At 36.3% G+C, this 53,252-nt stretch overlaps 2 protein-coding genes across 2 annotated transcripts in view; one reads left to right on the top strand and one right to left on the bottom strand.

Annotated features, from left to right (window-relative positions):
• The window catches only part of LOC149812876 (uncharacterized), a 9,688-nt gene extending 2,370 nt beyond the window's left edge, over nt 1-7,318 (top strand). The window contains exon 2 of the mRNA XM_089991004.1: nt 6,544-7,318. Within this exon, the coding sequence (XP_089847130.1) occupies nt 6,544-7,318 (775 nt within the window). The remainder of the gene's footprint in view (nt 1-6,543) is intronic.
• Nucleotides 7,319-36,341: 29,023 nt separating this feature from the next.
• LOC149812875 (uncharacterized) lies at nt 36,342-43,927 on the bottom strand. Its single transcript, XM_089991003.1, has 2 exons — nt 43,587-43,927; nt 36,342-37,276 (listed from the first exon to the last, which is right to left on the bottom strand). The coding sequence occupies exons 1-2, from the start codon at nt 43,925-43,927 to the stop codon at nt 36,424-36,426; spliced, it is 1,194 nt and encodes a 397-aa protein (XP_089847129.1). The 3' UTR covers nt 36,342-36,423.
• Nucleotides 43,928-53,252: the final 9,325 nt, after the last annotated feature.

Here is a 53,252-nt window from a genome sequence, read left to right as displayed (position 1 = left end):
GTAATAGGGTCATGACCCTTCCACTGTAATGGATCATCTATTACGCCAGATGCTTTTTTTGTTTCAGTCTTCATATTGTGCAGCATGTCTGCAAATCGATTAGTAGTCACCTTCTGCCACACCTTCCTTGCATCATTTTCTTCCACCGTAGTTGCGAAGCGATTCAAAGCCTACAAATATTTTCAGAAAGTTAGTAGACATTACTTAAAAAAATTAAATATGAAACCCATTAACTATGAGGAATAACTGTATACCGTGAATGAAGACCACAATCTGTCTAACACCTCCTTTGGATACTCTTTCCATTGAGCAACCGGTCCTGGTAGATGTTGAAGAAGTGAATTCCTAATCTCCCGTACTACTTCTTATGGCTCAAACCTCGTGCTGCACATGAATTGGTACACAATAAATATCAATATAAAATATTTATAAGATATGCAATAATTGAAAACGAAATACTTACGGTCGATTATCGATATACACTATTCGAATGAGTCTTCTTGTGCCAGACTGAGAAGACCATGCTTCCTGTGTTGGCTCATGACTTGTGTGATCAACTGGTGTAGGTGGGTCATGTACAGGCGAAACATCATCTGTAAAAAAATACGTTAGAAATTCTCAGAATGCTTATTTGAACTAATCAAGCATCCAATTAGTTAAATGATATACCTATCACAGGAGCCCGTAAAGATGAAGGTTGGGTCTGGCTACTACTGGATGAGCGACCACTGTAACCTCCACGAACCATATTCTAACAAATAACATATGTCATACAATACATTCAAATAATTCACATCAAGTATTACAATACATTCAAGTCATTCGCATCAAGTATTACAATAATTCAAATCATTCGCATCAAGTATTGCAATACATTCAAATGATTCGCAACAAGTATTACAATACATTCAAATCATTCATATCAGGTACTGCAATGCATTCAAGTCATTCACATCAAGCATTGCAATGCATTCAAATCATTCGCATCAAGTATTACAATGTATTCAAATAATTCAAATAATTCACATCAAGTATTGCAATAATTCAAATCATTCGTTGCATAAATTACAATACATTCAAATAATTCAAATCATTCACATCAAGTATTGCAATGCATTCGAATCATTCGTATCAAGTATTACAATACATTCAAATAATTCAAATCATTTACATCAAGTATTGCAATACAACTCATTCATTCGCATCAAGTATTACAATACATTCAAATAATTCAAATCATTCACATCAAGTATTGCAATGCATTCGAATAATTCGTATCAAGTATTACAATACATTCAAATAAAATTTTTAATCATTTACATCAAGTATTGCAATACAACTCATTCATTCGCATCAAGTGTTACAATACATTCAAATAATTCAAATCATTCACATCAAGTATTGCAATGCATTTAAATAGAGGTTTGTATTACAAGATTTTGCTCACTAGCTTGAGAATTCTTCCCCGTCACTTGTTTGACTTTCTTCTTCTTCTTCATTGTTTACCCATTCACTTGGTACATCATTTGGATCACATTCCTCTATGAATGTTTCATCGGCCAATGGAGATATGACATGCATATCATGCGCAATATCGTGACCATAAGCAAAGTCATAGACATCATCTGATTGATAGTAATCGCTGTCTTCAGCTAACTCATCTTCCTGTAACTGATCATACTCAGGGTATAGTTTGGACTTCACCTTGCAAACTGCCACCATTCATTTCTATCTAACTTTTTTATACTCGGATATGAAGTATAATAAACTTGTTGATCTTGCGAGGCTAATATGAATGATTCATATGTTCCAAACCTGGATTTATGATTCACCTCCACAATGCCTGAAGCTTTGTCGAGTCTTGTTGCAGTTGGATCAAACCAATGACACTTGAATAAAGTTACCCTATTATTTATGCTTAAGTCAACTCCATTATTTCCTCTATAACACCGTAGTAATCATGTTCATTTTCACCGTAGCTGCTACCTTTGACACACATGCCACTCTTCATCATTGATTTGTTTATACCGTAATCTTTTGTATGGAATCAATAACCATTTACGATGTACCCATTGTAGCATTGCACAACTTTGGTCGGACCATTTTCTAAATCACATATTCCTTGATCTTTAACATCACCATGGCGGACCTACGCACAGACATAAACAATGATTGTGATCACGATCAATTAAGTAACTTAGTGTTGTTTATAAGTACAAAATTTGTGTTAGCTTCTTTACCAACTGTTTCAACCACTCTACAAACTTAGTTTCACGTTCTTTTTTGTACTTCTGCATCAGTGAGATGTGAAACTTCTCTTTGCAACTCTAGATCAAATCGTTTGCAAACAACAAATACTTATATTACCGAGCCATGTATCCATATATAGAACATAAAATGATTTATAATTGTGTTGCATCTACATATACTTACTCGATGTATGGGTTGATCGCTAAGCAATTAAAAAGAATATAGATGTGTGATGCGTCTTGCTCTCGATCTGTCAAGAGCCTTGATCGACAACTACCAAATGCATGCCCAAGTGGTTGAAATATCGATCGCTTGTCAGCTACAGTTACTTGTTCTCCATCATCGTTACGGGGCGGGCATGTGTAACGTGTTGGAATATGAGGTTCGAAGTACATAGATAAAAAATTTGAAATCTCTTCTAAAGTGTACGCCTCACAAATAGAGCCTTCTACTCTTGCTTTATTACGAACCTTTTTTTTGAGGTCGAATATGCATCTGGCAAAAATATACATTTCAAATTTTAAATATCTGTCATTAAAGAGATAAATATAAAAAAACATATACCTTTCAAATGGGTACATCCATCAATATTGCACAGGGCCACCAACCCTTAGTTCATATGGCAAATGTATGATCAAATGTTCCATAACATCGAAAAATGCTGGCGGAAATATCTTTTCTAGCAGACAAACAATGGTGATGACAGAGTCCTCGAGATTCTTTACATCTGATACTACGACATCCGATGCACACAATGTTCTAAAAAATCCACTCAACTCAGACAATACCCCTCATATAGGTTTGTCTAACATATCATGGAATGCTAGGGGTATCAATCGTTGCATAAAGATATGACAATCATGGCTCTTCATCCCATATAACTGTCCATCATCAATCTTCACAGCCCGAGCAATGTTAGAGACATATCCATCTGGAAATATTAATTGTCTCAACCATTGACATACATGTTTTATTTGATCAGGTCCGAGCACGTACTTTGCCATTATACTCTTTGAGTTCCAATTCTGGTCTTTTACATATTAATTTTAAATCCATACGGGCTTTCGGATTATCCTTCATTTTTTCTTTAACATTCATTACTGTATTGAACACATTATCAAACACATTTTTCTCCACATGCATCACATCCAAATTATGTTGTATCAATAGGGTCGGCCAATATGGTAGTTCCCCAAAAATAGATTTCTTCGTCCAATTGTGATCCTTCCCAAATCCATGGAAGGGTATAGAACTGCGGGCATCTGTTAATACATCTGGAAAGTATCACAATCTTCTTAGAATCTCTATGCCAGACAATCTTGAGGATGAACCTTCCGTTTCAGTTGTGCCTGCTTTAAACGCATTCTTTTGTCGTCGGAACAGATGGTCGCTGGGTAGAAATCGACGATGACACTCAAACAACAAGGCTTCCTTCCATGCCTCAATCTAAAAGCTTTGGAATCCTCCATGCAGTACGGACATGCCAACCTCCTATGTGTGCTCCAACCAGATAGCATACCATATGCAGGGAAGTCACTGATTGTCTATAGATCAACGACCTTCATATTAAAATTTTGTTTTTTGTGGGCATCATACATGGTAACACCGTCATCCCACAATACTTTTAGTTCATCAATCAATGGCCTTAAATATACATCAAGATTTTGGCCAGATGAGGTCGGACCAGGGATCAACAAAGACAAGAAAAGATTTGGACGTTTCATACACAGGCTTGGTGGAAGGTTGTATGGAGTTACAAATACTGGCCAGCATGAGTATGAAGTTGATCTACCCCCAAATGGATTAAATCCATCTATACATAAACCGAGTCTAACATTTCGCACTTCCATTGCAAAGTTTTGATGAGTACGATCAAAGTGCTTCCAAGCTTCAGCGTCAACAGGATGCGTGATCTTGTTTTTATCGTGTCAAACTTTATTTGCATGCCATCTCATGTGTTTAGCTGTCCTTGAAGACATATACAATCACTGCAATCTAGGAGTAATAGGAAAGTAGCAGAGCGACTTGTATGAAACTTCCTTTGATCTCGTGCTACCATTGCCTCTTATCTTTGGCTTGAACCGAGGATGCCCACATGACGAGCATGATATGTTGTTTTTCTGCTTCTTGAAATACAACATGCAGTGATTTGGACAAGCATCAATCTTTTTGTAACCCATACCTAGAGCGTTGACCATAACTTTCACATGATAGAAATTTTGTGGCAATTTCTCATCTTTGGGCAACATACTCTTCACAATCATGCACAAACGGTCAAAACATGATTGACTCAAATTATACTCGGACTTCAAATTCATTAGTTGAAGAACTGCAGACAAGATAGTGTGACTCTCACAACCATTCCAAAGTGACTCATCAGCATCTCTAAGTAAATCATAAAATCTACTAGCTGCATCGTTTGGTGATTCTTCATCTACGACAGTTCTTACATCACTAGAACTCATAGCATAACCCAATTCTGTTCCTACGACATCAAATATCAAATCCGTATATGGATTATCGTGCACCATATTCACCCATGCATCAAAATCGTTTCTAAATTCTTCTTTATGAAACGTCCAGTTCTGATAATCACTCACAAAACCCTTCATGTATAGGTGATGTGTAACGCTATGAGTAAATACAAATCGATTATTCTTACAAATCTTGCAGAGACACCTAATCTGACCTGTGGGATCCACTGTACTGACACTTGTCGTTGTAAATTCAATAAAACTTTCAACATCATCCATATATTTATGCGATAACTCATTGTCCACTATCCCACGGTACATCCATTCACGGTTTGCAGTCATTTTCTTATGATGTTACGAATAATAGCCTAACGAATTAAAAGAGAACAATCAGAATGTCACGATGAAGAAAATATCAAATTTATCATGCAATATATGATGTCATACAATAACAAGAATTTTGATGCATGCATTAATAACTTAATATTTTCATGTGCAAACTATTAATGACATGATACAATCATTTGAAACATGCTTTCATTATACAATTTCACATAGAAGTCATAATCAAATTGAAAGTAACTACATGCAAGCATGAATACAATTACATCAAACATTGCAATACATCGTAATCATTCATATCAAACAAATGACAAACATGTACCTGCAGCAAACACACTTCAATATCTCACTAACTTACCATGCCTAGCATGGACTCCGTACTCCAAAAATAAGAACACTTCCATATTCATACATTAAAATCATGCTCAGCATGATCTCTGAATTCCAACAAAGCAACCCTAAATATCAACAACTAAGTGAGTCTATGAACAATAAAGTGTTACATCTAATAAATTAAATAACATGTGATACGCTTGCATCACTTACTCACCATGGGTATTTACCCAATTTGCATTGTTTTTGTCGCTTACTTACCACAGGTAGCTGAGCACGAGCTGGTTCTGTTGAAAAATCTGCACAAAAAATGCTGTTTTAAAATGAAGTCACCAAAAAAAAATAGTTGTTCCGGCAAGGGGTCGACTCCCCTGTTGTTCCAGCAGGGGGTCGACCCCCTTACGAAACATAGGGGGTTAACTGACCCCCTGTTCGGGCAGGGGGTCGACCCCCAGCCTTTTCGCCAGTGAGTCGACCCCTGCCGAAACAACAGGGGGTCGCCTGCCTGCCTGAGCAGGCAGAGGGTCGACCCCCTGCCTGTTCCGGCAAGGAGTTAACCCCCTACCGGAAAGGCAGGGGGTTAACCCCCTTCATGTTCCAGCAGGGGGTCGACCCCCTGCCGAAAAACGCGGGGGGGGGGGGGGGGGGGGGGTGGCTCATTTACCTGTCTCCGGGCGGCGGGGCCAGCGGACGGTGGGACCGGCAAACGGCGAACGACGGGAGTAGGCGAACGGCGGGAGCGGCGAACGATGGGAGTAGCGAAAGAAGAAAAGGAAAAGCTATCTGGGATTAGGGTTATTCGAAAATTAGCGACAGATTAATTCCGTCGATAAGCCAACATAAATCAAATTTACGAAACAAGCGACGGACTATATTCTGTCACCAAGTCCGTCGCTAATTAGCGACGGAACAACTTTTTTCGCAAACGTCGTCGCCAAATGGTGCGGCCGTAACGACAAAACAATATGTCGCAAAAGCCGTCGCTAATTAGCGACGGACTTGGCGACAAACTATATTTCGTTGCTATTTTCGTAAGCTTTGTTCATTATAGCGACGGATGTTTTTCGCTCGTTAATCCGTCGCTAACTAGCGACGGAAATATTCCGTCGCTAAAGTCCGTCGCTAACAACGTATTTTCTTGTAGTGTCAATCCCAGCAATATTTATCAGCAAATGAAGATAATAGACCATCATGTTTGGGGTTTTAAAGCAGAATCCTTAGCTCCAGATGGCTTTCCTCCATATTTCCTGGGTAGACAAGGGTGGGATGTTTTCACCTCTGAGTTGCCAAAAAATATGAAACTAACCAAGGCAGTGGGTCTCAATGTTCATTTAAGATCAAGAACCCTAGACTTTGATTTTCCAATGTGGCAGAAGAGCTCAAGAATTGTCACTGTAGGAGAGTGGTACTGCCCCTTCATATTCATTAGAGAGATTGGTGGCTTGGAGAGTGTGGATAATCAAGTGAAGGAGAGTTTGTTTTACAGGATGAGCCTTGAACAACAATGGGTAGAGATTTTTAATGCTGAGAACAATGGAACATTGGGTGTAGTGGTGAAGACTATTGTGAAAAGGGAAGATGCATTGCTTGGTGGTGACAGATATATTGTTGAAGAATCAAATGTGGAGGATGGGATGCTGGTTTTGAGAGGGAGGAATGAGGTGGGAGGACTGATAGGTGTAGGGTTAAGTCTAATGATCTTTGAGAAGATGAGGAATGAACACGGGAGTGGAAAACAAGAGAAATTGGAGGTGAGGGTGGAGAAAGTGTTTGAGTGTGAAAACAATAGATGGATGAAGATTGGGTGCTATATTTTGGAAGAAAGGTATGTACTGAGGAGGATGGATGGAAGTGTAGCGCTCACTTACACATTTAGGGACTCCAATCAAATCAAACCCAAGTGGGTATCACTCTTGTAACTTTCAAGAGAATACAATTTAAAAGTTATATTTCAGTGTCAAGAATATGAAAAGCCGTGTCACAAAGATATGGGTATGACTAAGGGTGTCAACGGGTTTACCCGGACCTGTCCCTAACCAAACCCTATAGGGTCCGGGTATGGTGACAAATAAGAAGACCCGATTAAGTCTCCGGTCTGGACCCGAAAGATCGGGGTATAGTTTGTGAAATTTTATACCAGGCCCGACCCGAGTTTTGATTAAGACCCTCAAATTTTCAATGTATTTTTATTATTTTACCGGGTATGGTTCATGAGTTCTTATCCGGTACGGATATGGTTTCTCTTATAATAGACTCGATTAGACGCAAGTCTGGACCTGATACAATACCCAAAAATCTGGTACAAGTTAGATTTCACCTGGGTCCGAACCAAACCTGACTCATTGACACCCCCAGGTATGACTGACCTGACAGCTAGGGCTGCCAATAGATCGGATATGATCAGAAATTCAATTTGAGTCTTGTGTTTTTTGGAATGTGGATTCAGATTGAATTCACATCTGTTCAATCAGATCATTTTCGAATTTGGCTCAAATTCGGATCAACATTTTAAGTTGGATCTGTTGTTTATCCGAACAAAAATCCTACTCGAATGTATTTCTTACATGTAAATAGCTTGTTTTTTTCTTTCTCTGGATCCAGTATTACCAAATGTATTTCAGATTCGGATTCGATCTAACCACTTCGCATCTGATTCAGATCCACATCTGGATTCACATCTACTGTTTGCATTTCGGATTAGGATCTGACAGGATTGAGCCCAAATCTGACCCATTTGCACCCCTACTGACAGCACGATTCAAGTTCGACATCTGAGCTCAAAGCTTTTTTGAAAAACAGGTTTACAATCTGGTTTTCTGAACCCAAAGCCAGGTTTGTAAAATCTGAGTACCCCTACCTTTTCATCAACAACTTGGTTTGTTGGGTGGCTTGGGACCCTCCCAAACAATCTAAGGGCCTGTTTTGGATTACAAGCAAAACCAGCTTAATAACCTGGTTTTGTGCACTATTTTGTGGCAAATAACTAGGTTTCACGAACCTGGCCTGATTTTGAACACAAAACCAGGTTTGTTAAGACCTTGGTGCCGCCTATTTCTTCACCAACTTGGTTTGTCAGGTTGCGGTTTAGACCTCACCAACACCTCCTGTAAAATTCCATCATCACCATCAACCATAGTGACAAAAGTTAAAAATTGCAAAATATCGGCAGCCAAAAACTTGCGATAATTTGGATTTTTTTTTCAAAATCTCACATTTTTCGGCAAAATCTTGGCAATAAAAAATAAATTAAAACTATAAAAATAATTCTTTGTAAGAAAATATAAATAAAAAATATTTTAAAATAAAAAACACACGGTTTAGAAGATAAAAACATAAATATCACGTTTAAAACATGATATTTATGTTTTTGATGAAAAACTTACGAGAAATTGAAAATATTGCGAGAAAATACAGGTTTTGACTTTTAAGTAATTAATCACGATATTTTCGTGAGATTTTCATAAACCTCGTCAGATTTGTTATTATGCCATCAATTTAATATTTTAGTCATTTTCATTCCGGGATATACGTAATAATTTCTGTTTTTATGATATCTAGCAGCTTCTTTGGCTGTCTTTCATGACCCACTGGTTGGAAATTGACTGGGCAGGAATTGTCTAATATCATTCATCCCAAATGGTACCAGCCTAACCAACGGGGCTCCGCGTGGTTGGTAGGAACTCTCAGTGCACGTCACTTTGTGGTGGTACGTTGCAGGTTCAAAACCCAGTGGTATAGGGCATTTTAGGAAACACATCATTTTGGCGTAAAGTAAAGTTATTTTCTGAATTTAAAATGTGAAAGTGCTTTTAATCCTAAAAACTAATACTTGTGTGAAAAAAAATTAAACATATTTTCCAAAAAGTAACAATGTGTGATTCATTAATCTACATTTAAAAGTAAAAATGTTGTTAACCATAAAAAATATTAAGATATACAATTTGGTGTATGATCCAGGATATGTTTTTATGGTCGAGGAAAGTTCAACATGAAATGATGAGTTGGGAAGTTGTGGGAAACATCTTACCATACAACAATGTCCTTCTAAAATTGAGAAGATGGTTCCTTTTATAACTATGAAACTTGTATCTAAAGAAAATAAGTATCCAATTAGTAAGAATTTTAATCAAGAAAGAAGTAAAGCCTTGACATATAACATCTATTTAAATAATAGAAACCTATATTTGGTGAGCGTGTGAGAGAGAAAGATAAGAATAATGGACGTAAGTTCGTCTTAAACTAAAACACTTTAAAATCATATTTTGTGTTTATGCTCTCAATATGTGTTTTCTATCTTATTAGGGTATCACAGCCAGGGGTGGCAATCGGGTTGGGTTGGCGGGTCAACATACCTGAACCTGACCCGTTTATTAAACGGGTCCGCTGTGGCAAACATGAACCCGACCCGTTTATTAAACGGGTAACCCGACACAACCCGCCAACCCGTTTAATAAACGGGTTGAGTCGGGTAAACGGGTTGGTGGGTTAGCGGGTTGACCCGCCCGCCTAACTCGTTTATTAAACGGGTCAGCTGGTGTGAACACCCCAAATTTTTCAAAGTTTTGTAAAAATGACCCTTTTGCCCCTAACCCCGTTTTCTGAGAAAATCAAGTCATTTCTTCAGATTCTCTGAATTAAAATTCATATTGATATATTCAAAATCAACTCTGGATCCGAATCCAATATTTTAAATCCATATTTCCTCAAAATCCGGATCAAAATCCATTTCTGAAGAAATTTTCTCAAAATAACTTTTAAATTCTCAGAAAAATTCCTTTTTGTAAATATTTTTGCAAAAACACAAAAAAATTGGTTTTAATCTTTGTCTTCTCACAAATCTTAAGATTTTTACTTAAAAATACAAAAAAATTGAGAAATAACATAAAATTCAAAAAATTGGAAAATTTATGAGAAAAACAAATGATTTTGAGCCTTTTTAAAAAACAATTTTTGCTAAAAACCTCGGGAGCCCCCCCCTCTTTATAAAATCTTGAAAAACAAAGGGGCTCCTCGGTAATTTTTTCTTTTAGGGTTTTTGTAAAATCTTTCGTAAGAAAGGAAAAGGGGAAAAACCCAGCCGCACCCTTCTTCATCGCCCTTCTCCATTCTCTCTTCACCATGGCGCACCCTCCATCGTGAAACCATCGCCCGGATCCTCCATTCACCTCTCATCTCTAACAAACCCCCCTTCGAGAGGCTTCTTCCTCTTCTTTAAGAATTGATAGAGGCAAACCCTACAGCCATCGCCTTCACCCCTCCACCCTTCTGGCTCTACCTTCTTCCTCTCTTCTTTGATTCCCCTTTCTGACTAATCACATTTTTTTCATTTGCTCCCTTCTTTCCTTTTTCCTCCGATCTCCCTTATATCAATTTCTTCCCACTAATTCCCTTCTCCACCAATTGGAAGAAGCAACTTCTGCAGCAAGGCTACAGATTATTGAAGATAAAAGATGCATCCTTGAAGAGTTTGGTCGATGAGTTTATCAATATGCTTGAATACAATCCAACGATATTTCTTTGATTTGTTACATTGATGATATTACACCTGGTACATTGAGCAGTAGCACTGGCCACATTATCTTTGGCCCCATCAGCATCATCACTGTTAAGGCATCCACTGGTGGTATGCCTTTCGTTTGGATTCTCCCAGAGTATAAGTTATGGTGCTCTATGGCAAAGCATCTGATGTCCAGTTTCCTAGCTTGCACTACCATGTTGCTTGGATTACCCTCTCTGGCCTCACCATGCTTCATCTCATTATATTTCATTCGTATGCCACATCTTGCATTACTTTATTAAATTGTTCCTGGTTTCAAGTGGTACAGAGGCTTATTTTCAATAATTATCTGTTAAAAGAAAAATATATCAAGAGCGAACCTACTGGGAAGGGTCATCTGGCTCATGCAGTCCCCATTGAAGGAGAGACATATCATGGATCGGCCCTCATCAAGCGATGTCTGGGTTTGCTGAAAGGTCCTAACTTAGATTCGTAACTTCCTGCATAGCCATAACCCTCAGTATCAACTACATTGGTGTGAAGCCGCTGTGCAATAGAAATACCAGAAGAATCAAGGTAAGCACCTACTCCTTATTTATTTTCTGATAATTCTGGAATTTGAATAGTCGAATTATTAGTAAACTGTCATTCCAAGACAATGCTCTGATATTGCTTTTACAAAAAAAAAAAAATCTGGTTTGTGGCCAATGGTTTAACAGTGTGCATCATGCGTATATTGGTATGTTCTTAATGATAATGTTGGGCTGCATAATTTAAGCTAGATTCCGTTTTTTTAGTTTCTGTGGTAGTCATTCTTGCTGAGAAGCATTGTATTTGATATGTCCATAATGATAATGTGATAAAATAGCCTTTAGAGTGCAAAAAGCAAGCTTGATCTTAAGCTTCTGCGGGGTATTTTACCTGAGTTGGTTCTTCAAATCATGGTAATATAGTCCCATGAGTTGGGTACTGAATTATCACACCATCAGTCGTATCTCTTACCCTATGAGCGTTAGGCAAATTCCTGTAAAAATAAAGATACCTTCATTTCTGGAATGTAGTTGAGCTCCAGCATCTTCAGTGTATTCCCTATACATAGAGAAATGTGGAAAATATACTTTCTATATTGAATCTTGGAACCTTGTGACTAATGATGGCTCTTCATGGTGAATATGCTAATAGTGGTGTCTTGTAAACCAAGAACATGCTGAGAGTTAATCTGTCATTGTAAATCAGACCATCAATCAAACTAAGGGTAAATATGAAATCGGGTATAAGGCAATTTTCTATTGATCACTTGTCAGGATGCCCTCACACTGCTTTTTGAGGAATTTCCTCTCATTCAGAAGGCATTGGCTCTACAGTATATGGTACTCCTTATCAGTTTTGAGCCTTCATCCAAACACATATTGGTTGCATCCTTGATTAGTGTTGTATGCTTTCATTTCTAGTCGCCAGTTTTGTTTATAAGTTTATTTTGATATGTGTTTTAACTCATCCTTTCATGCCATCAAGTCCTCTACATTTGCATGACCTCTACTTTCATGTTAGCCACCCTCCTGTTACTTAACCATTGTGAGTAAATTTTTTTTTTTAGAATGTTGGTATCCAGAGCATCGCATAAAAGTCCGATGAATTCTGTCGTTATGAGCTTGATCTTCTCTTTAGAAGGTACATCTAAGGAACAAAAAAATTTCCAAAGAATATCTGTTTTCATCTTTTGTTAATATGATGTTGTAGTGTCATCAATGTTCAGCATACATAACACACAGGTAAAGTGTGCTTTGGGATGGCACGCAAGGGCATTGATGAAAAGAGTGTCCCATTCTATTTTGTGAAAGTTCTGTAGCATATCTGTCACCTGCCACCGGTTGTTGTATTCCATATAATGTAACGTCACACTTCAGCATTCAGTTCACTGGCCCACATTCATAAATTACCAGTTCCTGAAGATCGCTTACTCCATGCCACGAAAATGTTTAGCAGTAGTGCTCGAATTGAAGACTATTCTTTATTGTGCAGAAATCTCATAGATGATTAGTCCAGATCAGGGATTTATGAGCAGATACATTGCATACTAGATTTTCAAAAGACAACAATTGGTAGTTGTATTGCTGGATCAGTCACAGCTTAGTGGCTTCTATCATTTCAGATCATACGGGCGTATTAATTAAGGCTGCTGAAGAGGTATGTTCTCCATCGTTGAACTCATTTTCATTAGATTATATATCCACTTCCTCCATGTATCACTGTAAACACAATGTTTCAGCATCCATTTATTGCTATTGCCTACTTTCACTCATGCAGCATCATTTCTTCATTTACCACAGTTACATGCACACAGCAACACTCAGTTGCAACATCACAGCACCAGTGGGCTGCCTCCCCACTTGCATGTTTTAACATATCAATATGATGATGACCACCCTTGAAATTCATATGTAAAAAATCGATGGATTAGTCAAATCCATCATGTTATACCTCTCATAAGCAGCTGATATATATATATATATATAGGTATACCTACATGCCTAACATACATGTATAAAGTATACATCATCTCTTTTTGATATATGAACATCCTCTTACCATTGACATCTTTTGGAATCTGTCTACTGTTCTGAGTATTGATATCACAGCAAGAAGATCAAGTTTTATGTTAATTTCCTGTTGAAAGTGCAAAACATAGGCTTTGATCCTACCAACAGAATTTTGTAAATGTTGTTACATTTCCCGATCTAGGTGTTTTAGCTGCAAGTTTTCATATATTTCATATTTATTGTAAACATATACATATATATGTAGGCATGTTGATATATATGTCATTTTTTTCCATTATAAACATCTTGCTATGTGAGCCTTTCTACCATTGATATTCATATGACATGTGTAACTCGCCTCTATTTTTTATGCTAACCAAGTTGTTTTGCAGGAAACATGTAGGAGATATCATTACTTGGGATTGTAAAATTTGATTGTACATGTTGTGATAGCTAGATTTGAATAAAAGTTTACATTTTTCTGCTTTAGGTAGAATGAATGAGCATTATAAAATATCATGAATTGTTTGTTTTTCATGCGTTTTTGTCTTTATTTCTCAAAATTCTCACAATGGTGAAACACGAATGACACATGCACCATTTCGTGAAAGATAATAAATACTAAGTTGATGATCCACATCAATGGCCATAGTCAGGGTGTGGACAAAACTTAGCATTTTTATCTTTTACAAAATAACACTGGATCCATTTTCAAAATTCATCATATTTCCTTAAATATTTTCTTCTTTTATCAGAATTTAACCTAAAATTAACTCAATATATATACCAATGGCCATAGTCAGGGTATATTGAGAGTTAATTTCATTTTAAATTCTATAAAAGCACAAAAAAAATGTATTTTATTCTTCACTTGAGTTTAAATGTGGTTATTATATAATATATCCAACGACCATAGTCAGGGATATATTATATCTTCAACCTCATTTTTAATTCATTTAAAGAATAAGATAACTTTTCAAAAATCCAATTTCAAATTCTTTAAATTCATTCATCATTTAGGATAGAACTGCATCATATTTTCAAAATTCCTTTTTCAAAACTTCAAGTGATGTAAGTATCCTCCTCAATCTATCTTCAATTCTTATAAAATCCAATTCGTCCTTTCATTTTCAAATTCAATTTCATTTTCAATCTCAAAGTTCAATTTAACTTTGAGATTTCAAAGTCATTCTTATTCAAATTCAAATCAAATTTCAAAGTTCAAAATTGACTTTAAAATTCCAAATTCATTTTTCAAAACTCCAATCAAAATCAAAGTTCAATTTAACTTTGAGATTCTTGATTCATCTTCTGAATTTAAGTCCAAATCCATTTTAGGAACCAGGATTCAACACTCACTCTGGATCTTAGACTTTCAGATTCAATTTCTCATTCGGATCTAGACTCCAATTTCACTTTGGATCTTAGACTACAGATCCAATTTCCTTATAGGATCTAGAATCCAATATCACCTTGGATCTCAGACCTCAAATCCAAACCCATTTTAGGGTCTAGAATCCAATGCTATTTTGGATCTCAAAATTTCAGATCCAATTCCATCTTAGGATCCAGAGTCTAACCCTATCTTGGATCTCAGATTTCAGATCCAAATACCATCTTGGATTCCAAATCTTGGATCCAATTCCATTCAAAATTTCAAAATCCAAATTCCATCTTGGTTCCAATTCATTTAAACCAATTCCATTTCCAGATTTTAAATGAAATTCCCATTTCGGATCCTAAATCCAAAACTCAATTTTGGACTCTATTTAGAATCCTGACTTTGGATTCGAATTCTATCTTGAATTCCAACTTTTAAATCAATCTTATTTCTCAATTCTATTTAGATTTCCCACATTTCATTGTGATTTCAAAACTTCAAAGTTAGAATTCAATTCCATTTCATTTCTATTCTGATTCAAAGTCCATTTATGACTTTAAAATTTTCTTTTCTTCTTCTTTTATCTCAAAACTTCAAAATCATTTTCCAAAATCCAGATTTATTTTCCCAAGCTCCTGATAATTCTAGAGACTTAGAACTTTTCAATCTTAAGTTCTAAATCATTTCTTCACTTTATCAGATTCATCTCAGAAATACTTGAGAATTCTTCAAAAACACTTTCAAAAGAGCATACATCTTTGCATTTGCACAAGTATGATTCTTTGTGCATCTAGACTTAGGATAAAAAAACTTAGATAATTTCTTAGCAAAGCAAAAGGCATAAAGTTCGACCCTTGGTTCGATTACCCCTGGTAAAGGCGCCAGGAACGCTCGAACCTCGTACCGACGAGCGGATCCCGTCTCCCAGTTTTCCCGCAAATATTTCAAAAACGGAGGTGAGTTATTTCAAAATTCTTCAAAATTAAGGTCAAGTGAGACCCGCAAAATAATTCCTCTTCTCTCTTCTTTTCTTTTCTCTTCTCTTTTCTCTTTCCATCTTCTATTTTTCTCCCTTCAAAAAGGAGGAAAATAGAGGTTAGAAAAGGAAAAGAGAAGAAAGAGAGAGGAACCAATGAGAGCGGAAAAATTTTGCGATAATCACAGGTTTAGCGACCGAGATGGGACCCGTCTTCGTCCGGTCGAATTTAATGCCTTTTCTTTTGCTTTGATATTATCTAAGTCTTTATTCTATAAATGTCAGCTCCATTTTCATGCAAACCTTAGGAGCCTAGATTTTGTCCTAAGCTGACATCATTGCATATAGGATCTAAGTATGGTTTGGTAGGACCATATTGAGGAGATTATTCCATGCTCACATTAGACTTAGGTCTGAAATACAACTCTCCTCAATTCTAGGGATTGAATGCCAAAATAATGTATGCAAGTGTATGCTTCTCTTCATTTTAATCTATCTCTTTAGGACTTGCATTAGAGCCATCTGATTTCTTGCATGTTGAGCATATTTTGAAAACCTCCTTACCTATTTCATCCCGGTCTTCACGTTGCTGGGCTGTCTCATTGAACCATAGTTCGGGAGAGAGCCTCACAACTGGACCACTTATTTGGGTTCGCGCCCCCCTACCACGTATCTAAGGGCCATAGTCCGAGGTATATCGGTAGGTGCTCAAGGATGTTGGGAAGCCATTACTTTAGAACCGAAGGAATATTTCTATGCCACGTACTTCGAGCTTTGGCTTGAGTATATCGGCATATCTTGATTGAAATCAGATGATCTGAACCCTAGAGTTAGGATTAAGGTCCTACAAGCCATTTCAAAATATTGCATTTAGAATCGGCCTCTAGGGAGTGTTGTTTGTGTATCCTTGTTTGTATATCTATGATTGTATGATATTTGATATTCCCTATATTTTCCAAAACCCTGGGTATATATTATTCAAAATTTCCTCCTTATTTTAAAACCCAGGTGTATTTTTCCTTTTTCTTCTCTTAATTTCTTCTAAATTCTTTTTTTGATCTTGCCTGCAATTCTTTTCTATATTTTATTCCTTACCCTCATTTACAATAAAACATCTTTTGTCAGGAGATGTCCTTTTCGAAATTAATCTTTTTTTCATATTTTACTTTTTCAGAAAAAATGCGGTTGTTGCAAATTTTGGGTGACAACCCGATCCCTCGTAATGGGATGTTTTCATTTTGTGATTTCTTCCTTTATTAAAATTTCTTTCCTAGATCTTTTCTAAAAACCCTCCATTTATTTAACAGTGAAAACGTCAACGTTTCATCATGGTTCAAACGAGAGCGAGAAGAAGGGCAGCTCAGCAGCACAATGACAGCGAAGTGGAAGAAATAAACTCTTCCAGATTGTCTCGAAAACATAGATCAGAGGAAGATGATGTTGACCCGGCGATGTATAAGATCTTTCAAAAAATGATGGCAAAGATGATGTATGAGCAAGGAGGGGCAAGTTCAAAGAAGACATCCTCTAAGAGCAAGACCAAGAGAAAGCCAGTGAAGAAGCATGTCAGGATCAGCAAGAAGAAGGTCCAGCAAGACAGCACATCTGAGGATACAAAATCAGCAGAAGAGGATTCCGAGGAAGAACAGTTTGTGTTCATCCCAAAACACCTGCAACAACCCGAGAAAGTGGCACAAGAACCTGAATCAGTCAACAAACCTAAAGATGGAGCCCCGACAGAAGATTCAGTTCAAGCATTAACTAAAATGGTCAAAGATCTGCAGACTCGAGATAAGGGAAAGAGAGTGTATACCAGACAAGACTTCTACCTTGGCTTAGATGGGGACAACAGCTTGGAAGATCTCCCCCGAAAATTTATTAAGTTCGATGGGTCCAGCAACCCAAAGGCTCATCTTGCAATGTTCTTCGCCGAATGTGCCAGGTTCAGTGAAGACAATCGGGCCCTCTTCTTGTGCTTTCCTCGCAGTCTAGAGGGCATAGCAGCTAAGTGGTATGCAGAGCACATCAACCCTGTCGAGCTGCGTGACTTCGATAAAGTTGTCAACCTGTTTGTAGAGAGATTCATGTTCAATACTGAGGCACCGCCAACCCTCAATCACTTATGCAATTTGAGGCAGGATGACAACGAAAAGGCCATAAATTTTATTCGTAGGTGGAGAGATACCTGCAACAAGATGAGAACCCCCATTTCAGAAGAGCATGCCCTTCAACTCATCCTCAATAACTTCTCTCAACATCTGAAAAGCCTCATTTTCTCATACCCTTCCAAGTCATTTATTGAGTTGACTGAGCGAGCTGAATGGCTTGAAATGGGAATAGATAACGGAGTCTATGATGGCACCACTCTGGCAAGGGGCAATCAAGATGCAAAGAAGAAAGCCCATTTCACTCTTTCTGCTGGTCCCTCATCCGACAACAAGGGTAACAAGGATGATCATGTCAGCAATTTAGAAGGATTCAGAGGTCAAAAGGGAAGGTCTTCCAACAACAATAAGCCTTCCCAACCTAATTCTCAACAGCGGGAAAAGAATTAGGAAAAACCAAAGCGCAAGGATTGGAGTTCTGACCGCGAATTCACCCCTTTAGAGCAGACACTTGATGAAGTTCTGGAATATATGCTCACAAAGAATATGATTCGTCTGCCAAAAGCTGGCGATCCTTCAGTAGTCTTGGGCAGCTTCAAGGAACAGTTCTGCAAGTATCATCGAGCAATGGGGCACGACACAGAGCACTGCTTCGTTCTGAAAAATATCGTCCAGAACTGCATCGATAAACACCTTCTGATAGAGGAGAGAACTGAAGAGCAACCCGCCGCCCTGACTTAGCCTTTTTCAGAAGGCCGATGACACTAGAGTCTTTTCTGTTATCCCCCATTTTCTTTCCTGTAAGGGCAAGTCAGCCCGAGTCTTTTTACGACCTTCCGTTCAAGGATGCTTGTAAATATTTCAGTCTTCACTATCAATTTTTCTTATAAGTGCAATGACAATTTCCTTCCTATCTTTAAGGTTCAATTCTTATTTCTTTTTGCTATATTGGGGCATTAAAATTTCTTTTTCAAAAATTCGGGACAATCCTGACATCATTCATGAGAGAAATGATATTACCTATGAGGGCCTTTCAAAAATCGTGAAAATTTTAGTTTAAATATTTTATTACAACCTTTTTCAAAGATCAACCCTCGTGTTGATCATATTTTTCTACAAATTGATTTCAAGACATTGCATTTCAAAGATCAACCCTTATGTTGATCTCATTTCCCAAAAAAATTGATTTCATTACATTCAGAGATCAACCCTTGTGTTGATCTCATTTCCCAAAAATTGATTTCATCACATTCAAAAGATCAACCCTTATGTTGATCTCATTTCCTAAAAATTGATTTTCATTACATTCAAACATCAACCCTGGTGTTGATCACATTTGATTTTGAATCATTATATTTCAAAAGATCAATCCCTTGTGTTGATCTCATTTTCCAAAAATGTGATTTCATTTCATTCAAAGATCAATCCCTTATGTTGATCTCATTTTCCAAAAATTTGATTTCATTTCATTCAAAGATCAATCCCTTATGTTGATCTCATTTTCCAAAAATTTGATTTCATTTCATTCAAAGATCAATCCCTTGTGTTGATCTCATTTTCCAAAAAATTTGATTTGATTTCATTCAAAGATCAATCCCTTGTGTTGATCTCATTTTTCAAAAATTTGATTTCATCTCATTCAAAGATCAACCCTTGTGTTGATCGTATTTTCTAAAAATTAATTTCAAATCATTACATCCAAATATCAACCCTCGTGTTGATCATATTTTCTAAAAATTGGTTTTCAAATCATTGCTTCAAAAAGTTAACCCTCATGATGATTTCTCATGAATGATCCCTTTTTAAAGATTATCTCTCGCGGTTAGTCTTTCTTTCCAAAAAAGATTTTCTCATCTTCTTCTCTCATTTTAAAGATCCCACATGCAGGCAGGATCAAATCCCTTCTCAAACTTTTATCAAAATATTTTATTTATCAAATCTTCTTTTCAGTCTTATCAGTTTTATTCGTTCATTTTTCTTATCAAATTCTTATTTCAAAAATCATACCCTTTCAGGTTAAGGGATAAACCTGATGCCTCTTTCCCATGAGGTATTTCTTTTTCCTTCTTTTCTTTTTCCCCCTTTCAGGATAAGGGATAAACCTGAAACCTCATCCTACGAGGTCTTCATTTCTTCAAAACAAGGGATAGTCTTGAATGTCTTTCCTCCTCTTTTAAAGCTTCATTAATCTCCGCCGAATCTCTTCTTTATCAAATTTTCAAGCTTTGTTGATTCTTTTGATTCTTTATCAAATCTATTATCAATTCTTGCCAAAATTTTATTTTTCCCCATTCAGGATAAGGGGTTAATCCTGAAAACCAGGCCACATACAGCTTAACTATGATGGTCTATTTCAATTCACAGGTTGAATCCTTTCTTCTTAATTTGAAATATTTAGGTTGAATTCCTATAAAATCAAAATCCTGTAGGTTGAACCCCTGTCAAACCAATATGGCTCACAGGTCAAATCTCTCTTGAACTAAAATTCCTTCTCAAACCAGTCGATCTTTAGGTTGAAGTCCTACTGATTCGCAGTCCTAGGTTGAAATCCTTTAGGACCATTTCTTTTGATCTTTAGGATGAACCCCTACTGATCCGCGAGCTTTAGGTCGAAGTCCTACTGATTCGCAGTCCTTAGGCTGAAACCCTTTAGGACCATTCCTTCCCTCGATCTTTAGGCTGAACCCCTACTGATCAGCGAGCTTTAGGTTGAAGTCCTACTCATTCGCAGTCCTTAGGCTGAAACCCTTTAGGACCATTTCCTTCGATCTTTAGGCCGAACCCCTACCGATCAGCGAGCTTTAGGTTGAAGTCCTACTGATTCGCAGTCCTTAGGTTGAAATCCTTTAGGACCACTTCTTTCGATCTTTAGGCTGAACCCCTACTGATCAGGGAACTTTAGGTTGAAGTCCTACCGATTCGCAGTCCTTAGGTTGAAATTCTTTAGGACCACTTCTTTCGATCTTTAGGATGAACCCCTACTGATCAGCGAACTTTAGGTTGAAGTCCTACCGATTCGCAGTCCTTAGGTTGAAATCCTTTAGGACCATTTCTTTCGATCTTTAGGCTGAATCCCTACCGATCAGCGAGCTTTAGGTTGAAGTCCTACTGATTCGCAGTCCTTAGGTTGAAATCCTTTAGGACCACTTCTTTCGATCTTTAGGCTGAACCCCTACTGATCAGCGAACTTTAGGTTGAAGTCCTACTGCTTTGCAGTCCTTAGGTTGAAATCCTTTAGGACCATTCCTTCCCTCGATCTTTAGGCTGAACTCCTACTGATCCGCGATCTCTAGGTTGAACACCTACTGCTTCGCAGTCCTTAGGTTGAAATCCTTTAGGACCATTCCTTCCCTCGATCTTTAGGCTGAACTCCTACTGATCCGCGATCTTTAGGTTGAACACCTACTGCTTCGCAGTCCTTAGGTTGAAATCCTTTAGGACCATTCCATCCCTCGATCTTTAGGCTGAACTCCTACTGATCCGCGATCTTTAGGTTGAACACCTACTGCTTCGCAGTCCTTAGGTTGAAATCCTTTAGGACCATTCCTTCCCTCGATCTTTAGGCTGAACTCCTACTGATCCGCGATCTTTAGGTTGAACACCTACTGCTTCGCAGTCCTTAGGTTGAAATCCTTTAGGACCATTCCATCCCTCGATCTTTAGGCTGAACTCCTACTGATCCGCGATCTTTAGGTTGAACACCTGCTGCTTCGCAGTCCTTAGGTTGAAGTCCTTTAGGACCGTTCCATCCCTCAATCTTTAGGCTGAACTCCTATTGATCAGCGAGCTTTAGGTCGAACACCTACTGCTTCGCAGTCCTTAGGCTGAAATCCTTCAGGCCCCTTTTTTTCTGTCTTTAGGCTGAACTCTCACTGATTCGCGATCTTCAGGTCGAACTCCTACTAATTCGCAGTTCTCATTTTAAATTCCCTTCAGATCATTCATAAGCCAGTCTATAGGTTGAATTCCTACTAATCCATATTCTTTTTACGGTTCTTAGGCTGAATTTCTATCGAACCACATTCATCTTTCAAGAAGTAAACCTGTAGGATGAATACTACCAATCCATATTCTTTCGCAGTTCTTAGGTTGCACTCCTACTAAACCAGAATTCAGTTTTCCAAATTTTAATCTATAGGTTGAATTCCTACTAACCCATGTTCTTTTTCAGTTCTTAGGCTGAATTCCTATCGAACCACATTCATTCTTCAAAAAGCAAATCCGTAGTTTGAATTCCTACTAACATGTATTCTTTTGCAGTTCTTAAGTTGAATTCCTATTGAACAAAATTCATTTTTTTTGTAGGCTGAATCCCTACTGATCTATATTCTTTTGTTGAAATCCTATTAAACCAAAATTCATTTTTCAAAAATCCAATCTATAGTTTGAATTCCTACTGATCCATATTTCTTTTGCTGTTCTTAGGTTGAAATCCTATTGAACCAAATTCATTCTTTCGAAAATACAGTCTATAGATAAATTCTTATTAGTCACAAATTCTTTTACAAAATTCTTGGTTTGAAATTCCTATTAAATTAAAATTCATTTTTTTCCAAAATGCCAATCTGTAGGATGAATCCCTACGGATCCTGTATTCTTTACAGCTCTTAGGTTGAGCCAATGTTGTGTGATAAAACCAGTATTTTTCATGTTATTTCCTCCAAAAAATTTCAGCTAAAGGATGCATCAAAATCTATATTGAGTGATTATTTCACAAAAGAATTCTGGAACATTATGCCAATTTGCTAAAAACAGTTGTCGACTCTGATATTCTTGCTATACAAAAAGAATTTCCTTAGATTACCTCCTGTATTTTCCTCCAAAAGGGTGAAACTCTTTGCGAAAAAGCGGTAAAATTCAAATCTTTTCTTGTTGATCAACCAAAAGGATGTAAGAAATGTCCTTGATATGATCAATGAAAGAAATCTTCAATGATGTTGAAAAGCCAGAAGCGAATTGATATTGATCGTAGCTATGACGCATGTTTTAAAAAAATGACTTTCTGGCAATCAGGCAGTGGAAATATCTTGAGCTATAAAAAGAATCCACTCAACCCATATCTTCTCATTTTCATTTAAAAAAGTTGCAATCAAATATCCGCAAAAGGGATCTCTCAATTGTCGTCAAGATGAAGGCGAATTAAGCGAGTAGATCCCCGGGGCCAAAGAAGATTTGAAACATCTCCAAGATAACGGAATTTGTGACGGATCCTTCCAGGGAAAGTTCGGATCACTGTCGAGATGAAGGCAGATGCGATGAACCTACCGACAAACCCTAAAGAATATTTGATTCCAGCTATCATCTAAAGACCTTTTGAGCCAATATCATATACAATCCCTGAGAGAAAGAAGGATCGGAGCATCTCCAAGATGAAGGAGTTTGTGACGTACCCTTCCCTGAAAAAGAGAAAAAAAGTCAGGACATCCCAATGAAGGATGATGTGAAAAACTGAGAAAACCGAGAAAGCCCAATAACTCAAAAAGAATGCAAAAAGATCATCGAGGGAAAACACCCAGATATCAAACTGCCAAAGTTGCCAGAAGCCATCTTTTCTCATGCAAAATTCCTTTATCAATATCTTTTCATTACTTGATTTTATGAAATTAAGAATATTTCTTCTATTCTCATATCAGGGAAATGGATAGCTTCCTTGAAGAAAATCACCAGCGTTAAAATTTTGAATTTGACTCTTAGAACCGAGGAGTTAATCTCATTTGGAGGAAATACTCTAGGTAAAAGAGGGAATCTCTTTGCACAGACGTGCACATTTTCAAGCATTTGAATCAACTATAATTTTTATCTTATTGGCAAAAATTTCTAGTTATTCCAAGAATGAAATGAACATTCAATATTCATTCTGATGCAACCTAGCGTTGTTTATATCTCCCAGAAGAGTTGCCTCATTCGGTTGAAGTATCTCTTCCAGTCCCATCACGATTTCCTCATTTCTATTATTTGATCACATCATCTTCGAGGATTTCGTCTCCCCAAAACCATTCAGGACAAGATTCTAAGCCTGAGAAGCCATATTTTCAAAATAATTCTTCCACACCCAGTTCAGATCTGGGGCATTTTCAAAATTTGGAGTGTTGTCTTTGCCACTAAGCTCGGCTCTCAACCGGCTTAGTAGCAAAGAGGGGCATCTGTGAACACCCAAAATTTTTCAAAGTTTTGTAAAAATGACCCTTTTGCCCCTAACCCCATTTTCTGAGAAAATCAAGTCATTTCTTCAGATTCTCTGAATTAAAATTCATATTGATATATTCAAAATCAACTCTGGATCCGAATCCAATATTTTAAATCCATATTTCCTCAAAATCCGGATCAAAACCCATTTCTGAAGAAATTTTCTCAAAATAACTTTTAAATTCTCAGAAAAAATCCTTTTTGTAAATATTTTTGCAAAAACACAAAAAAATTGGTTTTAATCTTTGTTTTCTCACAAATCTTAAGATTTTTACTTAAAAATACAAAAAAATTGAGAAATAACATAAAATTCAAAAAAATGGAAAATTTATGAGAAAAACAAATGATTTTGAGCCTTTTTGAAAAACAATTTTTGCTAAAAACCTTGGGAGCCCCCCCCCCTCTTTATAAAATCTTGAAAAACAAAGGGGCTCCTCGGTAATTTTTTCTTTTAGGGTTTTTGTAAAATCTTTCGTAAGAAAGGAAAAGGGGAAAAACCCAGCCGCACCCTTCTTCATCGCCCTTCTCCATTCTCTCTTCACCATGGCGCACCCTCCATCGTGAAACCATCGCCCGGATCCTCCATTCACCTCTCATCTCTAACAAACCCCCCTTCGAGAGGCTTCTTCCTCTTCTTTAAGAATTGATAGAGGCAAACCCTACAGCCATCGCCTTCACCCCTCCACCCTTCTGGCTCTACCTTCTTCCTCTCTTCTTTGATTCCCCTTTCTGACTAATCACATTTTTTTCATTTGCTCCCTTCTTTCCTTTTTCCTCTGATCTCCCTTATATCAATTTCTTCCCACTGATTCCCTTCTCCGCCAATTGGAAGAAGCAACTTCTGCAGCAAGGCTACAGATTATTGAAGATAAAAGATGCATCCCTGAAGAGTTTGGTCGATGAGTTTATCAATATGCTTGAATACAATCCAACGATATTTCTTTGATTTGTTACATTAATGATATTACACCTGGTACATTGAGCAGTAGCACTGGCCACATTATCTTTGGCCCCATCAGCATCATCACTGTTAAGGCATCCACTGGTGGTATGCCTTTCGTTTGGATTCTCCCAGAGTATAAGCTATGGTGCTCTATGGCAAAGCATCTGATGTCCAGTTTCCTAGCTTGCACTACCATGTTGCTTGGATTACCCTCTCTGGCCTCACCATGCTTCATCTCATTATATTTCATTCGTATGCCACATCTTGCATTACTTTATTAAATTGTTCCTGGTTTCAAGTGGTACAGAGGCTTATTTTCAATAATTATCTGTTAAAAGAAAAATATATCAAGAGCGAACCTACTGGGAAGGGTCATCTGGCTCATGCAGTCCCCATTGAAGGAGAGACATATCATGGATCGGCCCTCATCAAGCGATGTCTGGGTTTGCTGAAAGGTCCTAACTTAGATTCGTAACTTCCTGCATAGCCATAACCCTCAGTATCAACTACATTGGTGTGAAGCCGCTGTGCAATAGAAATACCAGAAGAATCAAGGTAAGCACCTACTCCTTATTTATTTTCTGATAATTCTGGAATTTGAATAGTCGAATTATTAGTAAACTGTCATTCCAAGACAATGCTCTGATATTGCTTTTACAAAAAAAAAAAAAAATCTGGTTTGTGGCCAATGGTTTAATAGTGTGCATCATGCGTATATTGGTATGTTCTTAATGATAATGTTGGGCTGCATAATTTAAGCTAGATTCCGTTTTTTTAGTTTTTGTGGTAGTCATTCTTGCTGAGAAGCATTGTATTTGATATGTCCATAATGATAATGTGATAAAATAGCCTTTAGAGTGCAAAAATCAAGCTTGATCTTAAGCTTCTGCGGGGTATTTTACCTGAGTTGGTTCTTCAAATCATGGTAATATAGTCCCACGAGTTGGGTACTGAATTATCACACCATCAGTCGTATCTCTTACCCTATGAGCGTTAGGCAAATTCCTGTAAAAATAAAGATACCTTCATTTCTGGAATGTAGTTGAGCTCCAGCATCTTCAGTGTATTCCCTATACATAGAGAAATGTGGAAAATATACTTTCTATATTGAATCTTGGAACCTTGTGACTAATGATGGCTCTTCATGGTGAATATGCTAATAGTGGTGTCTTGTAAACCGAGAACATGCTGAGAGTTAATCTGTCATTGTAAATCAGACCATCAATCAAACTAAGGGTAAATATGAAATCGGGTATAAGGCAGTTTTCTGTTGATCACTTGTCAGGATGCCCTCACACTGCTTTTTGAGGAATTTCCTCTCATTCAGAAGGCATTGGCACTACAGTATATGGTACTCCTTATCAGTTTTGAGCCTTCATCCAGACACATATTGGTTGCATCCTTGATTAGTGTTGTATGCTTTCATTTCTAGTCACCAGTTTTGTTTATAAGTTTATTTTGGTATGTGTTTTAACTCATCCTTTCATGCCATCAAGTCCTCTACATTTGCATGACCTCTACTTTCATGTTAGCCATCCTCCTGTTACTTAACCATTGTGAGTAAATTTTTTTTTTTAGAATGTTGGTATCCAGAGCATCGCATAAAAGTCCGATGAATTCTGTCGTTATGAGCTTGATCTTCTCTTTAGAAGGTACATCTAAGGAACATAAAAATTTCCAAAGAATATTTGTTTTCATCTTTTGTTAATATGATGTTGTAGTGTCATCAATGTTCAGCACACATAACACACAGGTAAAGTGTGCTTTGGGATGGCATGCAAGGGCATTGATGAAAAGAGTGTCCCATTCTATTTTGTGAAAGTTCTGTAGCATATCTGTCACCTGCCACCGGTTGTTGTATTCCATATAATGTAACGTCACACTTCAACATTCAGTTCACTGGCCCACATTCATAAATTACCAGTTCCTGAAGATTCCTTACTCCATGCCACGAAAATGTTTAGCAGTAGTGCTCGAATTAAAGACTATTCTTTATTGTGCAGAAATCTCATAGATGATTAGTCCAGATCAGAGATTTATGAGCAGATACATTGCATACTAGATTTTCAAAAGACAACAATTGGTAGTTGTATTGCTGGATCAGTCACCGCTTGGTGGCTTCTATCATTTCAGATCATACGGGCGTATTAATTAAGGCTGCTGAAGAGGTATGTTCTCCATCGTTGAACTCATTTTCATTAGATTATATATCAACTTCCTCCATGTATCACTGTAAACACAATGTTTCAGCATCCATTTATTGCTATTGCCTACTTTCACTCATGCAGCATCATTTCTTCATTTACCACAGTTACATGCACACAGCAACACTCAGTTGCAACATCACAGCACCAGTGGGCTGCCTCCCCACTTGCATGTTTTAACATATCAATATGATGATGACCACCCTTGAAATTCATATGTAAAAAATCGATGGATTAGTCAAATCCATCATGTTATACCTCTCATAAGCAGCTGATATATATATATATATATATAGGTATACCTACATGCCTAACATACATGTATAAAGTATACATCATCTCTTCTTGATATATGAACATCCTCTTACCATTGACATCTTTTGGAATCTGTCTACTGTTCTGAGTATTGATATCACAGCAAGAAGATCAAGTTTTATGTTAATTTCCTATTGAAAGTGCAAAACATAGGCTTTGATACTACCAGCAGAATTTTGTAAATGTTGTTACATTTCCCGATCTAGGTGTTTTAGCTGCAAGTTTTCATATATTTCATATTTATTGTAAACATATACATATATATGTAGGCATGTTGATATATATGTCATTTTTTTCCATTATAAACATCTTGCTATGTGAGCCTTTCTACCATTGATATTCATATGACATGTGTAACTCGCCTCTATTTTTTATGCTAACCAAGTTGTTTTGCAGGAAACATGTAGGAGATATCATTACTTGGGATTGTAAAATTTGATTGTACATGTTGTGATAGCTAGATTTGAATAAAAGTTTAAATTTTCCTGCTTTAGGTAGAATGAATGAGCATTATAAAATATCATGAATTGTTTGTTTTTCATGCATTTTTGCCTTTATTTCTCAAAATTCTCACAATGGTGAAACACGAATGGCACATGCACCATTTTGTGAAAGATAATAAATACTAAGTTGATGATCCACATCAATGGCCATAGTCAGGGTGTGGACAAAACTTAGCATTTTTATCTTTTACAAAATAACATTGGATCCACACTAGATCCATTTTCAAAATTCATCATATTTCCTAAAATATTTTCTTCTTTTATCGGAATTTAACCTAAAATTAACTCAATATATATACCAATGGCCATAGTCAGGGTATATTGAGAGTTAATTTCATTTTAAATTCTATAAAAGCACAAAAAAAATGTATTTTATTCTTCACTTGAGTTTAAATGTGGTTATTATATAATATATCCAACGACCATAGTCAGGGATATATTATATCTTCAACCTCATTTTTAATTCATTTAAAGAATAAGATAACTTTTCAAAAATTCAATTTCAAATTCTTTAAATTCATTCATCATTTAGGATAGAACTGCATCATATTTTCAAAATTCCTTTTTCAAAACTTCAAGTGATGTAAGTATCCTCCTCAATCTATCTTCAATTCTTATAAAATCCAATTCGTCCTTTCATTTTCAAATTCAATTTCATTTTCAATCTCAAAGTTCAATTTAACTTTGAGATTGCAAAGTCATTCTTATTCAAATTCAAATCAAATTTCAAAGTTCAAAATTGACTTTAAAATTCCAAATTCATTTTTCAAAACTCCAATCAAAATCAAAGTTCAATTTAACTTTGAGATTCTTGATTCATCTTCTGAATTTAAGTCCAAATCCATTTTAGGAACCAGGATTCAACACTCACTCTGGATCTTAGACTTTCAGATTCAATTTCTCATTCGGATCTAGACTCCAATTTCACTTTGGATCTTAGACTACAGATCCAATTTCCTTATAGGATCTAGAATCCAATATCACCTTGGATCTCAGACCTCAAATCCAAACCCATTTTAGGGTCTAGAATCCAATGCTATTTTGGATCTCAAAATTTCAGATCCAATTCCATCTTAGGATCCAGAGTCTAACCCTATCTTGGATCTCAGATTTCAGATCCAAATACCATCTTGGATTCCAAATCTTGAATCCAATTCCATTCAAAATTTCAAAATCCAAATTCCATCTTGGTTCCAATTCATTTGAACCAATTCCATTTCCAGATTTCAAATCAAATTTCCATTTCGGATTCTAAATCCAAAACTCAATTTTGGACTCTATTTAGAATCCTGACTTTGGATTCGAATTCTATCTTGAATTCCAACTTTTAAATCAATCCTATTTCTCAATTCTATTTAGATTTCCCACATTTCATTGTGATTTCAAAAACTTCAAAGTTAGAATTCAATTCCATTTCATTTCTATTCTGATTCAAAGTCCATTTATGACTTTAAAATTTTCTTTTCTTCTTCTTTTATCTCAAAACTTCAAAATCATTTTCCAAAATCCAGATTTATTTTCCCAAGCTCCTGATAATTCTAGAGACTTAGAACTTTTCAATCTTAAGTTCTAAATCATTTCTTCACTTTATCAGATTCATCTCAGAAATACTTGAGAATTCTTCAAAAACACTTTCAAAAGAGCATACATCTTTGCATTTGCACAAGTATGATTCTTTGTGCATCTAGACTTAGGATAAAAAAACTTAGATAATTTCTTAGCAAAGCAAAAGGCATAAAGTTCGACCCTTGATTCGATTACCCCTGGTAAAGGCGCCAGGAACGGTCGAACCTCGTACCGACGAGCGGATCCCGTCTCCCAGTTTTCCCGCAAATATTTCAAAAACGGAGGCGAGTTATTTTAAAATTCTTCAAAATTAAGGTCAAGTGAGACCCGCAAAATAATTCCTCTTCTCTCTTTTTTTCTTTTCTCTTCTCTTTTCTCTTTCCATCTTCTATTTTTCTCCCTTCAAAAATGAGGAAAATAGAGGTTAGAAAAGGAAAAGAGAAGAAAGAGAGTGGAACCAATGAGAGAGGAAAAATTTTGCGATGATCACAGCTGGTTGGCAGGTTGGCATACCCCTAACACGAACCCGACCTGTTTAATAAACGAGTTAGGTTGGTCGACTCGTTTATTAAACCAGTTAGTTTAAGCCCAACCCGAACCTGCCTAAGATCAGACGGGTTGGCGGGTCGTGTCAGGTTTTTCCACCCCTAATCATAACCAATAGGCTCAACTCACTCTTTTCTTTATTAAAGTTGGTTTATAGTGCAGTCTTGATCGGGAGTTGTGACAGTCAACCATTGTATTAAGATGGTGGGTTTAGATAACAATGTTGGTGTTGCCATGTCACAAGCAAGCCACATCCAATGGGATGCATTTTTCACCCTTGTTTCGATAAAGCTCGACCGAAATAATTATTTACTCTGTCGCTCACAAATTGAATTGGTAATGTTTAGTCAGAATTTAGTGAAGTCTGTTGACCTTTTTCATTCTACTTCTGCTCAATTTATAGAAGATGGAGATCAATTTAAGTTGAATTCAGATTATATGGTTTAAAAAAGGTTTGACCAACTTGAATTAAGCTTGAGTTGGATAATTCGAGCACCTACTATTTGTCAGGCTTGGATTTCTCTAGAGAAATCATATGCCTCTCACTTGAGCTTGAGAATCTTCCTAATAAAGAAGGATTTACAAGACATAGGGAAGGATGATAAATTTATGGCAAATTATTTAAATAATGCAAAGTTTTTACCCGATTCTCTTGCCACCATGAGAGAACCAATAGATAACATTGATTTGGTGAAGCATGTGTTGTATTACTACAATTTTGTTACAACTATAACAAATCTTAAGAAACTTCTTGCCTTTGATGAGATTTATGACATGGACTTAAAGCAAGAGAAACTGCTAAATATGATGAACCTCAAGACATCTTCTCAATTGTAAGTTTCCTCTACCACCTTCTTCACTCAAAGAGGAAGGGGGCATGGAGGATATCAAGGTTGGGGCATGGTCAAAATAATAGTTTTCAAAATAATCCGAATAGTGATGGTTGGAATTTTAGACCAAATATGTAGGATCAAGTTCAAGGTTGTGATAATCAGATCATTTGTTAATACAGTGGAAGGAAAAATCACACAATGAGGCAGTGTTATGACATCACTAGATCTTTTGCTGCCATGGCCATGAACTTCGGACAAGATCCGAATTGGTACCCCGATACAGGTGCCACTCACTATACGGCAGTTGAAGGACAAGGGATGAACAACAAAAATGAGTACAAAGGATGCAAAACTATCATGGTTGGTAATTGTTCAAATCTTTCTATCACCCATACAAGTAATATGCTCTTATCTGGTTTTGGAAAAGTTACTTTGAAAGAAATTTTAGAAGTTCTAGCTATAAAGAAAAATTGTTATCTATTGCAAAGTTCACAAGAGATAATCATGACTATTTTGAGTTTCACCCTCATGAGTTCTATACATGTTAAGGATATATAGACCAAAGCAGTGCTACAAAGAGGTCCAAGTAAAAAATGGGTTGTATTTAAGGTTCATTAATCAAAGGAGGAAGCTGCTGGAGATGAATCTTGCATACAAACAGGAGTCAACCAGTGGAGAGAAGTGGCATTGCAAACTTGGACACCCAAGTCACAAAGTTTTTGATTTTTTGAAAAAGACTAAGTTAAAGTTGTTTGGAGGCAATTTTATTTGATTTTTGCTTATGTTGTGTTTTAAGTAAGATGCACCGATTACCTTTTAATGTTGCAAATTTAGTTAATAATTTTTCTCTTGAGATTGTGCATGCTGATTTGTGAGGGCCAATCCCAATGATTTCTAGAGAAGGATATAGGTATTATTGATGATTATTCTAGATTTTTTTTTATTTTTTCCTTTAGTCCAAAATTTTGACACTTTTCAATGCTTTAAGACTTTCAAAAATATTGTGGAAAAGCAACTTGAAAGAGGCATAAAAATCTTTCATAATGTTAATGTGGGGGAATTTCTAAGCAATGAATTTTCTAAATTTCTTGACGAGTGTAGCATACAAAAGTGGTTGTATTGCCCTCACGCACCACAACAAAATGGTGTTGTTGAGCATAAGCACAGACACGTAAAAACTGGCTGGAGCTTGTTGTTTTATGCTTCTTCAAAAAATAAGTTGTCCTTTGATGCTTTCAAGATTGTTGTCCATACTATAAATTGTTTGCTTATAGCTAGATTAAATTATAAAACTCATTTTAAATTGTTGCTTGGTAAAGAGCTAGACTATTATCATAGCAGTCTTTGGATGTGCATGCTATCCTCTTTGGGTACCATATATACCAGAATTATAAATTTGATCCTAAAGCCAAGGTGTCTTCATTGGTTATGGCATAAGGGCAATATGTATGTTTTAACCCAATAACCAACAAGTCTTGTTTCACTATGTGTTATTTGATAAAGATACATATCTATATAGAGGGTTTAAGAAACCAACTACAAATGTTGAAGTGTCAAATTGGCTAAGGTAGCATAGTGTGTCAAATCAGCCTAGATTGTCCAATGTTCTTCATAGACCAAATCGCTCTATGTCCATCAATGTTACTATTTTGGGAAAGGAGACACCTCGTGATAAAGGGCCTATAATCTTGTTGAGTTGCCTCATTTGTTAGGTTTGGGTAATGAGAGTATTAATCTCGTTATGGTTGAAACTCAAGAATCTCAAACTGAGGTGACACATAATGATGATGTTCAACCAATGTTTTAAGAAGAAACCTCTCTTGGTATTGATTTGATTGTAGATATGTTTGGTCAATTTCTTGACTTAATTAGTGAGGTTTTTCAAGAAGAGCGCATAGAAATTGTACTTGGGAATTAGTTCCTACTCAGGAAGGTCAGAATGTTGTGGGTTGGTGGCCAAAGGTATAACCAATAGAAAGGTATGGACTATTCTAAAACCTTCAGTTCAGTAGTTAAATCAATAATAGGTAGATTAATATTGTCTATTGTCGTTAGCTTATAGTGGAGTATTAATCATAGGATGTTAAGAATGCTTTTATTCACTGTTATTTAAAGGAGGAAGTACGTATGATACAACTACAAAGGATTTGAAAGTGCTAGGTTCCCTGGTTATGTTTGCAAATTGAAACAAGTTTAGAACAAGCTCCAAGAGCTTGGTATGACAGGCCATAAATGTCATTCTAATCCTAAATAGATGTGGGTCAATCCCAAATAAACCAACAACCAACCTGTTTCGAGCAGGCAGAAAACAAATTGGATATTGTTGAGATTCAGCATATATCGGGGCCCTCCGGGGTACTCTCCAGGGATCGGGTTGTTCTCATCGGCTCTGTTCCTTCATCTACGCAACCAACTCGCTATCTTCCAGGTCTCGCTGGCATAGTTATCACATACCCCACCGATGTATCCCCCCCTTTCTATTTAAAGTTGTTCCCTGTAACTGTAACTATGATTACCATAATAATAAGAGACCTGAGGGCTCCCTTCGTGGACGTAGGCCACAGTTGGCCGAACCACGTAACTACGTGTTCATGCTCGTTTAGCTTCCGCCATGCATCTCAAAGCCCTGCGCTAGCACCATCCTCCTCTTTATTCGACTCTTCAGATATGAACCTAATCATTATTATAAAAGAGAGACAACTCTCGATTGATTGACCTGTAATAGCGACATGCTTGGAGTTGCATCATCGAATACAATCCCGTTCCTGTGAAACCATATCAGCCTCCATGAGATCAAAACCCAACACCTCCACTCGTAGTCCCCTTTTCCCGCACTTCGCTGCCAATGGGAAAGAAACAGAAAGGAACACTTCTCGCAGACTTCGTGTTCGGTTCATGGTTTTAGAAAAAATTCTGCAACTCCTTAAACCATGCGCACTCAACAAAGATGTGCTCTGTCGATTTTGCAGCACTTACGCACAATAGACACTGACTAGCCAGTCGAATCCCCATTCTATTCACCATAAGTTTGGAGATAATCCTGTAGATCACATTGCACAGACTTATAAAGGAAAAATCCTTTGTCTTACAAGCAGCGATATTTTTTGGAATCAAAGACATCAGTTGCATTGACCCTGTGAAATAGACAAACTATATCAAAAGAATTCTCAACGGCCCTACAGACATCCTTTTTAACCACTGACCAAAAGGTTTGGAAAAAATATACAAGAAATCCATCCTATATTGGTGCTCCATAACTATTCATTTCAGACATTGCATTTTGAATTCTTGATAGGAAACTGCAACATCTAATAATATTCTCATAAGCAGAAAGACAAGGATAAAAAATGCCTAATCATCCTCACTGACCAGAGTTCTTAGTAAAAAGCTTTAAGAAAAATGTTTTGCTTTATTGACAATGTCTACCTGATTGGTTACTGTTATACCATCCTTTGTCTCAATGGATCCCATGTGGTATTCTGTTTCACCTTAGTGACAAAAATTTGTGTATTGCTATTGCCCTCCTGAGGCTGTCGCATTCAAGATTTTTGGTGCCAGTAAACATCGTTGCAACTTATTAGTGGAAACACTGGTTCAGATCCAAATCTCTGATCCAAAGACATCAGGATATAGATGGTTTAACTAAAGAAGGTCAAGATTAAATCCATTTAGCTATTGTAATTAAATGTGTGGTGTTTATTCTTTAGCACAACTATTCTGTGTGGTGTTTATTCTTTAGCACAACTCTTCTTCTAATTAAATGCATTTAGCAATTGTAATCTGATCACCATCATCATCAAAGCCCTGCAAATTCTCCAAATTTTCCTCAATCCATCTTTTACTTAACTCTGTATTGCCAACTTCTTATGTATTCGAGAGTTTCAATCTATGTTTTACTCATCCAACTTATATAAATGACAATAAACAAAGGAACACCACTAACTAGAACCTTCCAAGCTTGTTCCATTATATGGTGTCACGTAGGTAAAGTCGCCCACATCTTGAAATTTTTGAAAGATGAGAAACCCCTCTAGTTAGTGGTGTGAACCATAAATTGGATGAAAAAGAGACCCGAATTAATGATGGAGGCTTTGAGGAGAGAGCTCAAATCTGAAATACAGTGAGGAGGGAAAGGAACAACAATAAGAAAAGTGGTAGAAACCAACCACTCATCAAAAACAATAAAATGATAGTCCTGTCACTACAACAAAATTAAGCAACACCTACAGTTGCAACCAGAGCACCACTAATTGTGCCAATATGTTATAGATCGAGTTAGTTGGATACTGAAGTCGTTAGAGCCTTAGAGAGTCAGGGTGGAGATTAGGACCCGATCTCATAAAGCCTAAGTTGGTAAATTGTATAGGTCAATGACTAAGGTAGCAAAATCCAAGATGGGTATGTTGGATCATCCAAGTTGAGTTAGGTAATTTGATGCACAAGATAAAGTTAATAAATATTCGTAGATCATATATGTAAGGTTGGTTTCATGAAATTACAAAAAAAATTGAGGCATTTGTACCTCATGCATGTCGCCAAGACACAAATGTTTTCCCCTTTTTATCTCACCCACATTTTTTTTAAGAGATGGTAAGCAATGTATGTGTTACTCACTCTCTGCATTCCAACAATCCAATCAGGCAGGCCAACAAGGGACCCACACAAGTGGCTAGGTGGGTCAACTTAATCAAGGCTTTCAAGTTCAAAGAGGCCAATAATTCAATACCCAGGGTAAGCGTCCTTTGTTGCAAGGATAAAGCAATGAACAACTATTCCTCATGGACAAGAGGGGGGGGGGGGGGGGGGGGAGGGAGTACGCGTAGTTTTACACCGTGGATACCAACCAGGTCCACAATCTAAGTGACACCTTTTGGCTCATTGCTGGAAATCCAAACCATAGCAGTGGTTTCTCTACGTTAAATAAAAAATAAAAAAGAAATTCCAATCAAACAGGCCCTAAGATTTTACCAAATGTAGTTTGTATAAAAACCAAAATAAGGTTGCATTTGTAATCTAAACATTTTGTGGTCGTTCAGTTCTGCACCCAAGAGCCAATAGCCAGCCTAGAGGAAGCAAAACCTGGTCTAAAGCCCACACTAACTAGACCAAGATCAGACCCTTTGCAGGCTTCACACACTTGTATTAGACCATTAATGTTAAAAGTAATGAGTCTTTTCCCAGTCAAGCTATCATATTCAACAAGGCAGAAGTTTTCAGAAGCAAAACCAATTGAAATATATTCATTAAACAAACCTTTATGTCAAGACTTGATATTATTCACAATGAAATACAATAATTTTTACTGCAAACCTCCCACAAGCAAAACCGAAATATTGAAATATTCAGCAAATAAATCTTCATCGTAGTCTTAATTTTAACAATCTTTAAAATGAAATACAATAATTTTTATAACTAAAAGTTATAAAAGTTCATTCCCACTTGGGTTTGATTTGATTGGTATCCCTAAGTGTATAAGTAAGCACCACACTTCCATCCATCCTCCTGAATACATACCTTTCTTCCAAAATATAGCAGCCAAATTTCATCCACCTATTATTTTCACACTCAAATACTTTCTCCACACTCACGTCCAATTCCTCTTCTTTTTCTATTCCATGATCATTCCTCATTTTCTCAAGGATCACTAGACTCAATCCCACACCAATCAGCCCTGTCACCTCATTATTCACTCTCAAAACTAACATCCCATCCTTCACATTTGATTCTTTAACAATATATTTGCCACCACCCAGAAATGCCTCTTCCCTTCTCACACTGGTCTTCACCAATGCTACTGATGCTTTATCGTAGTTCTCAACATTGAAAATCTCTATCCATTGTTGTTCAAGGCTCACCCTGTAAAACAAACTTTCCTTCACCTGACTCTCTAGGTTCTCCAAATTGCCACTAGTCTCTTTAATGAACATGAAGGGGCAGTGCCACTCTCCCACTGTGACAATGCTTGAGCTCTTCTGCCACATTGGAAAATCAAACTCTGGGGATCTTGATCTTAGATGAACATTGAGACCCTCTGCCTTGGCTGGTTTCATCTTTCCTAGCAAGTCGGAGGTGTGAACTTCCCACCCTTTTCTGCGCAGAAACTCCGGAGGAAAACCATCTGAAGCTGCAGATTCAGCTTTAAAACCTCGGCCGTGACGGTCTATTATCTTCATTTGCTGGTAAATGTTGTTGGGATTGAAAGGCATGGGCTTCACATCTTGTATGTAATTGCAGAAGCAACATGCAGTCATGTCTTCTTCTCTTGAGCAAGTATGAACCAACCTGAAATTCTCAAAATGTTCAACATAAGAGCAGCTAAAGACTTTTGATTGTTTAGTGTAGGTCCATCTTATATATTTGCAGAGTTTGAGGGTAAGTACAAGAAGCAATTATAGTACAAAACCAAACAGATAAAGGAAGGGGTGGTGCCTTTCTGCTTGGAGGGAGGATCCAGTGCAATGTAAATGCACACTTTGAGCGTGCTGCTGCACCTGATCACCCTCCCTCATTGCTTGGGCCTCACAGCTGACAGGTTGGCAATCAGGTGCAGCAGCACGCTGAAAGAGTGCAATCAGATTGCACCTCTTTTACTTGGCTGTCACTCTTGTTTGTTTGCCAGTCATAGGAAACTATGTAGGGTCAGTTGGGGAGGGGAGTGCTGGGGCCTACCTACTTTGATAGGAGCCCGACAAGGAACACAAGAAGTAGATGTTGGAAAGTATCTAGTGGGTCAGACAACTGAGTTTGAACCAGGTATGCTCAGAGGCACACATGCTATCTTTCAAGCGATAATTGCCCCACTTAGGATCAAGTCCTCACTGCAATGGGTACTCATTTAACTATATTTCCAGGATATAACTGAGCTTTCGCCTACTCTCAAAAAATTGATCTACGACCTGCACTGGGTGAGACTGATAACCTCGACACAAACCATTTTGAACAACCTCACTAAGATAGGATGATCTAGGCTAGAAATGAGTATGGATCTTGGGTTCAAACATGAGTATGGATCCAAACTACAACCGGGTATGGATCTGAACTGCAAGAAGGTATGGATTTGAATTGTAACTAGATTTGAATCTTAGCTAAATCTGGATTTAAAAAGGAACTCCGAAAGAGGAGAGGAGAGATGAGAGCTCGAGAGGGAGAAAGAGATGAGAGGAGAGTGTTGAGGGATGAGAAGAATGAAAAAGAGATAGGGTTTATATAGGCCCCAGCTCCCAGGCCACCCATAAATGCTATAAAGAGGCCTTTAGTGAGTCCAAACGACCATGCATAAGTGTCCAAATGGATAGCTCAAGAAGGGCATCAAAAAGACCAAAAGGGAATGAGTAGGTTCTAAAATGACCTTAAAAAGGTCCTGTTTGTCCAAGACCAAGTCAAAGGTCAATAGTCAAAGTAAGGGGTGGCTGGTGGACCGTTAAGACCATTTTAAAGCCCCATGCAAAAATATTGGGCTTGGTCCAACGGATCCGAATGAAGTCTAAGAAGATCCAAAGAGGATTCAATGCAAAGTCAGCAAGAGTTTTAAGGCTTAGTCAAAGATCTAAGATTCAAGATGCAAGGTCCAAGGTCCAAAGTCCAAGAATAAATAGATATACAAGCTCAAAATTTAATGTCCTTGAAAGTCTTGCCCTTTAAGGCACCACCCCTCTATCTAAGGACAAAAAAAGTTTCTATAACGTTCAATATGATACTAAACTTGTACAAAAGACAAGAAACTCATAAACCTAGCAAAATAAGAAAATCGCATAGAGAACTTAGGAATAGTTTTGAGCCAAATCCAACAATCCCCAAGAAGATAACTCAAGAGGTTGTTCAGGAAGATCCAGTGGATAAATGAAGGTACCTTTTGGATTTGAACCAACCGAAAGCGCCATAGAGAGTGGGGAAGCACACTTCCCCGAAGCATGTTTTGGAATCGCAAAATGTTGCGGTTCCGAAATGTGCTGGGAAGCACAAATTTTTTTGGGAAGCACACTTCTTATTTAGGGGCTAGCTCGCTTCTCCCTCGCTTCCTTATTTTTTTTCATTTATTTTTATTTTTATTTTTTTTCTCTTTTTTCACTTTCCCCTCTCTTTCGAGATGATTTTTGATAGTCTTCTAAGTCGTCCCACGTGTCGCTTCTTAAAATTTTGAAAGTGCCTCGCTTCTCACTTCTCATATCGCTTTCCGCTCCCGCTTCCTCGACTGACAACTCTGGTTTGAACCTCTACATTAGTGTTACCTATTCTTTGTCAGTCTGGTACCCCAATAGCATTAACCTTGAATTGAAAATCCTAATTGACTTTCTAGACACAATAACACACATTTTTACTTCAGGTGGTCATCTATCAATATATAGAAGCTGCACATTAAGGGTCTTGTGTTGTATCCCAGTGTCATTATGGTTCTATAGACCAAGACCAAATCCAAGTCCCATAGAAAGTGACCCTCACCTTCACACTCAAATGGGTAAGCTCATCGAAAGTGTAAACTTGTTTGAAACACCTAAGCCATAAGGCTTATGAGTATTATTATTAGTTTAATTTTGAACTCGTACACAAGTTTGAAGCACTTGACTTGAGGAATGGGAAAAAATATTAAGTCCTCAATCCAATCACTCATAGACTTGCTCTTCCCATTGAATCACTAGACATAGTTTGACTCTTATCATATGGTTAGTTTTCATCACTGGTGATTGTTTTTATAGACTTTAACATTATTCTCCTTAATATATTAAAGACAATATCTCGAGAATATCCTTTTGCCAATGAATCCGCTAAATTTTGACAGGATTTCACATATTCAATTGAGATTACTTATTGCTTGAGTAAATTATTCACATAATTGTGCTTTAGACTGATATGTCTAATTTTTTCCACCATAAATATTACTTCTCGCTTTGTATATAGTTGTTTGACAATCGCAACACATAGATATTGAGAGTATATGCTTATCTTCTAATGGTATCTTCATCAAAAGATTCTTTAGCCCTCAACTTTCATACTAGCTGATGCTAGTGCTATCAACTCTGCTTCTATTCTAGAATGGGTTATCTAAGTTTGCTTCTTAGATCTTCAAGCAATTGCTTCAGATCCAAGGATAAATATCCAACCACTTGTGGGTAATGACTCATTGGAATCAAAATTTCAGCTTGCATCAGTGTACCCTTCAAGTACAACGGGTTCTTTCTCATAGAATATCTCATAATCTAGAATTTCTCTCATGTACTTCAAGACTTGAGAGACAACATCCCAATGCTCTTGTCCTGGATTACTAGTATATCGGCTCAACTTGTACATGCTAAAAGCCATGTGTGGTCTAGTTCCATTCATAGCATACATGAAGCTGCCAATAATACTTGCATACTCTAATTAAGATATACTTATTTCAGTTTTAATTGATAGCTTAACACTAGGATCAGAGTGGCACCGTACTTATAATCATAATGATTATATTTTCTTAAAGTTTTCTCAATGTAGTGCGATTGAGTTAATGCATAATCATTCTCATGTCTAATCAATTTAATGCCGAATATAACATCAACTAAACTCATATCTTTCATGTCAAGCTTAGATGAAAGAAAACTTTCGGTATTATTTATGCATTCAAAATAATAGTTATAAAATAATTGTTACTCCTACAAGTTGAAGTATTTTTCAAATCATATTGTCACTATGCATTAAATATAGTAGTTTATAAGTTATTTTAATGCTTGAAAAAGATTTTTTTGCAAACTTTGCTTGAATACAAACATCACATTTTTAACATACTCAACTTTGTATTTAGGAATAAGTCTTAAGTTACCCATTATTCTCAAACACTTATAATTAACATGGCCTAATCTAGCATGCCATAAATCACATGACTCAAACATATAAACATAGGCATAATCAACTTTATTAATCAGATTAAGATTAAATAGTCCATTAATGGAGTAGCCTTTGTCTGCAAACTTGTGGTTCTTCGATAATATAATATTGTTGAATTCCATCGCAACTTTTAAATCATATGTTGTAGGCAGATACAATCTTTCCATGATGAAAGCAATCTATCAATGATTGCAACCACCTGAAATGATTCATTAAGGTTCATACCCTCAGACTTGATCTGATTAGCCAAGATATGCATCTCATGGACTTGAGGTAGTAGTGGCGTATTATTGAAGAATTTGAAATCCATATACTTATTAACTAAAAACTTATGATTTTCTATGTCTTCCATTTTATGCTTGCTTTAAAGGGCTTTATGCAGCTTCTTTGTTGTGTTGACTTTCGAGTAGAGGTCGAATAGAGTGTCTAAGAGGGCACTTAATATATGTTTGCGATACATGAAGTCATCATGTTTTAGAGTTTTCTTTTGACAACAACACCCTGCTTCTACTTTCGTCTCCTTTAGTTTTTAGCAATAGTTTCATCCTCTAGTTCTTCGGGACATGTGAGCACGTACACCACAATTGCAATAGTAAGGAAGATAAGCACCTTATGTTGCCACCTTTTGAAATTAGTGAAATCGAACTGGGACAACTTAGGCAGCTCTTAATTAGTTTTCAACCTTCACAATCACCATTTACAGAACTATTGCTTGAAAAGTATTGGAAAGTATATTTAACTTAGGTCAAGCAACTGAGCTTGGACCAGGTATGCCCGGAAGCACACATATACACACGCTATCTTTCAAGTGATAGTTTTCACCCTAGGATCAAGTCTTTGGTACAATTAATGGGTACTCGAGCAACTATGCTCTTAGGATACAACCAAGCTATCACCTACTCACAAAAAATCGGTCTACACCCTATACTGAGTGAGATTGATAATCTCGACACGAACCACCTTGAACAACCGCTTAACTAGGATAGGATGATCCAGGCTAGAAATGGGTATGGATCTTGGGTTCGAACATGGGTATAGATCTGAACGGTAAGTGTACGGATCAGAACTACAAGCGGGTATGGATTTGAACAAAAATTAGATATGGATTCAAACTGAAACTGGATGCAGATCTAAGAAGGAACTTTGAAAGAGGAGAAGAGAGTGTTGAGGGATGAGAAGAATGAGAGAGAGTTATATATAAGCCCCTAGGCTAGTAATAAAGGCCATAAAGAGTTCTTTAATGGGTTCAAACGACCAACCATAATAGGTCTAGGTTGGCCAAACAACTTTTACCTTTTTGGGCCTTGCCCTTTAAGGCACCACCCCCTCTATATAACGACATGAAAAGTTTCTAAAACTTTAAATATAACTTGTAGGAAAGGCAAAAAACTCATAAACTTAGAAAAATAAAAAAATTGCATAAGGAACTCAATAATAGTTTTGAGCCAAATCCATCAATAGAAAGGTTTCATATTATGAACAAAAGGACATCAAACCAGTGTTATTGATATCGGTGCCTATATGCATCGTATCGGCAGATTTTTGATACGCTGCAAGGCCAATTAATTTGTCTAATTTTAATAAATGTAAAAAATACCAAAAATTATTTTTTTATTTTTATTTTTAAAATTATTTTAATGGTTTTAACATGTGTCACGTAATGATTGACAGCCTAAAAGATAATTATTTTTAATGGTTTTAACTCGTGTCACATAATGGTTTTAAAATTATTTTAACTTTTTAACTCGTGTCACATATTATGATTGGAGGAAAAGGATTCATGTGGAAGACCCAAAATGAATTTCTTTTTTGGTTCATATCGCTGACCCCAATTGTTTTGGGATGAAGGCGTAGTTGTTGTTGTTGTTGTTTGTTGTATTATTTTTGAGCCAATACCGAATCAGCTGAGTATGGGCGTCGGACGATACAGCTGAATCGGCAGCCCAATGATTCAGGGCCTGGTGTTTGGGTTACTGACGTGATGAACCACATCCAAAGTAGCTGTCCCTTTCTTTTTTATGTTTTTGTCTTCTTCCAAACTCAGATTGACTTTAAAAGGTAGTCATTTTATTCCACTCATTATGTTGCCACCTGTTTGAGAAGGCAAGATATCATAAAGAAGAAATTAAGGGGATTCCGGTGACGTAGATTTTTGGAGAAAAATGGTTGAGTTTGTGAAAATGGATAGGTTACCCTTCACAAAGTGACACCCAAAAATCATGTCGGACACCCCTTTCCCACCAATCTTGTTCCACTCATCTCCTTTGTCACCCTTTATCATGATAACCCTTTGTCATCCTTTATCATGATAACCCTTCGACGATTAATCTAATCTGGCTGTAAAGATGATTTGAACGTGGTGCAATAAATATGAAAACGATCAAAAAAGTGATTATTTAAACCACAAAAATTTTATGTTTTCCCACTTTTGTTTTTTTGAATCGCTAAAAAATCCTACACATAAGTCGGATTCTAGTGATTCAGATGCATATCTTCACCAAATGGACAAAGTAAATTGTACATCACATTTATGACACCCAATTTAATCAAAAGAACTTGCATCGACGAGATCCCAAGAAGGGGTATGATGATAGGGATGACTTTGGGAATGATTGGAATCCAATTGCTTCATGTCATTTCCTTTGGAACGGGTGGATTTGAGTTCCACAGAAGAGGACAACAAGAAGAAACAAAAAAAAAAAATTAAAACTAATGCTAATAGGTAAGATGGTTGTACCCTTTGTGCTTTCCGTCTGCCTTAACAACATAGTAGAGATTTGAAGATAAGGGCTGCCCCAGGACAGGTATGAAGAAAGTCTTATCTGTGAAAGTCCTGCTGCTCGTTGTAGTCCCGTTGGAAATTGTGGTTGTGTATTGAACCTTGAGCAATTTGTCCTGAGGGAAGGGCAGTGTCCTACACTTTGTGTCCTCGCACAAACCCCAGCAGCAACTACCTGTGTTCTCCTCTTCTTCTTCATCCTGGATGAGAAGATACCCAGAGTGAGGCCCCTCTGGTGGGGGTATACCCAAAGCTGAAGGGTCTTGCATATAGAGCGAAATAGGCCTGGTTATATACATCTTCTCAAAAGTGGCCTTGAAAGGAAGCCAATAAAGATAGGAATTTCTGGTACTCAAAGTATTTCCAGAATAGATATATATATATTGATGAGTTTCCACTAAGCTGTGCGAAAGGGAAAAGATTATATTAAGGATGTTTCCACCAAACTGCAGTGTGCAAGAGAAGATACATTTTGAAAATTTCCAACAAACATCTGTGTTAAAGAGGATAAATTCTAAAAGTCAACTCTCTTTGGTCAATGAGACATAAGGGTGGACCTCTGGTTGGGAACCGGGATGTAAACGGATTGGATTTGGATCGGATGTAGTCAATACCATATCCGACTAGACTTATAATGGATCGGATGTTGGCTAAACAGATTCAAATTCGAATTAAGATTTGGACAGTGAAAAGCTCAGACCAGATTCGCTTTTTTACCTCAGATTTCTGTCAAAGTCGAATATTTGTAGGATTCGGTAACAAAAAGTCAAAACCACATCCGCATTTGATTATAATTGGATAACTACAAGAAAAACCATTTTTACTGGTGCACTAATAGCACCAGTGCAAGGTGGTTTTGATCTTGATCTTAGATCGGATTTGGATCTGCTGCTTCTGAATCAACATCTCTAGCATCTCCTTCAAGCTCATTGTAACACCCTTAAAATTTTAACTTAAAAATATAATTTTTTTTACCAACGGATAAGTTTCAACCGTACCAACTACTAGACAGCACGCCTGAGAGCAAGTGGGCACGTTTTACCCTCCTAGTACTAGATTCAATATAGAACCACTATTATCATAGCGATTGAATACATTACATAAAAGAATCATTAACTTAAATGATTCATAAATAACATTGTGTTAACCGAATTAAGCTCCAAAGAGTCAACCTACACATACACTAGTGTTTAATACATCCTTAGAACAAAGTTTGAAAAAGGGTATCCAATTAACAAAAATCTATTTTTAATTATATTGAAAAACCATTGAAAAATACTAATTTAAAAAATTTTAAACACATTTGGATTTTTGGTTAAACATTTCAGGCGAGTTACAATCAGTAAACACATCTCATTCAACCATCAATATATAAAATTAATCTAAATGTCAAATGGTTTCACATAAAACATAAACCATTCACATATTTTGTCTTAAACTTTAGAATTTAAACAATCAATTAAAATGTTTAAAGTAAAAGTCTAAATAGATGTCCTCAAGACCCAAACGATTGGTTTCACACAGCACCCCCATAGCATCTGACATCCACACTAACTTGATTATTCATTACCTGAAAATTTTTATTTTGAAAATAAGTGTGAGACTTTAAAGAGTCTCAATAAAATTTATGCAAGCATTGCATATATACAAAACACTAAGCCAGTATAATCATGCACAATCACATTGCACAAAGTATATCACCAAACATTCAACTAAATAACTGCATAGTTAAATTTAGGAATACATACTATCAGAATATTTCACAATCAAGTATGAACAAATATATAAATGTATAAAAATAAAGTGAATAATTATTTTATTGTTTCTCTTTTTACCAAACCCTATTGGGTATACGTAGGGTATCATAAAACAAACTAGATCACTCGATTGTTTATTATGCTATGTGATTTGATTTTTTGAGAGGTTGACTGAGTCACACCCACCAGGAGCGGTCTTGAACCAAGAGAAAGCTCTTCGATTGGCTTGGCTACATGCCAAAGCAAGATTGATCCTAACTTTTGCAAAAGACATGGACATACTGTTTATGACTAAAGTTGGTAGTTTGACCTCCTAACTCTATTGAACTAGGGACTAACCAAGCTATTGTCACTCTAAGCATTTTTATAGTTTAAGGGTCCAGAAAGTTTATACCGCCTATCCTCTACAAGGTAGACATGCAACATTCTAGTTAAGCACACTTTGGTAAGGTGTGCTTGGAATCCCACAATAAATTTATCTTAATTAAGTCATGGGTCAATGCAGCTACCACATCATGGTTCTCTTTTGGAACTCTGGATCAACATATAAATTTTTTAGCACCCATGTGCATGCAACCCTATGGGTATTTATTACCTTATATGCATTTCATACTCACATATTACATGACATAGTACTAGATGTATTCCTCGTAACACATGCATAACATAAATATGCTATTAATCAATTAAACATGCAGTATACATAAGAATATGTTGAATATATTATATCAAAGTAAGAGTAGCCATGTCCCATAGAAATCAGTTACAAATCTAAAAATTTTTATACAGTCACATGTACATGTCTAAAATCATGTCATAAAATTCTAGAATTTTAAGAAACACGGTTTAGGAGAAACAAATAAGTTTTTGGGTCACATAGCTAAAATATCCTAAAAATGCATCAAGTTTTACAAACAAGTCGTATGCATATCAAATCAAATCTCAGATTCACAATCATATCAAGAACAATATTAGAACACATATAATATCAGTTTAAACATCAAATATAATCAGTTCATGCTATCATGATTTGATTCAACCCATAAAATAAATCTCGAATCTCGTAGGAGTTGATTTCTCTAAAACAAGGCATCCACACACAAAAAACATAAATCACAAACTAGGACTTAATTTTTTTTATTTCATCTCAGTCATATATATTTACATCAAGCTGATATGAATCTCAAGCTAAGTTTATAAAAAAAAACTATAATAAAACACAAAACAGAAACATAAACTATGTGAACTGATTTCTCCTGAAAAAGGGAGCCATAAACCCAAATCGAGCTAATCCACATGAATCAATTTATGTATTGGTTTTTAGCAATGTCAAGTCATCTTAGACCTAATATAAATATTTATGAACTTAGGCTGAACAAACGACATAAATACAAACAACACATAAATAAGAACACATACGCCATTTCTTGAAAAAGACTCTCATAAGCCCTAATCATGAGACCTATATAAATTTATTTATATTTTCACTTCAGCCATGCTTATTCATGTCAAATCCACCATAAAAATACTTAATTCCTGATGTAAATGAACCTCAACAATTGTATGTAACAAAATAAGCCTCAAAAATCTATTTTTCAAAAAGAGGCTCCAAAAACCCTAAAATGATTTTCAATAAATTAGGATTTATTTCCCTTGTTGATGCCCCAATCATGAATATTGGTTTTTTACAAAGTTAATATTCATCACATATTGATCACAATCAACTAATACAATAATTAAATTTATGAAATTAGCAAATATAAATTCACATAAAGAACACATTTTTTGTGTTTTTCCCAAAAGAGACTTCAAAAACCCTAAAAATGATTTGCATAATTTAGGGTATATTTTTATAATTAGGCATATGCCTCAGATAAATATTTAAACATGCATATCAGACTGATTAACATTTATAGTTTTAATAAATAAAATATTAACAATCAATATGAACATAATCTACACAATTTTCAAGCTTTTTTTTCTAATAGAATTTCAAAAATCCTAAAAATGATTTTACAAATTTAGGGTTTACCTTCTTCAATCAGTTAGGTAACTAATCTAAAATGATTATAATCTATAACTTATTATTCATAAATATTTAAAACAACAAATAGAATATAACAATCATCTAACATAGATTTCAACATAAAAACAAGGTTTACATGGGTTTTCCCCAAAACCGAATTTTGTAAAAACCTTTCCAAGGCTTTACAAAAATTATAGACCATATACTATCAGTTTTAATATATTTTAAAAGTTGATTTCAAACCCAAATAACATCTTGAATAAAAATAAATATGTTTAGCATGATCTACTTTTAAAACATGTTTTTATTTGAGGCTTTCTCAAAAATATTTTTTATAAAAGCACCTTTTTAGTCTTTATAAAAATCTCAGACCATATGAGATCAATAATCCCAACATGATTTGAGGTTTATTTATGTGAATATACATCTGGAAAATATTTCAGCATGTATATACATACTTGTTGCATGCATAAAGAAAAAACCCATGTAAATCTAAACTTGAGAAATTGGGTAGGTTTAAAAACCTTAGAAAAATGCTAGAAAGGTAGTTTCAACACCTCTTTCTTATTTATCTTCTTCAAGTTGTAGGTTTTATGGTTGCAAAACACCTCCAAGAGTCCTCTAAGTTATGTGAATAGGGGAGGAAGAAGGAAACCAAAAAGCCAAAAATAAAGAAGACTAAAGAGAGAGAGAGATAGGAGAGGGGCAAGTGGGAGGCCTTCTATAGGTTCTCACACCCCTATTTCCTATTGAAAATTGGACTCTCTCTCCCAAAGCCATGTGGTCTTGGAGAAAATCAATAAGTTTGAAAAACCTTGGTTTTTATCTCCTTCCAACCACCACTATTTATTTAAAACTCTTAGTTATTTTAAAACTCATTAAATTTTGACCTTTCCTCTTTAATTAACTAACCAATTAACCACAAATTTAACTAATTAGGAGGTAGAGGAGTGGGGGACGTCCCACCCTATTAGTCTTTTATGATTGTTGATGGATCCAAATGACCCAAATAAAATAACCAGATCCAATTCTTCATAATCGGATCCCTAATTGCATTAAATAAAACTCATATTATGTCCATTGTTAAATTATCCAAGACCCACACTAAAATCCTCAATTAATTGCACAATATCCAAACAAATGATCATTTATCTTATAATTATTTTCATACTAGAATGCATTAATTAATTTAAATGAGATCAAAGCTTAAAGAAATAAGACATGCATATCCAAATGATCTAATTTTTTATTTAGTATACAAATCTGAATTTTACAATTATGCAAATAATGTTATACATACATTAAGACTAAATTCGATACTAATTCAAAAACCAAGAACATCAAAAATTTCAGGGATTTCAAGAATTGCACTCAAGTCATAGATACACATAAAATTCATCTTTATTTGTTATAATATCAGAGAAAAAATCATAGGTTTTACATCCTACCCCATTAAAACAAAAAATTTCACCAAAATTCGGTACAAGCATTACTCAAACAAATGGGGGTACTTATCCTGCATGCTAGCTTCTGATTCCCAAGTGCACTCCTCAATGTCATGGTGTTGCCAATACACCTTGAGAAGAGAAATGGTCTTCGTCCTCAATACTTGCTCCTTCCGATCTACAAACTCTATTATGCTCTCCTCTATGGTCAGGTCTTCTCTAATGTTCACATCCTTGTATTAAATCATATGTAATAGAGCCTGAATATACTTCCTCAACATGGACACATAAAATACATTATGTATCTGCGAATACTGAGAAGGTAGCACCACTTGGTATGTGGTCTCACCTATTCACTCTAGTATCTCAAACAATCTAACATATCTAAGACTTAACTTATCTTTCTTACTGAACCATAACACACTTTTGGTAGGACACACTCGGACAAAGATGAAATTTTCCACGTCGAAAGTGAGTTCTTTCTGTCGCTGATCTGCGTAGTTCTTCTGCAACTTATCTTGAATCAATTGTACTTGTTGTGTATAATGTTGCAGTACGATTGGTGATTCTACTGATCGTTTACCAACTTCATCCCAATGTACTAAAGATTTGCAGGGTCGTTCGTAGAGAGCCTCATAAGGTATCATCTTAATACTCGTACGAAAATTGTTATTATAAGCAAGTTCGACCAATGTTATATTTGTGTCCCAATCATACTTTCAGTCAAGAACACAAGCTCACAACATGTCCTTAAAGGTCTGAATCATCGACTTTAACTGTCTGTCAATTTGGAGATAAAAAGTTATACTTAACTTCAGCTTTGTACCCAATGTCTTCTGCAACTGTCTTCAAAATTATAAAGTAAAATATGGATCTTGATCTGATATGATCGAGACAAGTATCCCATGCAGTCGAATGATCTCCCGGATATACAACTCTGCCAAATTTTTCGACAATGGGTAGAAAGTGTACCAATTTGGCAAGTTTGTCGACAATGGCCCAAATCACTTCATGTTGCCATTGGGTCATGGGTAAATCCACCATAAAATTTATCATGATTTTCTCCCATTTCTACTATGAGATTTTCATTTGTTACATCATACTACCAGGCCTCTTGTATTCGATCTTGACCTGTTGTCAAGTCAAACATCTCAAAACATACCTTATAAAACAAGACAATGGGTAATGTTATATAAATCTCTGAAAAGCCATAAAAACACCTAAATATCTATTCAACAATTCCTACCTCACGATCTTCTATTTTATTCTATTTCACCAATACCTTTATTGTAGGCATTTGTATATCTTTATAATGCTAGGATATATGGTGTACCGGGCTTTATGAGCCTCCTCTAGCAGCTCTTTCTTCAGTTTGTTGTCACTTGATACCCAGATTCTCTCTTTCATCCATAAACTCCTGTCATCTTTTTTTCTAAAAGAGGTATGCTCTTGCTAAACAAGAATCTTCAGCTTCTCACATTGAGAGTCTTTCTATTGTGCTTCAATGATCCTGGCGATAAACTCTAGCTGCACTGTCACACTGGATAATTGAATAGCTCCTGAATCATCGGCAAAAGGCTTCTATTAACAAAGTCTTCTAATAATTTTCATCATTTTTCCAACAGACTGGCTGAAGTACTATTAGCCTTATGGCTAAGAGCATCAATTATGATGTTGGTCTCCCCTAGATGGTATAAGATGGTGAACTCATAGTTCTTGATGAACCCCAACCATCATTGTTGCCTCATGTTGAGCTCTTTCTGAGAGAACATGTATTTTAGACTCTTATGATATGTAAATACAGTGAACTGCTCCACGTACAAATAATGTCATCATATCTTTAGTATAAAGACTACGTCAGCCAACTGTAGGTCATATATGGGGTAGTTTCTCTCATGGGTCTTCAGCTCTTGAGACACATAATCTATAATTTTCTCATGCTGCATCAAAATGCATCACAAGCCCATGCTTGAGGCAATGGTGTAGACCACAAAACCTCCATTGCTAGATGGTAGAGCCAACACTGGAGTTGTCATGAGTTTTCCTTTCAGAGTCTAAAAACTCCTCGCACTTAGTGGTCCACTCAAACTTGGCTCCCTTCCGTAGGAGCTTGGTCATAAGCGAAGTTAAAATTTAGTATAAATTGTCTGTAGTAGCCAGCCAATTCTAGAAAACTCCTAATATCCCTAACGTTCTTCAGTTGCTCCCAACTTAAAACAACATCCACCTATTAAATTATCCGTTAATTATTTATTAGAATCAACCAAAATATAATTTTTTTCAATTATTTCACAAAAATGTTAGAAAAACTCCATTAGCTTAGCAGGGTCTATGTCAACACCAACCTTTGAGATCACATGACCCAAGAACATAACCTTCTCAAGTCAGAACTCACACTTAGAGAACTTTGTATACAACTAATGCTCTCTGAGTATACCTAGTACGGTCTTCAAGTGGTCTCGATGTTGTTCCCTACTCTCAGAATACACTAAAATGTCATCTATAAAGACAATTACAAAAGAATCTAGGTAGGGATGAAATACCCAATTCATCAAATACATAAACATAGCTGGGGCATTTGTGAGTTTGAAGGGCATCACCACAAACTCATAATGACCATACCTTGTCTGAAAAGCCATCTTTAGGATATCATCATCTTTTACTCAAAGTTGATTGTAGCCAAGATGGAGATTGATCTTTGAGAACACCTTTATTTTTTGTAACTGGTCAAACAAGTCCTCAATTTAGGGTAACAAGAACTTATTTTTAATGGTGGTCTGGTTGAGCATGCGGTAGTCAATACACAACCTCATCTTTCCATCATTTTTCTTTATAAACAAAACCAATACTCTCTAGGGCGAAACACTTAGTCTAATAAACTCTTGATCCACTAACTCTTGCAAGTGCTTCTTGAGTTCTTTGAGCTCTGTCAGTACCATGCAGTAAGGTGCCTTGAAAATCGGTGTTGTTCCAAGGATTAGGTCAATCCCAAACTCTACCTCTCTGAGTAGTGGAAGTCTTGATAGTTCCTTTAGAAAAACATTAGGGTATTCGCTGACTACTTCGAGTTCTTCTATAGACGGGGTTGTAGACTCCTTTCCAATTAGATTGACCAAAAATGCAGTATGCCCTTTCTCCAAACACTTTTGAGGCTTCAATGCTGAGATGATGCAACCTTGTAAACTGGATCTAGAGATCTTAAACTCTATCTATATAGGACACCTGGTCTAGATATCATGACATTCCCTTTCTGAAACAAAACACTAGCATAGTATTCGAACAACCATTCATACCCAATATGACATCTTAGCCTGTCATATCAAGTAGGACAAGATTGGCGGGTAGATCCTGCCCCTACAATTCTATACTTACATCCCGTATATGTAAAACACATAGAGAGTTATCCCCAATTGGGGTATAAGCATCTAGGATATAGTTAAGTGATTTTATAGGCAATTTTAATTATTTAGCACAAACCACAGAAATAACAGACTCGGTAGACCCACTGTCAAATAACATAAATGCGACTTGTCTCGCTATAAGAACACTACCTCGAACTAGGTTGCTCTGTTGCAACTGGTCCGCTGTAGTAGCATATATTATGTTGGTCACCTTCTTCTATTATTGTTGCACCTGCTACTGCTGGTGTAATTGGGGTCATGACTCATCAACATAAACCACGATAAAAAAATTTATTTTACCCTTTTGAGAAAAAAATAATGACAGGTCAATTTTGGAGCTAACAAAGCCTCTCCTAATAAGAGCATTACTTAATTCTTGGAACCAAGTCCTAAGTGTCTGTTTTAGACCATAGAGGGCTTTCTTAAGTTTGCAAACATAACTAGGAAACTGTGAGGTTTAAAAACCAGGGGGCTGGATCATATACACTTCCTCTTATAAGGTTTTATTAAAAAAGGCATTATTAACATCAATTTATCTTAGCTTTTATTCTGCATTTAAAGCAATAGTCAACACAGTATGAATAGTGATTGGTTTGACTACAAGACTAAAGGTTTTAAAAAAATGAGTACCTTCTTAATGAAAAGCCTTAGCAAGGCGAGCTTTATACCATTCAAGAGTTCCATCAGTTCATCTTTTGATTATAGACCCATTTGCAACCAACATGATTGTGAGACTCATTTGGAGGTACAAGTTCCCGGGTTTTATTCTTCATAAGAGTGGCATATTCGTCTTGCATTGTATGCTATCCCTTAGGGTCCTTAATTGCCTATTTAAAAATGTCCTTATTCTCATCAAAGACATTTCTAGATATAAAAATTTTATGGGATTGTGGCTTAATTAAGATAGATATATCAAAGGTGATTATTAGTGTATCCCAAGAAAATATGGGGTTTAGACCTAAAGTCAAGTTTATTTTCACAATAAGGTTTAAGAT

Source organism: Nuphar pumila, chromosome 16 (genome assembly GCF_984573655.1).
Source record: "Nuphar pumila chromosome 16, dmNupPumi1.hap1.1, whole genome shotgun sequence".
Lineage (NCBI taxonomy): Eukaryota > Viridiplantae > Streptophyta > Magnoliopsida > Nymphaeales > Nymphaeaceae > Nuphar > Nuphar pumila.
Note: the sequence above shows the minus strand (reverse complement) of the source record. Positions and strands in the feature narration are given on the sequence as shown.

Excerpts from the sequence above, each read along its gene's own strand:
- LOC149812875 (XM_089991003.1), bottom strand. The coding sequence starts at position 43,927 with ATGTATATAACCAGGCCTATTTCGCTCTATATGCAAGACCCTTCAGCT. Across the intron at positions 37,277-43,586 it reads GCAGACGGAAAGCACAAAGG|GTTGGTTCATACTTGCTCAA; the intron begins GTACAACCATCT and ends TGAGAATTTCAG.